This window comes from Nicotiana tomentosiformis, chromosome 11 (genome assembly GCF_000390325.3).
Source record: "Nicotiana tomentosiformis chromosome 11, ASM39032v3, whole genome shotgun sequence".
In the NCBI taxonomy this organism is placed as follows: Eukaryota; Viridiplantae; Streptophyta; class Magnoliopsida; order Solanales; family Solanaceae; genus Nicotiana; species Nicotiana tomentosiformis.
The window spans coordinates 6,578,522-6,650,610 of NC_090822.1; the positions used below are offsets into that span (position 1 = coordinate 6,578,522).

Here is a 72,089-nt window from a genome sequence, read left to right on the forward strand (position 1 = left end):
CTTCTGGTTCTCTTGTTGTGTTGGTTGTCTATGTTGATGACATATTGCTAGCTGGGGATGATGTTGCTGAGTTAGACTCCTTGAAGTTATTTCTGGACAACCAGTTTAAAATCAAGGATTTGGGAACAGTTCATTACTTCCATGGGTTGGAAATCTCCTCTCATCCTCAGGGCTATCTTATGACTCAGTCCAAATACACCACTTGTCTCCTAGCTGAGTTCAACTGCCAGCATTTTTCTCCTGTTTCCACACCTCTGGATCCTTCTGTCAAGCTTTATTTAGATACAAGGGCCCCTATTTCCGATCCTAGTCTGTATAAAAGGCTGATTGGGAAGCTGAACTTTCTATAACACACAAGGCCTGACACATCTTTCTCTGTTTAGCATCTCAACCTATTTCTTCAACATCCTCAAGTTCCCCACATGCTAGCTGCACTTCATGTTTTGCGTTATCTCATGAATGACCCCACACATGGTATTTTTCTTTCCAATTCTGCTGACATGTCCCTTATGGGTTTTTATGATTCTGATTAGGGTTCTTGCACTATTTCTCGAAAGTCTGTCAGTGGTTATTATATCACTTTTGGTGGGAGTCTTGTTTCTTGGAAGAGCAAGAAAGAGCCTACTATATCATTGTCTTCAGCAGAAGCTGAATATAGAGCTCTGGAGAAATTTGCTGCTGAAATAGCTTGGCTGATCAGATTGTTTGGTGACCTTGGCTTGACAATCTCCAATCATGTTCCTGTGTATTGTGATAGTTAGGTTGCTCTGCATATAGACAAGAATCTTGTCTTCCATGAGCGCACAAAGCATATTGAAATTGATTGTCATTATGTGCGTGAATGCCTACATGCTGGACTTCTTTCTTTACATTTTGTTTCCAGTGCAGATCAGTTGGCTGATATCATGACCAAGACTTTGTCTACTCAACTGATTTTGGTATACTTGGCAAGCTTGCCATTTCTTCACCCTCAAAGGGGGGGGGGGAGGGGGTTAGAGCCCAAACTGCTGGTCCTTCTACATAACAGGCCTAATAAGACATTGTATAGGACCCGAGCCCAATTACTTGTAAATAACCATTTATTGATGTAAATATAAATACTCCAATAATGAAATAAAGAAAGCATGATGGTCATTTTCTTTCTCTCTATCTCTCTCCTCTTCTCGACCCTTCTAGGGTTTTCTTATTCAATTTCTTCCATAGCTCGTCTGAGTTTCATTCCAACATAATTGTACTAATATTTAGAATTTAGCATATAGTGAACTTTGAATTTGATTAGAGTTGTGTCCTTTTAAATCTTTTGTAAATCCACGTGCAATTCAAATAGAAGAAGGATCAACATCACGGTTAAATGTATGAATTGTTTATCTTTATTCTTTTCACATTATCTTATTTTAGAATTTTGTCCTATTAGAGGGGCAGATATGTCACGACCCCAAATTTCCTCCGTAGGATGTAGTGATGGCACCTAGTTGTGATGTCCCAAAAGGTCATATTATGTTTTAGAACTCAAATTTGTGCTCTTAAGCCTTAAAAATCTCATTTTTACCCTCCTCAATTTGCGTGCGCAGTCCGGGCAGGTTTCCGAAAAGCTTTTATGTTGAAAACTGATGAAAATAAGAATTTTTGCCTTAAAAGTTGATTTTTTGGTAAACGGGCCCGGATCCATACTTTGACGGTCTCGGTAGGTCCGTATCGAATTATGGGACGTGGGCGTATGCCCAGAATCGAATTCGGAGGTCCCTAGCTCAAGTTATGAATTTTTGATGAAAATAAAAAGTCTGAAAATTATTTATTTTTAAGAATCAATTGATGTTTGGCATTGTTAGTACCGAATCCGTATTTTGGTTCCGGAGTCCGGTACAGGTTCATTATGATATTTAAGAGATGTCTATGAAATTTGCTGAGAAATGGAATTGATTTGATGTGATTCGGACGTCCAGTTGAGAAATTAGAAGTTTTAAAGTGTTCTTGAGAATTTCATTTGATATGGTTCTAAATTTAGAGTTCTAGGTGTTATTTTGGCGATTTGATCACGCGAGCAAGTTTGTATGATATTTTTGGACTTGTGTGCATGTTTGGTTTGGAGCCCCGAGGGCTCGGGCAAGTTTCAGATAGGCCACGAGATGTTTTAGACTTGGGAAAATTCTAGTTTCTGCAGATTCTGGTGTCTGTCATATCCTTCTTCGCGTTCGCGAAGGTCCTCTCGCGAACGCGAAGAGTAATCTGATGAGGCTGAGACTTCTTCTTTGCGAACGCGACCGGCTCAACGCGAACGCAAAGCATGTGGGGACCTGGGGGGAAGGGGGGTGGTCGTTTCTTCAGCGTGAACGCGAGACATTCCTCGCGAACGCGAAGGCCAGAGGGGAGTGATCATCGCGAACGCGAAGGCTTGGCAGCCAGTACCCTTTGCGAACGCGATAGTGCTCTCGAGAACGCGATGAACACTGTCACCCAGCATTTAACAGAATCCAAAACGGGATTTTTGCCAAAAAACTCATTTTTCTCAGAATCCAAATGGTGAGGGGCGATTTTTCAAGAGTCATTCCTTCACCAAATTGTTGGTAAGTGATTCTAAACCATTTCTTTCAATTACCCATTGCATTTCTTGAATTTTCCGCCTAAAATCTAGAGTTTATATGGTAGAATTATGGGTTAGGGTAGAAAATAGAGATTTCGGGAATTTGGGGATTTAGACCTCAATTTGAGGTCGGATTCCAAAACTAATTACATATTCGGGGCTCGGGGGTGAATGGGTAAAAGGATTTTGGTCCGAACCTCGGGTTTTGACCAAGCGGGCCCGGGGTTGATTTTTCGACTTTTTTGGAGGAAAATTTGGGAAACTTAATTTATGCAATATAATTGATTCCTTTAGCAATATTTGATATTATTGTGTCATTTTTGAATAGATACGAGTGGTTTGGAGGTGAATTCCAAAGGAAAAGCTATGATTGAGAATTAAGTGGCCTTCGAAGCGAGGTAAGTGTTGTGTCTAACCCTGACTTGAGGGAATTAGGAACCTTAGATTATTTGCTAAGTGAAATTCATGTGAGCGGCATATATGTGAGGTGACGAGTACCTATGCGCCACCAATTTACCTGTTTTCCATGTTTCTTTGTTTTTCTGATATTGTCTCATTCGTATGTAAATTTTCTACGTGTTATACTAGTGTTGTTCAAATTATCGTTCTTATCATATTTACGGAATTTTCTGGTAATAATTGAGTTTTTATTTCAAAGTTAAGATTGATATTATGGAACCAAATGTTGAAGTAAGGTTTGTACTTGTTATTCTATCTCTCTATTGTTATTTATGCATTGCATTATGGTAATGGAGAGTGTTAATGCACGAAGGGTGATGCCGTGCCGTATTGTGAGTATTAATGCATGAAGGGTGATGCCGTGCCATATTATGAGTGTAAATGCATGAAGGGTGATGCCGTGCCGTATTGTGAGTATTAATGCATGGAGGGTGATGTCGTGCCATATTGTGAGTGTTAATATACGAAGGGTGATGCCGTGCCATATTTTGAGTGTTAATGCATGAAGGGTGATGTCGTGCCATGATATGAGAGTAAAAGCACGAAGGGTGATGCCGTGATGTTTCTATTAATTTTATGGTGAGATTGAGAGTAAAAGCACGAAGGGTGATGTCGTGCATTCTTCTTTACTATATTCACTATTCCTGTTGATTCATGGTATATTGACTACTTCGGTGATCATTATGTTGTAGTTCTTTATCTTGTATTCCCCTCAGTATGTCTCCCCTCCCGACATTTCTGTTTAGTTCTCCATTCCTGTTATTTGCGTATACACTGTTAAATTGTACATGTTGATTGTAGGTGCCTTGCCTTAGCCTTGTTACTACTTCGTCGAGGATAGGCTCGACACTTACCAGTACATGGGGTCGGTTGTACTGATGCTGCACTCTGCTCTTTCTGTGCAGATTTTGATACTGGCTCAGGTTGATCGAGATTTGCTATTGGTCCGCTGTCCGGAGACTCAAGGTAGATCTGTCAGCGTTCACAGACCTTGAAGTCCCCATCTATCTTTTTATGCCCTACTGTTTTCTTTCATTCAGACAGTTGTATTTCTTTTAGAATATTACTTGTAGTAAGTTCTAAAATGCTCGTGAATTGTGACTCCAGATCCAGGTGGTAGTAGTTAATACAGATTTATGATATTCCGCACTTGTTATATTTCATCGTAGTTAATTATTGCTAATTACTGAACGGAAATAAGGAATTGGTAAATGATTCTCTAACATTGGCTTGACTAGTAAGTGAAATTTTAGATGCCATCACGGTTCCGTCCGTGGAAAATTTCGGGTCGTGACAGTTGGTATCAGAGCACTAGGTTGCCTAGGTCTCACGATTCGCGAGCAAGCTTAGTAGAGTCTGGAGGATCGGTACGGAGACGTCTGTGCTTATCTTCTAGAGGCTATGAAGTTAGGAACAAGTTTCATTTCTTTTCTTCTCTGTCATGCGATTTTGCTTCCTCAATGTTGATTGAACTCTTCTACTCTTATTCTCTCACAGATGGCGAGAACACGTACTGCTTCCTCAGCTGAGCAGCAGCCAGAGCCCCTAGTGACAGCTCCTACACGGGGCAGAGGTCGAGGATTTGCCAGAGGCCGAGGGAGGGGCAGGGCTCAGCCTAGAGCCCGAGCAGCAGCCCCAGCAGTGGAGACTCAGATAGAGCTTGACAAGGAGGTTCCATCCCAGACTGTTCCTGCCGGACCAGCTAAGGTTCCGGAGGGGTTCATTGCCACCCCAGTACTTCAGGACGCTTTGGTCCGTTTGGTGAGCCTTATGGAGAGTGTGGCCCAGACTGGCGCATTTCCCATGGCACCAGCAGTCTCTCAGGATGGAGGAGGAGCCCAGACTCCCACTACTCCCGCTCCGGAGCAGATAGCTCCCCAATATCAGGCTCCAGCAGCTCAGCCAATCGGATTAGTTCAGCCGGTTATTGCGGTGCAGGTCGAAGATGGGCCAGCTATGTCTTCTGAGGCTTTATGGAGATTGGACAGGTTTACCAAGCTCTTTCGTGTTCACTTCAGTGGTGCTCCTTCAGAGGACCCCCAAGAGTATCTTGACAGCTGTCACGAGGTTCTACAGAACATGGGTATAATGGAGACCAATGGGGTTGATTTTGCTGCATTTCAGATGACTGGTTCCGCCAAGAAATGGTGGAGAGATTACTTGTTGACCAGACCAGTTGGGTCGCCTGCTCTTACTTGGGACCAGTTCTCTCAGCTAGAAATAGAGAAGTTTCTGCCTATCACATTGAGAGAGGAGCGTCGCCATCAGTTTGAGCATCTCCAGCAGAGCGGTATGACTATTACTCAGTATGAGACCCATTTTGTGAATTTGGCCCGTCATGCCATTCTTCTGCTTCCCACCGAGAGAGAGAGAGAGAGAGAGAGAGAGAGAGAGAGAGAGAGAGAGAGAGAGGGTGAGGAGGTTTATTGATGGACTTGCTCAGCCTATCAGATTGCAGATGGCTAAAGAGACTAGGGTGAGATTTCTTTTTAGGCAGCTGCTAATGTTACCAGACGAGTCGAGATGGTTCTTACTCAGGGAGGTCAGGGATCTGACAAGAGGCCTCGTCATTTCGGTGAGTTCAGAGGTGCCTCATCTAGAGGAAGGAGTACTTTTGGTAAAGGCCATCCTCCCAGGCCATTTCATTTAGCACTCCAGGTATCCCATGGTTCCTCAGGTGGTCGTGGCCCTCAGATGCATTATTTCGACCAGCTAGCCTACAGTGCACCACTAGTTCCTATTAGTGCACCTCCACTCCAGAGTTATCAGGGTGGTCATTCAGGTCGATGGGGTCAGTTTCAGGGTCAGCAGTCACAGCAGCCAAGGTTATGTAATACTTGTGGTGATCTGAGGCACATTGCTAGATTTTGCCCCCGGGCAACGGGCAACTCAAAGCATCGGAGTTCTCGTGCCATGGTTCTGGCACTAGTTGATTCACCACCTACTCAACCAGCCATAGGCAGGGGTCAGGCAGCCAGAGGTAGAGGCCAGACAGTTAGAGGTAGAGGTCAGGCCGTTAGAGGTGGAGACCAGCCAGCTAGAGATTGTCCTAGGGACGTAGTTAGGAGTGGTGGGGCCCAGCCCCGGTGTTATGCTTTCCCAGCCAGGCCTGAGGCTGATTCATCTGATGATGTTATCACAGGTACTGTTTCAGTTTGCAGTAGAGATGCTTCAGTTCTATTTGATTCGGGATCTACTTACTCCTATGTGTTATCCTATTTTGCTTCCTATTTGGTTATGCCCCGTGATTCTTTGAGTGCTCCTATGTGTGTGTCCACACCAGTGGGAGATGCTATTGTTGTAGATCATGTTTATTGTTCATGCATGGTCACTATTGGGAGTCTTGAGACTCATGCAGATCTTTTACTTCTCGACATGGTTGATTTTGATGTCATACTGGTATGGATTGGCTGTCACCTTATCATGTTATATTAGATTGTCACACCAAGACGGTGACCTTAGCCTTGCAGGGGTTGCCTCTATTAGAGTGGAGAGGGAATCTTGGCCATTCTGCCAGCAGGGTTATCTCTTATGTGAAGGCTCGACATATGGTCAAGAAGGGGTGTCTAGCTTATTTGGCTTATGTCCGCGATTCTAGTGCCGAGGTTCCTTCCATGGATTCAGTGCCGGTTATTCGTGAGTTTCCAGAGGTGTTTCCTGCAGGCCTGCCGGGGATGCCACTTGACAGGGATATTGATTTCTATATTGATTTGGCTCTGGGAACTCAGCCCATTTCCAATCTGCTATACCGCATGGCCCCGCCAGAGTTGAAAGAATTGAACGAGAAGTTGCAAGATTTTCTTGATAAGGTCTTCATTAGACCTAGTGTCTCTCCCTAGGGTGCACCTGTGTTGTTTGTGAAGAAGACAGATGGATCGATAAGGATGTGTATAGACTATCGGCAATTGAACAAAGTCACCGTCAAGAACAAGTATCCATTGCCGAGGATTAATGATTTATTTGATCAGCTTCAGGGTGCCAAGGTATTTTCAAAGATTGATTTGAGATCTAGCTACCATCAGTTGAGGATTAGGGCATCCGATGTTCCTAAGACAGCTTTTCGGACTCGTTATGGGCATTATGAGTTTCTAGTAATGTCATTTGGGCTGACAAATGCCCCGGCAGCATTCATGGATTTGATGAACCGGGTGTTCAAACCCTACCTGGATTCCTTTGTGGTTGTGTTTATTGATGATATCTTGATCTACTCCCACAGTTGAGAGGAGCATGAGCAGCACCTTCGAATCGTTCTTCAAACTCTGAAAGACAGCCAGTTATATGCTAAGTTCTCAAAATGCGAGTTTTGGTTGAGTTCAGTTGCTTTCTTGGGTCACATTGTATCAGCGGAGGGTATTCAGGTAGATCCTAAGAAGATTGAGGCAGTCCAGAATTGGCCTAGACCCACATCAGCTACAGAGATCCGTAGTTTCTTGGGTTTGGCGGGCTATTACCGTTGATTTGTAGAGGGGTTTTCATCCATAGTAGCCTCGTTGACCAGACTGACCCAGAAGGGTGCCCCGTTTAGGTGGTCAGATGAGTGTAAAGCGAGCTTTCAGAAGCTCAAGACAGCTTTGACTACGGCACCAGTATTGGTGTTACCCATAGGTTCAGGATCTTATACAGTATATTGTGATGCATCTCATATTGGTCTGGGTGCGGTATTGATGTAGGGTGGCAAGGTTATTGCATATGCTTCATGGCAGCTGAAGGTTCACGAGAAGAATTACCTTGTTCATGATCTAGGGCTGGCAGTTATCGTTCACGCACTAAAGATTTGGAGGCACTATCTTTACGGCGTGCCATGTGAGGTATTCACTGATCATCGGAGCTTGCAGTATTTGTTCAAGCAGAAGGAACTCAATTTGAGGCAGAGGAGGTGGCTGGAGCTATTGAAAGACTATGATATCACCATATTGTATCATCCCGGGAAGGCAAATGTGGTGGCCGATGCTTTGAGTAGAAAGTTAGTCAGTATGGGTAGCCTTGCATATATTCTAGTTGGTGAGAGACCGCTTGCATTAGATGTTCAAGCCTTGGCCAACCAGTATGTGAGGTTAGATGTTTCTGAGCCCAGCCGTGTTCTAGATTGTACAGTTGCTCGGTCTTCTTTATTTGATCGCATCAGAGATCGGAAGGATGACGATCCTCATTTACTTGTCCTTAGAGACACAGTGCGGCACGGTGGTGCCAAGCAGGTTACTGTTGGATATGACAGAGTTTTGAGGATGCAGGGTCGTATTTGTGTGCCTAATATGGATGGACTTTGTGAGTTGATACTTGAGGAGTCCCATAGTTCCCGGTATTCTATTCATACGGGTGCCGCCAAGATGTATCAGGACTTGAGGCAGCATTATTGGTAGAGGCGAATGAAGAAGGACATAGTTGCCTATGTAGCTCGGTGCCTAAATTGCCAGCAGGTAAAGTGTGAACATCATAGACCTGGTGGTTTACTTCAGAGGTTAGATATTCCTGAGTGGAAGTGGGAGCGTATCACTATGGACTTTGTTGTTGGACTCCCATGGACTTAGAGGAAGTTCGATGCAGTTTAGGTCATTGTGGACAGGCTGACTAAGTCTGTGCATTTCATTCCTGTGGCTGTTACTTATTCCTCAGAGCGGTTGGCAGAGATTTATATTCGTGAGATCGTCCGTCTTCACGGCGTGCCCGTGTCTATCATTTTTGATCAAGGTACGTAGTTTACCTCGCACTTTTGGAGGGCAGCTCAGCGTGAGTTGGATATGCGGGTTGAGTTGAGCACAACATTTCATCCTCAGACGGACGGGCAGTCCCATCGTACTATTCAGATCTTAAAAGATATGCTCCACGCCTGTGTTATTGACTTTAGAGGTTCTTAGGATCAGTTTTTGCCGTTAGCGCAGTTTGCCTACAATAACATCTACCAGTCGAGCATTCAGATGGCTCCCTATAAGGCATTATATGGTAGACGGTGCAGGTCGCCAGTTGGGTGGTTCGAGCCGGGGGAGGCTCGGTTATTGGGTACAGATTTAGTTTAGGAGGCCTTGGACAAGGTCAAGATTATACAGGAACGACTTCGTGCAGCTCAGTCTAGGCAAAAGAGTTATGCTGACCGTAAAGTTTGTGATATTGCATTCATGGTTGGAGAAAGAATATTGCTTTGGGTATCGCCCATGAAGGGTGTTATGAGATTTGGGAAGAAGGGCAAGTTGAGCCCTAGGTATATCGGGCCATTTGAGATTCTCGAGAGAGTGGGGGAGGTAGCTTATAGACTTGCGTTGCCTCCAGGGTTATCCTCAGTTCATCCGGTATTCCATGTGTCTATGCTCCGAAAATATCATGGTGACCCGTCCCACGTGTTAGATTTTAGCTCTGTCCAGTTGGACAAGGATTTGACTTACGAGAAGGAGCCGGTGGCCATTCTAGACCGGCAGGTTCGTCAGTTGAGGTTAAAGAGTTACCCTTCAGTTCGAGTGCAGTGGAGAGGTCAGCCTATTGAGGCAACTACATGGGAGTCTGAGTCCGATATGCGGAGTAGATATCCCCATATTTTCACCAGCCCAGGTATTTTTCTATGTCAGTTCGAGGACGAATGATTATTTTAGAGGTGGAGAATGTGATGACCCAAAAGGTCATCTTATATTTTAGAACTCGAATTTGCGCTCTTAAGCCTTAAAAATCTTATTTTTACCCTTTTCGATTTGCGTGCGCAGTCCGGGCAGGTTTTCGGAAAGCTTTTATGTGAAAAACTGATGAAAATAAGAATTTTTTCCTTAAAAGTTGATTTTAGTTGACTTCGGTCAATATTTTTGGTAAACAGGCCCGGATCCGTGCTTTGATGGTCCCGGTAGGTCCGTTTTGAATTATGGGACGTGGGTGTATGCCCGAAATCGAATTCGGAGGTTCCTAGCTCAAGTTATGAATTTTTGATGAAAATTAAAAGTCTGAAAATTAATTATTTTTAAGAATCGATTGATGTTTGGCATTGTTAGTACCGAATTTGTATTTTGGTTCTGGAGCCCGATATAGGTTCATTATGATATTTAAGACATGTCTGTGAAATTTGGTGAGAAATAGAATTGATTTGACGTGATTCGGACGTCCAGTTGAGAAATTAGAAGTTTTAAAGTGTTCTTGAGAATTTCATTTGATATGGTTCTAAATTTAGAGTTCTAGGTGTTATTTTGGTGATTTGATCGCGCGAGCAAGTTTGTATGATATTTTTGGACTTGTGTGCATGTTTGGTTTGGCGCCCCGAGGGCTCGGGTGAATTTCGGATAGGCCACGGGATGTTTTGGACTTGGAAAAAATCTAGTTTCTGTAGATTCTGGTGTCTGTCATATCCTTCTTCGCGTTCGCAAAGGTCCTCTCGCGAACGCGAAGTGTAATCTGATGAGGCTGAGACTTCTTCTTCGCGAACGTGACCGACTCAACGCGAACGCGAAGCATGTGGGGACCTGGGGGGGAGGGGGGTTGGTCATTCCTTCAGCGCGAACGCGAGACATTCCCCGCGAACGCGAAGGCCAGAGGTGAGTGATCATCGCGAACGCGAGCTGGGCCTCGCGAACGCGAAGTCTTGGCAGCCAGTACCCTTTTGCGAATGCGATAGTGCTCTCGCGAACGCGATGAATACTATCGCCCAGCATTTAACAGAATCCAAAACGGGATTTTTTCCAAAAAACTCATTTTTCTCAAAAACCAAACGGTGAGGGGCGATTTTTCAAGAGTCATTCCTTCCCCAAATTGTTGGTAGGTGATTCTAAACCATTTTCCTTCAATTACCCATTGCATTTCTTGAATTTTCAGCCTAAAATCTAGAGTTTTCATGGTAGAATTAGGGGTTAGGGTAGAAAATAGAGATTTCGGGAATTTGGGGATTTAGACCTCAATTTGAGGTCAGATACCAAAACTAATTACATATTCGGGGCTCGGGGGTGAATGGGTAAAAGGATTTTGGTCCGAACCTCGGGTTTTGACCAAGCGGGTCCAGAGTTGATTTTTCGACTTTTTTGGAGGAAAATTTGGGAAATTTAATTTATGCAATATAATTGATTCCTTTAGCAGTATTATATATTATTGTGTCATTTTTCAATAGATACGAGTGGTTTGGAGGTGAATTCAAAAGAAAAAGCTGTGATTGAGAATTAAGTAGCCTTCAGAGCGAGGTAAGTGTTGTGTCTAACCCTGAATTGAGGTAATTAGGAACCTTAGATTATTTGCTAAGTGAAATTCATGTGAGCGGCGTATATGTGAGGTGACGAGTACCTATGCGCCACCAATTTACCTGTTTTTCCATGTTTCTCTATTTTTCTAATATTGTCTCATTCCTATGCAAACTTTCTACGTGCTATACTAGTATTGTTCAAATTATCATTCTTATCATGTTTACGGAATTTTCTAGTGATAATTGAGTTTTTATTTCAAAGTTACGATTGATATTATGGAACCAAATGTTGAAGTAAGGTTTGTACTTGTTATTCTATCTCCCTATTGTTATTTATGCATTGCATTATGGTAAGGGAGAGTGTTAATGCACGAAGGGTGATGTCTTGCTGTATTGTGAGTATTAATGCATGAAGGGTGATGCCGTGCCATCTTGTGAGTGTTAATGCACGAAGGGTGATGTCGTGCCGTATTGTGAGTATTAATGCACGAAGGGTGATGTCGTGCCATATTGTGAGTGGTAATGCACAAAGGGTGATGTCGTGCCATATTGTGAGTGTTAATGCATGAAGGGTGATGTCGTGCCATGATATGAGAGTAAAAGCACGAAGGGTGATGTCGTGTCGTTTCTATTAATTTTATGGTGAGATTGAGAGTAAAAGCACAAAGGGTGATGCCGTGCATTCTTCTTTACTGTATTCACTATTCATGTTGATTCATGGTATATTGACTGCTCCGGTGATCATTTTGTTGTAGTTCTTTATCTTGTTTTTCCCTCAGTACGTCTCCCCTCCCGACATTTCTGTTTAGTTCTCCATTCCTGTTATTTGCGTATACACCATTAAATTGTACAGGTAGATTGTAGGTGCCTTACCTTAGCCTCGTCACTACTTCGTCGAGGTTAGGCTCGACACTTACCAGTATATAGGGTCGGTTGTACTGATGCTGCACTCTGCACTTTCTGTGCAGATTTTGATATCGGCTCAAGTTGATCGAGATTTGCTATTGGTCCGTTGTCCGGAGACTCAAGGTAGATCTGTTGGCGTTCACAGACCTTGATGTCCCCGTCTATCTTTTTATGTCCTACTATTTTCTTTCATTCAGACAGTTGTATTTCTTTCAGACTATTACTTGTAGTAAGTTCTAGAATGCTCGTGAATTGTGACTCCAGATCCGGGTAGTAGTAGTTAATACATATTTATGATATTCCGCACTTGTTATATTTCATCGTAGTTAATTATTGCTAATTATTGAATGGAAATAAGGAATTGGTAAATGATTCTCTAACGTTGGCTTGCCTAGTAAGTGAAATGTTAGGTTCCATCACAGTCCTGTCCGTGGGAAATTTTGGGTCGTGACACTAGTCTCTAAGACTAGGTAAACCTATCAATGCGGAATAACTGAATATAAACTGAAATTCAATCCTTAACAGTCGAATAAATAAGAACTACAAATTTAATAATTTCAACTCCCAAAATCCGGTAGGAATAAGTCACAAGCTTCTAAGAATTTATCCTCAGTGTCTCTATACATCAGAGTCTAAAGAAAATAACGAAAACGACATAATAAGGATAGAAGGGGACTCTAAGGTCTGCGGACGCTGGCAGATATACCTTGAAGTCTCCGCGTACGGCTAGTTCACTGATGCCTGGTCTGATAGGAAGTACCTGGAACTGCACAAAAAGATATGCAGAAGTGTAGTATGAGTACACCACAGTGGTATCCAGTAAGTGCCAAGCCTCACCTCTGTAGAGTAGTGACGAGGTCAGGTCAGGCCCTACTGGAATAATAAAAGATATGGTGAAAAGTTTAAAAATATAATAATAAAAATGACAATGGGGGTGAATCAAGTAAGTAGTATGTGACAATTTAACTACATAGAATCAGGGCAAATAACACCTCGCAGAAGGAAAACAGAAATTTACAACCTTAAGAAAAACATCAAAATAACCAAAGGCAAATGCAGCCATAAAGAAATATCAACAAGGGCACTCCCTAGGTACCGCCTCGTAGTCCCAAATAATAAATAAATTCACAATATCTCATTTTCTTATATCACCGCGGGAGCTTTCACATTTAATTTTAAAGAAAAACTTTTTCCCAAAATAGCATCATGCGCTTTAGCCACCCTTATCACACCGCATGACTTCTAGTAGTTCCCCTACTAGCCACGCGTATCAAGCCACCCTTATCTCACCGCATGCGTTTCAACACCCAGACATTATACCATCGCATGCGTATCAATATCACAATATATCACAATTTATACCTCAAGTGTCCAAATATTTTGACTTGCCAAAATAAATCAACAACAATAATATTTTCTACAATAAGGAGCTCACATCTCAATCACAAATGAGTATAAAAATCTCACAAAATATTCGGGAATAAATAACTCAGCAAAAATAATATTTCACAATTTTTTTAGCACGTTGCCTCAATACCAAATTTAAAAATGTCAAATACTTTATATTAATACTAATTCAATTAAGAAATTCAATCTTCGATAATGCACAGAATCAAAGAAATAAAGTTTTAACTAAACAAGTAAGGCAATTAGCAAGAAAAGGTCAGGCAAATTTCAGAAATATAAAAATAGATCAATGATGATGAATATAACAGGATAAAATAATTTAATTAATATGCAACAGTGATATACACAATTTAAAGACATAACCTTCCAAATTTAGTCTGTATACACACTCGTCACCACGCGTACATGACTTTCAACACATCACAATTATCACATCAATACCAATCCTAAGGGAAATTTTTCCCACACAAGGTTAGACAAGTCACTTACCTCAAACCGGGTAATTCATTACTCTGCTATGACCTTGCCTCGTGAATTGGCCTCTGAAAGCCTCGTATTTAGTCACAATTAATTCGATTAAATCAATACAAATTATTGAAAATTAATTCTATATGAAAATACTACTTTTCCAACAAAATCCGAAATTTAACTAAAAATAATTGCCCGTGAGGCCCACATCTCAGAACACGGGTAAAGTTACAAAATATGAACGTCCATTCAACCACGATTCCAACCATATAAATTTTACTAATATCTGACATCAACTCGACCCTCAAATCTTTAAATTAAACCAAGAGGGTTTCCTAAATCTTCCAACTTAAATCCTCAATTAAATGTTAAAAACAACTATGGATTCTGGTAATTTGACAAATATTGAGTTAAGAACACTTACCCTGTTGGTTTCCTTGAAAATCTCCCGAAAATCGTCTCTCCCCGAGCTCCAAATCGGTAAAAATGGAAAATGGGACAAAGTCCCATTTTTAGAACTTGAAGTTTCTGCCCAGAGATTTCTTCTTCGCGAACGCGACCCTTGCCTCGCGTTCGCGAAGCACAAAATGTGCTGCCCAAAATTTCCTCTTCACGTACGTGAGGGTCCTCTCATGAATGACCAGGGGTCCCATACCATCGCGAACGTGTAGGCTAACGCGTGAACTCCACCCCAACCCTCACTCTTATTCGCTAACGCGGGGCCACTCTCTCGCGTTCGCGATGCACACTGGCTCTCACCCTTCGTGAACGCGTCCCTTGCTTCGCGAACGCGAAGAACAAACTATTGTTTGCCCCAGTTCCCCTTCTCGAACGCGAGACCTCTCTCGCGAATGCGAAGAAGGAAACTAGAGTTGGACATCAGAAATTCTTCAGATGTTCTCCAAGTCCAAAATTGATCTGTTAACCTTTCGAAACTCACCCGAGGCCCCCGGGACCTCAACCAAATATACCAACAATTCCTACAACAGCATACAAACTTAGTCGAAACCTCAAATCACATCAAACAATGCTAAAATCATGAATCATACCCCAATTCAAGCTTAAGGAACTTAAGAATTTCCAGCTTCCACATTCGATGCCGAAACGTATCAAATCAAGTCTGATTGACCTCAAACTTTGCACACAAGTCATAAATGATATAACGGAGCTATGAAAATTTTCAAAGCTAGATTTTGACTCCGATATCAAAAAGTCAACTTCCCGGACAAACTTCTAAACTTAAACCTCTATTTTAGCCATTTAAAGCCTAATTTAACTACGGACTTCCAAATAAAATTTCGGACACGCTCCTAAGTAAAAACTCACCATACGGAGCTATTGGAATCATCAAAACTCTATTCTGGGGTCGTTTACACATAAGTCGACGTCCGGTCGACCTTTTCAACTTAAATTTTTATTTTAGAGACTAAGTATCTCAATTCATTTAAAAACCTCATCGGACCTGAACCGACTACCCCGACAAGTCACATAACATCTATAAAGCACAAATTGAGAAGTAAATGAGGGAACGGGACTACAACTCTCAAAACGACTGGCAGGGTCGTTACATCCTCCCCCTCTTAAACAAATATTCGTCCTCGAACGGGTTTAGAATTATACCTGGAGTGGTGAAAAGATAAGGATAACATCTGCGAATATCATGCTCGGTCTCCCAAGTCGCCTCCTCGACCGGATGACCCCTCCACTATACTTTTACTGAAGCAATGCTCTTCGATCTTAGCTTTCTAACCTGTCTGTCCAAAATGGCCATTGGTTCCTCAATATAAGATAGATCCTTGTCCAACTAGACTTAGTTGAACTCTAACACATGAGATGGATCGCCGTGATACTTTCGGAGCATGGAAACATGGAACACTAGATGAACTGCAGAGAGACTAGGTGGTAGTGCAAGTCTGTAAGCCACCTCTCCAACTCTCTCAAGAATCTCAAAAGGTCTGATATATCTCGGGCTCAACTTTCCCTTCTTTCCGAACCTCATAACACCCTTCATAGGCAAAACCCATAGCAAGACCCGCTCACCAACCATGAATGCAACATCACGAACCTTCTGATCCGCATAAATCTTCTGTCTAGATTGGGCTGTACGGAGCCGATCCTGAATCAATTTATCCTTTTCCTAGGCATCCTGAACAAGGTTTGTACCCAATAGCCTAGCCTCACCCCGCTCGAACCAACCCACTAGAGACTGGCACCGCCTACCATACAAGGCCTCATACGGAGCCATTTGAATGCAAGATTGGTAGTTGTTGTTGTAAGCAAACTCCGCAAATGGAAATAACTGATCCCAAGCACCCCCAAAATCCATCAGACACGCACGGAGCATATCCTCTAATATCTGAATAGTGCGGTCGGACTGTCCGTCCGTCTGAGGATGAAATATTATACTCAACTCCACACGAGTACCCAACTCTCGTTGTACGATTCTCCAAAACCGTGATGTAAACTGCGTACCCCGGTCAGAGATGATAAATACTGGAACGCCATGAAGCCTAATAATCTAGCGAATGTAAACCTGAGCTAGCTGCTCCGAAGAGTAAGTAGTAACCACAAGAATTAAATGAGCTCACTTTGTCAATCTATCCACAATCACCCAAACTGCATCGAACTTCCTCTGAGTCTGTGGGAGCCCAACAACTAAATCCATAGTGATCCGCTCCCATTTCCATTCTGGAATCTCTAACTTCTGAAGCAATCCACCCGGTCGATGATGCTCATACTTCACCTGCTGAAAATTTAGGCACCGAGCTAGATACTCCACTATGTCTTTCTTCATCCGCCTCCACCGATAGTGCTGTCTCAAGTCCTGATACATCTTTGCAGTACCCGGATGAATGGAGTACCGCGAACTGTGAGCCTCCTGGAGAATCAACTCACACAAACCATATACATTGGGCACACATAGCATGTCCTACATCCGTAATACACTGTCATCTCCAATAGTAACTTCCTTTGCATCACTGTGCTAAACTGTGTCCTTAAGGACGAGCAGATGGGGGTCATCATACTGACGCTCTCTAATACGATCATAAAGAGAAGACTGAGAAAACACACAAGCCAAAACTTGGCTCGGCTCAGAAATATCCAGTCTAACAAACTGGTTGGCCAAGGCCTGAACATCCAAGGCTAATGGCCTCTCTGCTACCGGTAAATATACTAAATTGCCCAAACTCTCCGTCTTACGACTCAAGGTATTGGCCACTACATTGGCCTTCTCGGGATGATAAAGAATGGTGATGTCATAATCCTTAAGCAACTCCAACCACCTCCGCTGCCGCAAATTAACATCCTTCTGTTTAAACAAAAGTTGTACACTCCGGTGATTAGTGTAGACCTCGCAATGGACACCATATAAATAATGCTGCCAAATCTTCAAGGCCTGAACAATAGCTGCTAACTCGAGGTCGTGGATCGAATAATTCTTCTCATGTACCTTAAACTGTTTGGACGCATAGGCAATCACCTTACCGTCTTGCATCAACACTATCCCGAGACCAATGCGCGACGCATCACAATACAAAGTATAAGACCCTGAACCTGTAGGTAATACCAATACTAGGGCTGTAGTCAAAGCTGTCTTGAGCTTTTGAAAGCTCTCATCGCATTCCTCAGTCCACCTGAACGGAGCACCCTGCTGAGTCAATTTGGTCATAGGTGCAGTAATAGAAGAGAAACCCTCTACAAATTGGCGATAATACCCCACCAAGCCAAGAAACCTCTGGATCTCAGTAGCTGATGGCGGTCTGGGCCAACTCTGCACTGCTTCAATTTTCTTCGGATCTACCTGGATCCCTTCACACGAAACTATATGACCCAAAATTCCCACTAAATCAAGACAGAATTCACACTTTGAAAATTTTGCATACAACTTATTTTCTCTCAAAGTCTGAAGCACAGTCCTCAGGTGTTGTTCATGATCCTCCCGACTTTGGGAATACACCAGAATGTCGTCAATAAACATAATGATGAAAGAATCAAGATAGGGCTGAAATACAGTATTCATTAAGTGCATATATGATGCTGGGGCGTTGGTCAGCCCAAATGACATTACAAGGAACTCATAATGACCATACCGAGTCCTAAAAGTAGTCTTCGGGATATCTTGCTCCTGAATCTTCAACTGATGATAGCCTGAACGCAAGTCAATGTTAGAGAACACCCTGGCACCCTGAAGTTGATCAAATAGGTCATCAATACGAGGCAATGAGTACCTGTTCTTCACTGTAACCTTGTTCAACTGGTGGTAATCAATACACATCCATATAGAACCATCCTTCTTCTTCACAAATAAGACAGGAGCACCCCAAGGTAATACACTGGGCCGAATGAAGCCTTTATCAAGCAGCTCCTGTAACTGCTCTTTTAATTCCTTCAATTCTGCTGGGGCCATACGATATGGTAGAATAGAAATGTGCTGAGTGCCCAGTAATAAATCAATGCCAAAATTAATATCCCTGTCGGGTGGCATACCTGAAAGAATCGCTGGAAATACATCGGGAAAATCCCTTACTACCGGAACTAACTCGACGGTAGGAGTATCAACACTAGCATCTCTAACATAGGCCAGATACGCATCACACCCCTTCTCAACCATTCGTTGAGCCTTAAGAAATGAAACAACCCTGCTAGGAATATAATCCAAGGTACCTCTCCACTCTAGTCGTGGTAGACCTGGCATAGCCAACGTCACCGTCTTGGCGTAACAATCAAGGATAGCGTGATAGGGCGACAACCAGTCCATGCCCAAAATAATATTGAAATCCACCATACTAAGCAATAATAAATCAGCTCTAGTCTCAAAACCACTGATAATAATCAAACATGACCGATACACGGTCAATAATAATAGAATCACCCACGGGTATAGATACATAAACAGGAGAACTCAAAGAATCATGGGATACACCCAAATACAGGGCAAAATAAGATGATACATAAGAATAAGTGGATCCTGGATCAAATAAGACTGATGCATCCCTATGACTGACCGGAACAATACATGTGATAACAGAATCGGATGCAACTGCCTCCATCCTAGCAGGAAGGGCATAATATCTGGCCTGGCCTCCATCTCTAGCTGGCTGTGCAGGTGGAGTGGCAATTGGTGCAGTAATCATGGCTTGAGAAACCTGAGTGCCCTGTGGAATAGGTGGGGCCTGAGAAATCTATGAAGGTGCGCCCCTCCTAAGTCTGGGGCAATCCCTCATTATATGACGAGTGTCACAACACTCAAAACAAGCCCTTGGAGGACATGGCTGCTGGGACTGGCTCGGGCCTGATCGGCTGGACTGACCGCTGAAAGCACCCCATGCCGGAGGTATACTAGACAATGACAGTGCATAATAAGGAGCCTAAGGTCTGGGCGTAGCCGAAATACTGTTGGAAGCTGGAAGTGCTGAATGAATAAGACGGATCACATAGCCTTTACCATGACGGGCTGCAGTTGGGGCACGAGAATTGTTATATGTGCCAGAATCTCGAGGTCTCTTAGCTTCCCCCTCTTCTCTCTCCCCCACACTGAATCTGATACTAGGGTGGAGCCCCTCAATAAATCGACGAACCCGTTCTTGAACAGTAGCAACCAAGGCTGGTGCATGCCTAGCCAAATTACTAAATCGGACCGCATACTTTGACACGGTCATAGAACCCTAGCACAACTGCTTAAACTCCACGCGCCATACATCTCTGAGACTCTGAGGAACATACTCCCTCAAGAACATATATGAAAACTGAGTCCAAGTGAGTGAAGTTGCCTCAGCCAGACTATCTAACTCATATGCTCGCCACCACTAGTAGGCCGCTCCTCTAAGCTGGAATGCCGTGAAAGAAACCTCGCTAGAATCCACAATACCCATAGTATAGAGCATACGGTGACATTCCTCAAGAAAACCCTGAGCATCCTCTCAAGCTAAACCGCTGAAAGTGGGAGGGTGGTACTTCTTGTACCTCTCGAGCTTGAGTTGCTCCCCCTCCGAAACTGTTGCCCTAGCCTCGGGCCAAACTGGGACAACTGGCTGCACTAGTATAACCTCTGGAACATGGTCAACCTGGGCCAGTGGCTCTAGGGGTACGGGCAGCGGGAGTCTGTGCTCCTCTTCCAGCCTGAGATGTGGTAGGAGCAAATGGAATCAACCCTGCCTGAGCTAGAGTGCCAAACATGCTCAGAAACTGCGCAAGAGTCTCCTGAAGTGCAGGGCTAGTAACACGCGTCTCAGGTGCATGCTCTCTAACTGGAGCTACTGGTGGCTCAACTACAGAAGCTCGTGCAGGTGCTCTGGCTGCACCATGTGGTCTTCCTCGGCCTCTGGCTCGACCTCTGCCCCGGCCCTGGCATCTTGTGGCTCCAACAGGAGGTGCGAGTGTCTGATCATCGGATCTAGTTGTGCGTGTCCTCACCATCTGTGAGAGAATAGGAAGACAATGGTTTAGAATTTCGAAGTCAACAATGAGCACGATAAGGAAATCAAAGAAGTGAACATTTTCCTAACAGTTCCATAGCCTCCCGAAGAAAAGTACAGACGTCTCTGTACCGATCTGCGAGACTTTACTAAACCTGCTTGTGACTCATAACACCTATGAACCTAGAGCTCTGATACCAACTTGTCACTACCCTAAATTTCCTTTGCAGGAGGTCGTGATGGCACCTAGTCTCTAAGACTAGGTAATCCTATCAATGCGGAATAACTTAATATAAACTGAAATTTAATCCTTAACAGTCGAATAAATAAGAACTGCAAATTTAACAATTTCAACTCCCAAAACCCGGTAGGAATAAGTCACAAGCTTCTAAGAATTTATCCTTAGTGTCTCTATACATCAGAGTCTAAAGAAAATAAGGAAAACAACATAATAAGGATAGAAGGGGACTCCGAGGTCTGCGGACGCTGTCAGATATACCTTGAAGTCTCCGTGTACGGCTAGTTCACCGATGCCTGGTCTGATAGAAAGTACTTGGATCTGCACAAAAGGATGTGCAGAAGTGTAGTATGAGTATACCACAGTGGTACCCAGTAAGTGCCAAGCCTAACCTCGGTAGAGTAGTGACCAGGGATCCCATGCCTTCTGTTAGGACCCAAAATCCCACCACAGACGTCGTGATGGCACTTAGTCTCTAAGACTAGGTAAGCCAATTACAATTACATTTCAAGCCTTTTTTTAAAAATTCAATACAGGTGCCAAAAACCAACTGCGAAAACAATTATGAAAACCTCCCAAGACTGGTAATATTGAGTCACGAACTCTAACTGAATACATGGAATGATCTCAAGGATCGAATACTCAATAATATTTGATTAATAATTAACAGTACAATAAAATGGAAAGACTCCAAGGTACTGCGACGACCAAGCAACTCTATCTTGAGTCCTTGCGATCATGCTTTAACTCTGTCCGAGTCCGATATCTCCAATACCCGGCTCTGCACAAAAATATGCAGAAGTGTAGTATGAGTACACCACAGTCGGTACCCAGTAAGTATCAAGACTAACCTCAGTGGAGTAGTGACGAGGTACAGTCAAGACACTCACTAGTTTAATAACTTGTGCAATATAGTATACAAAAATAATAGGAAACAAAAAACAATAATGGAAACACTAATCAACCAGTGATATACACAGCAGGGCAACAAGAACACCATTAATATTGCTCAAAAAATAATAAATACAAGTACAACCAATTAATCTAGTCCTTCAAACATAAATCTTTCGCTTATATATTTCTCAAATAATAATCTTCAGAATATAATACTTTCCAATAAATACATTTCAAATATACTCCCTTCAAATAAATATTTTTCAAATATAATTCTTTCAAATATAATTCTTCAAATAAATATCTTTCGAATAAAAGTCACAATGTGACACCTCATTTCAAAATCATAGAATACGGGTCTCAACCCACTTTCATAGTTCCACGGCACCTCGTGCCAATATCTCTATCACAACTGCACGGACAACACACATGCCAATATCATCATTATTTAACCACGGCACCTCGTGCCCACATTTCATATCACAACTGCACGGACAATTCACGTGCCAATATCATTATTATTTACTCACGGCATCTCGTTCTCATATTTCAATTCATAATCCGCCTGGCAATAGCCAGAGGCTCCCAATTTAAACATAGATCAGACTACTATCAAGTTTACCGAAACAACAAGACAAATTACACAAGATATAAAAATAAACACAAGGAAAATCACAACATCACATAACAATTACCAACGCAGTAACTCCACATCATTATATATCATCCCTGACAATAGCCACCCTTATCTCTACTATAGCCACCCTTATCACTCCTATAATAGCTACCCTTATCGCTCCTATATTAGCCTCCCTTATCACTCCGTTTAATAGCCACCCTTATCGCTTCGCACAGACAATATCCCAACACACATAACCACAGTGAAATGCCACCCTTATACCCATATAATATCAACAGTGGAATGCCACCCTTATCCGCCGCATAACAGTAACCTAAATCACACAACAATTTACACGGATATTACCACGATAACACAAAACAACAATTCATATTATAAATTTCCCGTATGCCACAACCAATTCCAAAGATGCAACAAAATTAATTAATTTCATAGCAAATAGCCCAAGGCTCCACACAACATATATAAACCTCGAAAACAACAATAAGGAAGGAAAATTATCTCAGCATAACACAACACCTTCTTTAGTCCAAATTTTTGAAAAATATATTAGTACCTCAATTTAAACTTATTTAATAAATTATTTGCATACAGAAAAATTCATAATATAATTATTTTCAGAAAATATCAAATCAACAAACACACGAAATTCTCATAAAATTTCAAGTCGCAATCACACCAAATTATCATATAAATACAAACTCAACAAACAAAGAATGAGGCATGACAAATCAAGGATTTCCTAAATTTCCAAAATTTTTCAATTTAATACATAAGGGTGTCTACAAATTTTTAACCGATATAGTTTGCACATGTAAACCAAGTACGTACTTGTCACCTCACGTACATGGTTTTCCGATCACACAATTTCCACATAACACTCAATGCCTAGGGAAAATTCTCCCACACAAGGTTAGGCAAGATACTTACCTTTTTTAAGTTAGGCCGATATTCCAAAATTGTCTTCTTGCTTGAATTGACCTTTGGACAGCTCAAATCTATCCAAATTAATTCAATTCAGTCAATACTAATTATAGGAATTAATTCCATATGAAAATACTAATTTTCCAACAAAATCTGAAATTTAACTCAAAAAGCGCCTGTGGGGCCCATGTCTCAGAATCCGACGAAACTCACAAAATCCGATAACTCATTCAATTACGAGTCCATCCATACTAATTTTATCAAATTCCGATAACAATTCGACCTCCAAATCTAAAATTTTCATTCTTGAAAAGTTTTGCAAAAATCTTGATTTCTTCCATTTAAATCTGAAATAAATGATGAATATAACCATGGATTTATGAAATATAATCACTTTTGGATATAGGACACTTACTCAAGTCGAAGTCGTGAAGAAATCCTCAAAATCGCCCAAGAACCGAACTCCAAAAATCCAAAAATGAAATGAAGGAAATGACCATTTTTGGTCCTTAAGTTTCTGCCCATCTGTCACTAAAAGTCCATTTTCCGTCACTAAAATTCTACACCAGAACTTGCTTGCACCAGCAGTTAAGGTTTTCACTAAAAAGGCTCTAACTCCATCATTCGAACTCGGAATTCGATGATTCTTGTTCCTATGAGTAACAAATAATAATAATAATAATAATAATAATAATAATAATAATAATAATAATAATAATAATAATAATAATAATAATAATAATAATAATAATAATAATAATAATAATATGAACCTAGTCGTTCAATCGAAACTCAATTCGTAGCTCATTTGATCAATGCGATACCAATTTGGCTCGTTAAACAATTAACTCATGTTTCGCATTAAAAACCCAATGGCGACTTGATAAAATTAGACCAAACTTTCCAGATCACTCCTATAATTCATTATCAAAATCTCGGAAGTCTCGAAATCAAATTTCGATCTCTAGAACTAAAAATGGACCTTTGGATCATTACATGCTTATGCTGAAAACATCAAACTCTTCCAAAACTCTTCCCCGACAGCCTGTAGTGTATCAACCATAACTTCTTGAACTTAACTCCAACTACAAAACGGTTTATATTTCTGCAAACTAGATACAAAGGAATACAACTTTTATGTTTTTCTCATCACCCAACTCCCTATAGATTGCGAGATATAAGCTCCCAAAGTCAACCCTGTGCAGCAGAAATATCTGGCGATGCACACTGTTGTAGCCAAAATCTCCAGTACTAGCTTCAGCCAATTGATCATAACTTTTTGTATAAATGTCCGAATGATGAATGATTTATCATTCTAGAAACTAGAATCAAAGGGATACAACTTTCATGTTTTGATAATTTCCATATTCCTTATAGATTTCGAGATATAAGCTTCCAAAATCAGCTCTGCGCATCAGAAATTTCGCACATTGCTGTAAAAAACACAGCAATTAACAATGATCTGAAACCACTCTGAAACTCACCCGAGGCCCTCGGGACCTCAACCCAATACACCAACAAGTCCCAAAATATCATACGAACTTAATTGACACTTCAAATCACATAAAACAATGCTAAAACCACGAATCATACCCCAAATCAAGCTTAAGGAACTTAAGAAATTTCAACTTCTACATTCAATGCCGAAACCTATCAAATCAATTCCGATTGACCTAAAATTTTGCACACAAGTCATAAATGACATAATGGATCTATGAAAATTTTTAGAACTAGATTCCGACCCCAATATCAAAAAGTCAACTCCCCAGTCAAACTTCCCAAAAATTCAACTTTCGCCATTTCAAGCAAAATTTTACTACGGACTTCCAAAAATATTTTCGGATACGCTCCTAATTCCAAAATCACCATACAGAGCTATTGGAATCATCAAAACTTTATTTCGGGGTCGTTTACACATAATTCACCATCCGGTCAATTATTTCAACCTAAGCTTCCAAAACAAGAATTGTTCTTTCAATTAAATCCTGAATGATCCGAAAACCAAATTTGACCACCCTCGCAAGTCATAATACACATTTTAAAGTTGCTTGAGACCTTAACCCATCGAACGGAACGTAAATTCTTAAAATGACAAGTCGGGTCGTTACATCCTCCCCCTCTTAAAACATACTTTCGTCCTCGAACGTGCCAAAAATTATTCTGAGGATATTAAATTTCTTAGTGTATTATTACATACATACTCGCGGGTGATTCTACGTTACCACAATTTAGCATGGGTCCGACAATATCATCTCAGTTGAGATTATTTCTTTTATCCTCATTTATAAACTTTAAAACCAACTTCTTACACTCTAATTAATTTCAAAAGGTCATATTATCACATCAACGCACGGTATTAGTTTTAACCAGCTATAGAAACTCGTGCCTACGCACACATCAACGTATGCCCATAACCACATCTCTGGTCATAATAGTTGTTTATAATTAATTCCAGCATCCTCAATTAATCTCATTTTAACTAAAATCTCATTTTAAATTTTTGCAACATTGACAACAACACGCGGGACATGAAGACCTCATAATTATTTATTCGAATTAACGAGTCGCATTTAACACCACCTGTGCACTCACCTTATAGGCTAAAATACAATGTTTACAGCACGAATATGGCTAAATATTCACAGAAACATATAAAAAAATTATAAAATAAGCCTAACAGGCATGACTCCCCATTAATACTATAGTTCAAATTTAATTTCACAAAGGGAGAATTTAAACACATAAAGTTTTCACCACAAGGACCTCGTCCTTATATAACTTTCACTGCGGCTTGTAGTCCGGTTTAAATATTCCACATCATATAAAAATGTGAGGATCTCGTCCTCATCTCTTAATCACAAGTAATTTGCACATTGTGCCAATTGAAATTTTTCATTTCCTTTCTTTCTTCTTTTGAATAAGTTCCGTAAACAATTTTCACAACATATAATGAAACCCCATACCGGTAGGGCATATAATTCATAAAATTGAATTCAATTATTCCGAAATCACATCAAAACCCACTGTAGAGAGTAATAGAAAGTCACTTTTGGACTTATAACCCTCAATAGTGTACAAAATAAAAATGTTAGACATGGGCTAGCATCATCGAATCTCCCAACAGGGATAAACATATAAGTGAGTCACAAAATTACGAAGTTCACCCATAAGCGGAGCATAATAGAAAGACTCACCTCAATATTCAGAAACGAATCAAATTAAGGAAAAATATCCTTTTATAACAAATCAGGATCATACCTGTAACGACACCATCTGACGTAGTGGCCTTAGCCACACCATAGAAAATATATCAACGGACTGGGCCTTCCTCTCTAGGGCGCCCTCTACCCGCCTGTCCTCCACCTCTAACTGGTTGTGCGCGTGGGGTAGTAACTACATTGGGGCCCATCGCCTGAGTGTTCTGAAAAAATCCACCCCTCCAAAGTCTGAGACAATCTCTCATGATGTGCCTAGCATCACTACACTCATAACAACCTCTCTGCAGGTTCGGCTTCTCATATTGAGCCTGTGCCGGATAACTGAAATAACCATTATAGGAACCCTGTGTCGGTGGTGCATTAAAAAAACTTACTGGAGCACCACGAGTATCCTGAAATTGTTTCCATGACCCCGCTGATACTGAAATGTATAATTATTAAGGACGCGGGAATACCGCAAGTCCCAACATCATCCCATACAAATCTCAGCTCTTAATTATATACAAGTTTCGGAGAACCTTTCAATACCACATAAATACATCTCAGGCCAAAACTGATATAACACATGACCCCGAAATCTGATCATTGATAGTGGACTCCCCTCACTTGGCGTGAAGCCATAGGACACATTCCGATGATCCACAATACTAACCTTCATCGCTCGTACGACACCGGTCATAAGACACCTCAAGCCATTTATTTGGCGTATGTCATTCTCGTGACAGATAAACTCGCTTCCTCCAGCGTCTTGGATGCTAGTATGTACCCTTCGCTAAATAGAATTGGATACGCACCACATAGTCTCTAATACCACCAATTATCTTCAGGTCTACATCCACCTCGTGACCCTACCACGATTGTGACGATTAGGCAACTAATTAAACCTTCTTAAGATCGTACTTATCAACCAGATGTAAGAACCTGTTGCACCCCCATGTGCACAACTGAATGATCTCTCAATACTTCCGCATCCTCGATCTGGACGACACGTGGTAATAATGGTTAAGCAACCTGGCTCCCTTATAACCCCTCCGTAGTATCACGAACCATTGGCGCATAGTTGATACCGAGTGCGCAATTTCATACACGAGTGGATGCAAAAAAACATAAGATATATGCTTCAAGCTGAATAAATGTCGCACGATAAGGAATGAAAGAAGAGTAAATTTTTCTTACTAGTTCTACAGCCTCTCGAAGATAAGTACAGACGTCTCCGTACCGATCCGCAAGACTCTACTAAACTCGTTCATGACTCGTAGAACCTATGAACCTAGAGCTCTGATACCAACTTGTCACGGCCCAAAATCCAACCACAGGCGTTGTGATGGCACTTAGTCTCTAAGACTAGGTAAGCCAATTATAATTACATTTCAAGCCTTTTTTTTTAATTCAATACAGGTGCCAAAAACCAACTGCGAAAACAATTATGAAAACCTTCCAAGACTGGTAATATTGAGTCACGAACTCTAACTGAATACTTGGAATGATCTCAAGGATCGAATACTCAATAATATTTGATTAACAATTAACAGTACAATAAAATGGAAAGACTCTAAGGTACTGCGACGACCAAGCAACTCTACCTTGAGTCCTTGCGATCACGCTTTAACTCTGTCCGAGTCCGATATCTCCAATACCCGGCTCTGCACAAAAATATGCAGAAGTGTAGTATGAGTACACCACAGTCGGTACCCAATAAGTATCAAGACTAATCTCAGTGGAGTAGTGACGAGGTACAGTCAAGACACTCACTAGTCTAATAACCTGTGCAATATAGTATACAAAAATAATAGGAAACAAATAACAATAATGAAAACACTAATCGACCAGTGATATACACAGCAGGGCAACAAGAACACCATTAATATTGCTCAACAAATAATAAATACAAGTACAACGAATTAATCTAGTCCTTCAAACATAAATCTTTCGCCTATATACTTCTTAAATAATAATCTTCAAGATATAATACTTTCCAATAAATACATTTCAAATATACTCCCTTCAAATAAATATTTTTCAAATATAATTCTTTCAAATATAATTCTTCAAATAAATATTTTTCAAATAAAAGTCACCTTGTGACACCTCATTTCAAAATCATAGAATACGGGTCTCAACCGACTTTCATATTTTCATGGTATCTCGTGCCAATTTCTCTATCACAACCGCACGGACAACTCACATGTCAATATCATCATCATTTAACCACGGCACCTCGTGCCCACATTTCAAATCGCAACTGCACGGACAATTCACATGCCAATATCATCATTATTTACTCACGGCACCTCGTGCCCACATTTCAATTCATAATCCGCCTGGTAATAGCCACATGCTCCCAATTTCAACATAGATCAGACTATTATCAAGTTTACCGAAATAACAAGACAAATTGCACAAGATATAAAAATAAACACAAGGAAAATCACAACATCACATAAAAATTACCAACGCAATAACTCCACATCATCACATATCATCCCTGACAATAGCCACCCTTAGCTCTCCTATAGCCACCCTTATCACTCCTACAATAGCCTCCTTTATCGCTCATATATTAGCCTCCCTTACCGCTCCGATTAATAGCCACCCTTATCGCTCCGCCTAGACAATATCCCAATAAACATAACCACAATGAAATGCCACCCTTATACCCACATAATATCAACAGTGGAATGCCACCCTTATTCGCCGCATAACAGTAACCTAAATCACACAACAATTTATACGGATATTACCACGATAACAAAAAACAAAAATTCATATTATAAATTGCCCATAGGCCACAACTAATTCCAAAGATGCAACAAAATTAATTAATTTTACAGCAAATAGCCCAAGGCTCCACACAACGTATATAAACCTCGAAAACAACAACAAGGAAGGAAAATTAACTCAGCATGACACAACACCTTCTTTAGTCCAAATTTTTTAAAAATATATTAGTACCTCAATTTAAGCTTATTTAATAAATTATTTGCATACGGAAAAATCCATATTATAATTATTTTCAGGAAATATCAAATCAACAAACACACGAAATTCTCCTAAAATTCCAAGTCGCAATCACACCAAATTATCATATAAATACAAACTCAACAAACAAAGAATGAGGCATGACAAATCAAGGATTTACTAAATTTTCACAATTTTCCAATTTAATACATAAGGGTGTCTACAAATTTCTAACCGATATAGTTTGCACATATAAATCAAGTACGTACTCGTCACCTCGCGTACATGGTTTTTCAATCACAAAATTTCCACATAAGACTCAATGCCTAGAGGAAATTCCCCCACACAAGGCTAGGCAAGATACTTATCTTTTTTAAGTTAGGCCGATATTCTAAAATTGCCTTCTTACTTGAATTGACCTCCGGACAGCTGAAATCTATCCAAATTAATTCAATTCAGTCAATACTAATTATAGGAATTAATTCCATATGAAAATACTACTTTTCCAACAAAATCCGAAATTTAACTCAAAAATCACCCATGGGGCCTACATCTCAGAATCTAACAAAACTCACAAAATCCGACAACTCATTCAATTACGAGTCCACCCATACCAGTTTTATCAAATTTCGATAATAACTCGACCTCCAAATCTAAAATTTTCGTTCTTGAAACGTTTTGCAAAAATCTTGATTTCTTCCATTTAAATCTGAAATAAATGATGAATATAACCATGGATTTATGAAATATAATCACTTTTGGATATAGGACACTTACCCAAGTCGAAGTCGTGAAGAAATCCTCAAAATCGCCCAAGAATCGTGCTCCAAAAATTCAAAAACGAAATGAAGGAAATGACCATTTTTGGTCCTTAAGTTTCTGTCCATCTGTCACTAAAAGTCCATTTTCCGTCACTAAAAGTCCATACCAAAACTTGCTTGCACCAGCAGTTATGGTTTTCACTAAAAAGGCTCTAACTCCATCATACGAACTCGGAATTCGACGATTCTTATTCCTATGAGTAGCAAATAATAATAATAATATGAACCTAGTCGTTCAATCGAAACTCAATTCGGAGCTCATTTGCTCAATGCGATACCAATTTGGCTCGTTAAATAATTAACTCATGTTTCGCATTAAAAACCCAATTGCGACTTGATGAAATTAGACCAAACTTTCCAGATCACTCCTATAATTCATTATCAAAATTCCGGTAGCCTCGAAATCGAATTTAGATCTCTAGAACTAAAAATGGACCTTTAGATCATTACATGCTTATGCTGAAAACATCAAACTCTTCCAAAACTCTTCCCCGACAGCCTGTAGTGTATCAACCATAACTTCTTGTTCTCAACTCCAACTGCCAAACGGTTTACATTTCTGCAAACTAAACAGAAAGATATATAACTTTTATGGTCTGCTCATCGCCCAACTCCTTATAGATTGCGATATATAAGCTCCCAAACTCAGCCCTGTGCAGCAGAAATTTCTGGCGATGCACACTGCTGTAGCCAAAATCTGCAGTACTAACTTCAGTCAATCGATTATAACTTTTTGTACAAATATCCGAATGATGAACGGTTTTTCATTCTAGAAACTAAAATTAAAGGAATGTAACTTTCATGTTTTGATCATTTTCAGATTCCTTATAGATTTCGAGATATAAGATTCCAAAGTCAGCCAAGCGTATCAGAAATTTTGCACATTGCTGTCAAAAAAACCAGCAGTTAAAAATGATCTGAAATCACTCTGAAACTCACCTGAGGCCCTCGGGACCTCAACCCAATACACCAACAAGTCCTAAAACATCATACGAACTTAGTTGAAACCTCAAATCATATCAAACAATGCTAAAACCGCGAATCATACCCCAATTCATGCTTAAAGAACTTAAGAATTTCTAACTTCTACATTTGATACCGAAACCTACCAAATTAATTCCGATTGACCTCAAATTTTGCACACAAGTCATAAATGACATAACAGATCAATAAAATTTTTCAGAACTGGATTCCGACCCCAATATCAAAATGTCAACTCCCCAGTCAAACTTTTCAAAAATTCAACTTTCGCCATTTCAAGCAAAATTTCACTACGGACTTTCAAAATATTTTTCAGACACGCTCCTAAGTCCAAAACCACCATACAGAGCTATTGGAATCATCAAAACTCCATTCTGCAGTTGTTTATATATAATTCACCATCCGGTCAATTATTTCAACTTAAGCTTCCAAAACAAGAATTGTTCTTTCAATTAAATCCTGAATCATCCGAAAACCAAACTTGACCACCCTCGCTAGTCATAATACACATTTCAAAGCTGCTCGAGACCTTAAGCCACCGAAAAGAATGTAAATTCTTAAAGTGACAAGTCGGGTCATTACACATTCGCGAGCGCGACGCCTCACTCGCGAACGTGTAGGCTAACGCGTGAAGTCCACCCCAACTCTCACTCTTCTTCACGAACACGTGACCTCTCTCTCTCGTGCGCGCGTTCACGATGCACACTGGCGCTCACCCTTTGCGAACGCGTCCCTTGCTTCGTGAACGTGAAGAACAAACTCTCGCCTGCCCCAGTTCCCTTTCGCGAACGCGAAGAAGGAAACCAGAGCTGGACATCATAAATTCTTTAGTTGTTCTTCAAGTCCAAAATTGATCCGTTAATCTTCCGAAACTCACCCGAGACCCCGGGACCTCAACCAAATATACCAACAAGTCCTACAACAGCATACAAACTTAGTTGAAACCTCAAATCACATCAAACAACGCTAAAATCATGAATCATACCTCAATTCAAGCTTAAGGAACTTAAGAATTTCCAACTTCTACATTCGATGCCGAAACCTATCAAATCAAGTCTGATTGACCTCAAACTTTGCACACAAGTCATAAATGACATAACGGAGCTATGAAAAATTTTCAGAATTGGATTCCGACTCCGATATCAAAAAGTCAACTCTCGGGTCAAACTTCCAAACTTAAACCTCTATTTTAGCCATTTAAAACCTAATTTAACTACGGACTTCCAAATAAAATTTCGGACACGCTTCTAAGTCCAAAATCACCATACGAAACTATTGGAATCATCAAAATTCTATTTCGGGGTTGTTTACATATAAGTCGATATCCAGTCGATCTTTTCAACTTAAGTTTTTATTTTGGAGTCTAAATATCTCAATTCATTTCAAAATATCACCGGACCTGAACCGACTACCCCGATAAGTCACATGACAGCTATAAAGCAAATTGAGCAGTAAATGGGGGAACTGGACTACAAACTCTCAAAATGACTGGTCGGATCATTACAAGATATAACCCTAATTAAAGGGCAAGTCAACCCATGGTCTCACCATCAAACTAGGTATTTTATGTACATATTTTTTAGAATTAGTCTAATATTATCTGTTGGCACCCATGCTGCAAAAATATTGAATGGTGTACTTTATTGAATATTGGGTTATTTACCTTGAGAAATAAGGATCAATTCTTATTTAATACATTTTTTTCTACTTTTTTTAGTGATGCACCCATATTCAAGAAATCCTAAATCTGCCTCAGCCTATTAGTGTTGCACTGTTTGAGGATTTCTTCATGGAATGATTCTTCCACTGTTGATCTAGCTAAGTATGACCAACATTAATTATTTTGATCACGAACTTACACCTTTTTTTTAATTTTTAATTTTATAACTCAAACATATTATTTAATGATATTTATTAAATTTTATTAAATATATCAATTGAGATAGGTACACACTCAAAAGCGCGTACCATAAGATTGGTACTATATATTAAATAAAGCAAGAAACTCCCACACAAAATGTCCGTCAATTTTTCTATCTTTATAAATATATTACATGTTGGGCAAAATGATAATTATAATGTATGATTAAAAACTTTCATATTTAAATTTATTATATTTATTTTTTGATCTTTATTTAATATAAGATTACTTACCACAAGAAAACTATAATCTTTGTTAAAAAGTTACAACTAATCTTTAAATTTCATATTTCATTATCTCTATTTTTGAAATTTTCAAATAATTATAAAAAAAATTATTATTTCCTTGTATGGTCATGACATTAGGAATGTAATAAGCCCCATTTCCAAAAATTTTAAGTTATTATTTCAAGTTTTCAAAAATAAAACTTTGCTTAATGTTTTAAAACTTTGAATTAACTACTCAAATCTTCATATATGTTAATTATAAGTTTTTTGAAACAAGAACCAAGGTAGTATATTTACACAAATGATTAACTGATATGCTAAATATTAACTTGTCATATACTTTAATTTTTATCTTACAGTAAAAGTATTTACTAGTTATAAATAATAGTAGTAGTAGTAATTAGTAGAGGCTTTTTAACTCTTGGAGGCATAAATAACTACTAGACTAAATCTAGCACTATCTCTACTCCACACATCATGAGGTAACCTATGTGGCTCAGCAACACGAACATATATAGACAAGTGATCACAATAGTCTCCGTCCCCTTTGAGAAAAATTGAAATTTACCTAGAAATAGAAAAAGAAAATTCACAAATTTGGCATGTAGATGTATTGCTAGCACATAGAACTAAAGGACTAAACAACTACTATCTATAACCATTAACTACAAAAAGTACGAGAGAGTAACCGTTTTTCTTTCAAACAAGAATTGTTTTGTATTCTCCAAGTAAACTTCCATGTCTTAGTAACCATATTGGTTCTTGCTTTTGCTGATAACTCAGGCATCACCTTATCTTTTTGATCTTCTATTCCTAAGAAAATATGCACACCAAAAAGATATGGACTCTCAATGTCAATGACATACTTCTAAAACAATCATAAAGAAAATATGCACATAATCATAAAGAAAATATGCACATAAAAAATATGCAATAAGACTGTAAAACTAAAGAAGTTAGTTTGTGTGTTTATTATACCATCTTTTCTTGAATCGTTTGTGCAGCTGAAAAAGATTGAGCCCATGGTTGATGGTCGGCTAGGTGGCGGCCTGGGATATTTTTGTCAACTAAAGAATCATAGAAAACGCTAGGAATTGTAAAGTTTCATTGAATTATATGCAATAGGTGTTACGCTGTGTCTCTGGTTCAAGTCCATGATGACTCAACTAGTTCCAATATGCTCATGCTAAGCCCGGGCCCAAACTTAAAATTGGTTCTAAATTCAATTAATGTATAATTTGTATCACATTTTTCTATTGCATATTTATCATTTTTCATTTTTTATAATTAAAACTAGCTATTATTCTGAATTCTTAAATTCTAAAAGTAAAATTTCAGGATTATTTTGATGTTTTATTTGAGAATTTGAAACTTCATAATAGTGATAATTTCAAAGACATGATAAGGGAGCGCTATTCTTATAATATTATATGAATGTAGGGTTAATTTGGGTCTACTATATAGTTTATGGATTCATGTGAATTAAGTAATTTTTGTCGGATCTCGTATATATATATATATAGAGAGAGAAATCTACTAAATAATTGATCATAAATATAACTATTATTGTTATTAATTTGAAATCGTTGGAAGAATTCGTAAATTTCAAGTTTTAAATCCGGAAATAAAATAAAAATAAAAAGAAAAAGAAAAACCCCCCACAGCAACAAGACACAAATGAAAAGGGACTGCTGCAACTAGTCCCATTGTCTGTTTCTAACACCACCACTAGATAAAACTCTCAAATCAAAATCCCAAAATCCTCCACTCCACTGCTTCACTACTTCACTTTCCATTATCCTCTAAATAGCTTTCATTCCCCTTTTCATTTTCTGCTCCATATTCAAGGTAAGCCTTTTAAAAACTCAATCTTGATAACACCCACCAACCCCTTTTAGCTAACTTTTTACTTTGTTTTATAAATTTGGAATAGCCCTTTAAAAATCTAATCTTAATAATTCCCCACCAACCCCTTTTAGCTGAATTGTGACTATTTTCTAATAAAGTTTGAATCTTGATGAATTAATGCTGAAGTTATTAGCTTTTCTTGAGGCCACTTTGATTCATGGCCTCTTTGAAATTGTCTTTTTATGTAGACAAGTCATGGGAATCCAAGAAACTTAATTTTAAAGTGAAAGCTTCGAACTTTACTGATTCTAAGTGTTTGGTTCCTTCATTTTTGGGTTGTGGATATGTTGGTGGTGCATTTGTGGTTAACCCCTTTTGTAGTTTGAAGCACATTAGAGTTTCAAGATTAGAAACTGAGGATTTAGAGATTTCTCAGTTGAGTTTAGATGGTGAAAGGGTAGAGAATTTTGAAGGTGATTTAGGAAATGAGAGTTTGGTTTCTGAAAGATTAAATCTTGGTGGGGTTTCTCAGAAAGGGAAGTTTAATGTTTGGAAGAGATTTAGGAGGGTCAAGAGGGTAGCGAACGACTCGAAATATAGGTCTAGTTTCAGAGAGAAAGATAGGAATCATGGAATGCAAGAAAAACCCAAGGTTGTGTTTGATGAAATTAGTGAGGAGAATGTGATAGATAGTCAAAATGGGGTTGATTTTGATGCTGGGAATATCGGGTCTGACTCGAGTTTCGAACGCTGCAATGCGATATTGAAACAACTCGAAAGTGGTGACGATGGGAAAGCGTTGAGTTTTTTCCGATGGATGCAGAAAAATGGGAAATTAAAGCAAAATATTGCTGCCTATAATTTGATACTCCGTGTCTTAGGGAGAAGAGGGGACTGGGATGGTGCGGAGGCTATGGTTAAGGAAATGAGTCTGGAGTCGGGTTGTGAGCTTACGTATCAGGTTTTCAATACCCTTATTTATGCTTGCTATAAGAAAGGGCTCGTGGAGTTGGGTGCTAAATGGTTCCACATGATGTTGGAGAACGGAGTTCAGCCAAACATAGCAACTTTTGGTATGCTAATGGCTCTATATCAGAAAGGTTGGAATGTTGAGGAAGCAGAATTCACATTTTCAAAGATGAGGAGTCTCAAAATTATGTGCCAATCTGCATATTCAGCTATGTTGACTATATATACGCGAATGCGATTGTATGATAAAGCGGAAAAAATCATTGGCTTTTTGAGGGAAGATGAAATAGTTCTGAATTTCGAGAATTGGTTGGTTCTGCTCAATGCTTACTGTCAACAAGGCAAGTTAGTCGAGGCTGAGAAGGTCTTAGCTTCTATGAAGCAATCTGGTTTTTCGCCAAATATAGTTGCATACAACACGTTGATCACTGGATACGGGAAGATTTCCAACATGCGTGCTGCACAACGCTTGTTTGGTGGTCTTAAAAGAGTCGGCGTGGAGCCTGATGAAACAACCTACAGGTCTATGATTGAAGGGTGGGGCCGTGCAGACAATTATGAGGAGGCAAGGAGATACTATGTGGAACTGAAAAGAATCGGACACAAACCAAACTCGTCTAATTTGTACACGATGCTGAATTTACAAGTGAAGCATGGAGATGAAGAGAATGTTGTTAGAACTCTTGAGGAAATGATGCACTCTGGCAGCGAAAAGTCAACCGTCCTTGGCATTCTTTTGCAAGCATACGAGAAGCTTGAATGCGTTCACAAAGTTCCTTTGATTTTGAGAGGTTCTTTATATGATCATGTTTTGAAAAACCAGATATCTTGTTCGAGTCTGGTAATGGCTTATGTGGAAAACAGCATGATAGATGATGCATTAACAGTTTTAAGGGAAAAACGGTGGGAGGATGCTTTATTTGAGGACAACTTGTACCATTTGTTAATTTGCTCGTGTAAAGATTTCGAATATCCAGAGAATGCTGTGAAAGTGTTCACTTGTATGCCGAAATCTTATAAGCCGAACTTACACATAATATGCACTATGATAGACATTTACAGTACAATCAACGATTTTGCTGAAGCTGAAAAGCTTTATCTAATGTTGAAAAATTCAGATGTTAAACTGGACATGATAACTTTTAGTGTTGTGGTAAGGATGTATGTAAAATCTGGAGCTTTAGAAGAAGCTTGCTCTGTGTTGGATGCAATGGAGAAACAAAAGAACATTGTTCCAGACACATATTTGCTCCGTGATATGCTCCGGATCTACCAGCGATGTGACAAGCAGGTCAAATTGGCGGATCTTTACTACAAACTTGTGAAAAGAGGAGTCATTTGGGATCAGGAAATGTACAGCTGTGTCATAAACTGTTGCGCTCGTGCATTGCCAGTTGATGAGCTTTCAAGGCTTTTTGACGAGATGCTTAAACATGGATTTTTACCCAATACAGTCACCTTCAATGTTATGCTTGACGTTTATGGAAAGTCGAGGCTCTTCAAAAGGGCAAGAGAAGTTTTCTCGATGGCTAAAAAGCGTGGTTTGGCTGATGTTATCTCTTACAACACACTCATAGCTGCATATGGAAGAAGCAAAGACTTCAAGAATATGTCATCAACCGTCAAGAAAATGCATTTCAATGGCTTTTCGGTTTCTCTTGAAGCTTACAATTGTATGTTGGATGCCTATGGGAAAGAAGGACAAATGGAGAAATTCCGTAATATCTTGCAAAGACTGAAGGAATCCGGTCATTCTTCTGATCATTACACCTATAACATTATGATAAACATTTATGGTGAGTTTGGGTGGATTGAAGAAGTTGCAAATGTACTGACTGAATTGAAAGAATCAGGAATTGGACCTGATTTGTGCAGCTATAACACATTAATAAAGGCATACGGAATTGCTGGTATGGTTGAAAGTGCAGTAGATTTGGTCAAGGAAATGCGCAAAAATGGAATTGAACCTGATCGAATAACCTACGCTAACCTAATCAATGCATTACGGAAAAATGATATGTTTCTCGAGGCTGTTAAGTGGTCTTTATGGATGAAGCAGATTGGATTATAAGATCCAATCTGAGAATATTGCTGTTATTCATCGTGGCTCACCTCATCTCCAGTTAAAAGGTAATACTCAATATACACACAGATGTTCATATTGATCTTGAATTGTACTGTATAATTTCTTGTTGACTGCAAGTGTCCAACCTGCTATATTTTCTGCCACCGGAAATGCACCTTCCCATGAAGTAGTTTGCATCCACTACTCCCTCCGTCCCAATTTATGTGACAGTGTTTGGTTGTGCAAGGAGTTTAAGAAAGAAGGAAGACTTTTGAAACTTGTGGTCTAAAACAAGCCATAGAAATTTGTGTGGCTAGAAATCATCTCATTAAGGGTAAAACAGAAAATTTAAATTTGATTTGTTACTAAATATAGCAATGTGTCATTCTTTTGTTACTGACTAAAAACGTCACATGAAATTGGGACAGATGGAGTAATATATTTGGCATATTTTATTGCTGTATAACCTAGAGTAAGACTGCGGAACTTTTACGAGCTCATGCAAATGTTAGTATCTAAACTGATTCATAAAGGATTTTAAGTGTTTTCACCTGCTGACTTGCTTATAACTCGTGTAACTGCATGTCTTTCAATGCCAATTTCTCTACTTATTAACAGTGTGATTCATTTTGGCCTTTTCAGGTCTAAGGCTTGTATTTTCTTGTATAGTTGACACTATAGTTTCCGGCGAAGCTTTTACTGTGTAACCTGGAGTATCAGCGATGCTGGCTTCGCATGCTACAGCAGGTCGTAGAAGACCACAGATATGCAGTCGTCTGCTTGCGCACAATTTGTGCAACATATTTTAAAGCAACTGTGTATTATTGTCCCATAATACACCGGTTAAGTTAGTGTATAGTTGTAACTGTTTCAAGAGAGAAGATAGATCATCTTTATCTTCAGGAAGTCATCTCTCTGTTGTAATAAATCAAAATGGTAAAGGCTCTAAACCTTTTAGAGTGTATTAGCTGCTATATAACTGAGCCATTTTTGGTATAGTTTCAATAAAAATCTCTGCCATTTTGTTATCTCCATTTGAAGTTCATTTCTCTTAAGTATCAAAATGAGAGTTTTCATTATGAATTTTAGAGTTGAAGCCAAAATCTAAGGGGGAAGTACACAAATAGCCATTTTTAGGATTGCTATTTAGCCAATATTTATTTTGTCCTGAAAAATTCTTAACTTCGGGAATTTGTGTTCTGAAAAATTGAAATTCGGGACACACTAGTTAGTTTCTAAAGAGCAGTCCTCTAGAATGGCTACTTGGTGTCATTTCTACAAATTCTAAGGGTGTAGGTGGGGCAGCCCAAGACAATTATCCTTATGATACCTTTATATATCTTATGTGACCTATGATTGTGAGAATGAGTTTCCCAAATGTGAAATTCAACAAACATTTAAGACAGTGAGTTAAGTAACCTAAAAAACTATTATAAATCTTGATTGATGCTCGATATGGGACATTATGCAACTCAACAACCATAACAAGTGGCTTCCTTTTTTGCATTTAAAGGTGTGACCTAGCAATCAATGAAATAGGTAAAACGAGGAAAAATCAGGGTCAAATTTTAACAGGGATAAAATAACACTTGGTAATTTCTTCGGATATGCTTAATTCTTGGTGGGCTGGTTAAGACCTCATCTTTATACAATTAAATATGACTTTCCTTTTTTTCGTTTTCCCTTTTGTGAAAATATATGATGTTTGACTGGTGTTGGTGTTATCTTCAATTTCTTCTTGTTGTTGATTTGTGTCCTAAATTAGAGAGCCATCTTGAGAGATTTTTTTCGTTATAACTATCTGGTATTCGGAACTCACTGACCCGACTAATTCAGATTCACATCACGTACAGTCAATTCAAGGAGAAAACGATCTTTATCATGAATTTCTTCGTTCTCAAGGCTCGAATCCGAAACCTCTTGTCAGGGCGAAGGATCCGTCCATTCCACTACATCTTTTGGTGATGACTATTTGTTGTACGGAATTCGTAACCTCATGTTATAGTTTTCCTTATAGACATCTTGCTTTTTTGCCTAGTAAAAAGTAATTAGATTTTCTTTTTTGCTAATTTTCACATATTCTTGCTTTCTATATCATCCTTTGCTCACCAAGTCAATAGCCCGTGGCCTTATAAGAAGTCTACAGCGGCAGTTAGCTCAGGTCGAAGCAAGATGCCATCGGGCGTTCAACATGTAGTCTCACGATCTGGTATTTATGCCCAGATATTGTCATTGTATACTCCCGTGGGTCGCCGTCAGGTAAAGGAGGACACTGGGCGAGATCTATATATATAAATACATGTCACGCGTTTATTGAATTAATGTGAATACCGAATGCGAGTAGATTTTTACACTAACATAAACCTAGCACTTGTACATAATGCAAGTTTAGAGATCAAATTCACCTTAGCCAAAAGTCAATATCATAATGCCATTGGACGTTCAACATGTAATTTCACGATCTGGTACTCATGCCCCGACATTAGCATTGTATAATCGCGAGGGTCGCTGCTTGGGGAAGGAGGGGAATACTGTGTGATCTATATACAAACATATGTCATGCATTTATTGGATTGGTATAAATATAAACCTATTTTGCACTAGTACAAATTTATAGTTCAAATTCGCCTTCGCCAAAAGTCAATATCATGATTTTACGGTACCAAGTAATTAAAAAAAATTGACTCAAGTTTAGACCCATCATATTTGTTCCTAATTATTTCTTAAGTTTTAATTTTAAGCTACATATAGAGTTTTTTCTTTATACCTGCTACTTTTACACGATTGCCATAAAAACTTTTGAAATTTTGTTTTTTAGATACAATTAATACTGGTTATATGCAATTGTAATTTGACATGTTAAAAGCTCAACTTTTTAGAATAATAACGTACTCGTACGTAATATTGAAACTACTTTATGAATATTTTTACACTTTTGCTCTCCTTAACAGCTTTTGGAAATTGCACGTGTTAAAAGTTCAACTACTTTATGCATATTGTTACCTTTTGAAATTTGAACTATTAAACTCTTGGCCTCTGTAACAAGGCTAAATGTAGCTTCTGAAAATTGCGATTGAATTCATTTCCTTTAGTAAGTGTAAAGACAAGCCAAAAAGAAACAGTATCATATAAAATATTAGTATCACTTGGGGTAAATTTATAGTTTTATTACTAAAGGAAAAGAAAACAATATTTGTAGATTCATTATTTAAAGTAAGTTAATGTGAAGTACCACTGCAACTACTACTCGTTATAATACACATGAATTTTAATTTTTTTATTGGATTTTATTACTTAATATAACTCGAGGAGAAAATAACGAGTATATTTACATTCATTAAAAAAGAAGTACATTCACCAATATCTTTGAGACATGACTAGGAAAAGAACTAACATGTCAATCGATGTTTTTTCTCGAGGAAATGATGAAGGCTTGAAAAAATCGATAAAATAATAATATCCAAAATTAATTGAAAACTTGAACTCAGTTTAATTGAGTTGAAGTTTTTATTTTTTAATCGATCGATTAATCTCACGTAACAACAAGCAACCTAGTTAATGTTGTTTAATTAGGTTGTCACATGAGATAACAATGTCACAAATGTTCTCATATTCATGTCACAATCATTGGTATCAAAATTGATATTTCCATCTTATAACAGGGGCTAAAAACTTAATATAACTTCAAATCCAATAATGGATCAAAAGGATTTCGAAAAATAGGGGCAAAGTATTTGAAATTGCCAAAAGGGGAATAAGAAAAATGGTCCTTTATGTTTGCAGTAGGCTTAAAATAATTCTTAAATATAACTGTGAGCAGTTTTGATCCTTTAAATTTGCTAAATATAAAGCACTTTTGATTTTCGTTAAATATTTTATATTAAATTTAATGAGAACGGTAAAAATAAAAATGATTTAACGGAAACACCGAGTAGGATTCAATGTCAAATTCCCACCACGCACGATAAGTGAAAGTTTGTGCGAATGGATTTAAATAAAATAATAATAATTTAATGAAAACTCACATTTGAAGGTGTAGTTTTTATTGTTTCTGCTATTTTTAGTCTATTTTTTGAAGTATGGTGTAATTTTTTGAAGTGTAATTTCTACTCTGGTCTATTTTTAGAATTTGACAAGATCTTTCTAGAATTTGACAAGATCTTTCTGATATTTCTAGTTAAATCACTTTTTTACTTCCTATAAATCTAAATGGTAGCCCGATGTATGAAGGCATCAATGACTAATTTTACGACTTAAACCCATAACCTATAAGTCATACAGAAACGACTTTACTATTCGTCAAAGGTTTCCCATTCAACTAGAATAGCAAAACTTATTCAAAGGAGACAAATGTTCACTTTTAAAATTTAAGGTCTATTTTATACCTACTTAAAAATAAGGCATAATACATAAACAAGCCCTCAAATTTGGCCTCAACTGGCAAATATGCGCTCTAATTTTGGGTGTGCACAAGTAGGCACTTCAATTTGTCTCCACTTTATCAGTTGCACACTTCAACTTATAAAATGATCATGTAGGCACATCCAAAATTTACGTGTTTAACTTTATACAAGTTGAGGTACCTATTTGTGTATATCCAAAGTTAGGGGCATAATTGCTAGCTGATGCTAAGTTTGAGTGCCAGTTTATGTATTATGCCTAAAAGTAATGGACCATGTTTGTCAATGTTCTTTTCTTTTCCTCTCTTTGTCACTACATTACACGTGAAAATTGGACTAGAAATTGCTTGATTGCCTCTTTACTCCCCTTTTATAATTCGCTTTTTCTATGGTCCTCCTCTTTCCTCTATTTTGATCTCACCTTCTCTCTCCCCCCCCCCCCCAGCCCACAAGATTTGAAGCCTACGTGCACACCCTTATACTGAGATCACCTTTTTCTGTTCAAATCACATTCGTCTCCTACTCTGTCCACTTCCACGTGATACGGTAATTATATCTCCAATCTCTTTTCTCTGTTAATTTCAGTGTAAATCTCTTCCAAATGGACAAATTTTTTCTGGGTTTATCTTTTAATTTACAATTTTACTTTTGGATCTTGGATTTTATTAGGAATTGCTGATTCTGGGTTTTAATCAATTTATGGGAATAAAGTTTAAATCTAGCCGTGGTTTGATAATGGTGTTTGTTAATGTATGTATTGCTTACCCCAATTGGCAGAATTTTCTGGGGTTTTTGTTTGATTGGCTATTGTAGTCTTGGATCTTAGATTTTGGCCGGGGGAATTGGGTATTTGCTTATTCCTTATTTGGTGATTGTTTTATGTGAATAAAGTTTGAATTTTGAAGTAGTGAACTTAATTAGGTTGAAAGTTAGTTAGTGGAGAATGTCGTGATTTGAAGTGATTGAATCAGTGATTTATTATGCTATTTTCTGGGTTTGTTCGGATCAGTGATGTTGACTTTTACTTATTTACTAAGTAGTGAGATGAATGTTGAAACCTGTAGCAGTGAGATTTTGGGGTCAACTGTCTTGGTCCCTGTGTAATCTTGTGGTTTCTGTCTAAGCTTTGACCTTACTTCTTTAGTCGTTCCTCGAACTTCTGTGACGATCTCCATGATTGAATCAGAAATTTTCTGCTTCAACTTTTCGATTTGTGCACTGTCAATCTGGAGGGTCTATCGGAAACATCCTCTTTGCCTTTCCAGGGTAGGGGTAGGGGTAAGGCTTCTTACATCCCAACCTCCCCAAACTCCACTTGTGGGAATACACTGGGTTTGTTGTTGTTGTTGTTGTTGTTGTTGTTGTTGTTGTTGTTGCACTGTCAATCTAAAATACAGTGCCTTATCACTTTTAGGTTCTTTTGTTGATAGAAAAGTTAAGGTATTTTATAATAAAAGCACCAACGTAGTGCTTTGTACACGGAGATATATGCAGAATTTTAGAGAAGGCAGGGAACTCAATTAGTCTAACTTTTCTTATACATTGCTTACAACGTCAGATTTACTCCAAAAGAACAGAAGATGAAGACATAAGCCTTTCAGTTGCTGAATTGTCTATCTTAATCCTCCATTTCAATTTAAGTGTCTTAGTTTGACTAGGCATAGAGTTTAAGAAAATAAGGGAGAATTTTGAATCTTGTGGCCTAAAACTAAAGATGTGTGTAATGTACCAAAATTCCCTTTGAATCTTGAGGTTTTAAATAGGCCATTTAGAATATTGGAATTGGAGACTTACTAAATATAGAAAGAGGCATTCTTTTTGAAATAGACTAAAAAGGAAATTAAGAAACTTAAATTGAAACGGAGGGAGTAGTTGGTATCTTGTTGATGGATTTTTTCTTCCATTGTGTTCTATTTTTAACTAAGTTTGTAGATGAGATAACCATGCTATTATTAAATCTTTTACCACATTAGGGAGACATTTTCTGCTCGAATTGATCCTCAATTATTTGGTTGATTTACTTTGGCAGTTGCTAACCTAAAGAACTGCCTAAAAACTGTAATGAAGTACAAGTCAATTTCAAGTCTAATGAGGTGGATTTGGTCATTCCTTTGGTAATATATAGACTTTATGGACTCAATAGAGAGCGATAGGTCTAAACTCTCAAAATAAAGTCAGTGATTGATTCCTTGAAAGGTTAAGGATTAGTAATCATTTTCAGAGATCGAATGGACTCGGTCTTGTACATACACGAGGAAGGTGATCAAAACAGCAAGATAATGGGTTCTTCTTTCTTTTATCACTTAGAAGCCATGTGAGATGAAGTCTCATGTGCGGTTTTGAATGAGAGTAAGAAGTGAGAATCCTCTTTTCGAATCTGAATCTCCCAAAGTAGCTGCTTCAGCTTTAGCCACTCGAAATTTCGGTCTCAGCCCTAGGTGGAACAGTGGAAGTCAGTTATATTATAGTTAAAATTTTGAGTTATGTATTGTTTCAGGTACAGTTAACTGCCTTTTGATAGGTTAAAAGTGCACTTGGATCAAATATCCAAATTAATAGTACCTCCGTTCTCACAATTGAATTAAAACAAGATAGATTGATGCGATTGAATTGTTGACAGTAAAGCTCAATTAGTATTTTTGGGGTTCTCTTTTCAGCTTTGTTTTCTGTATTTGTTGCAATATTCGTTTTTCTTCCTAGGAAAACATTTATATATCCTGTGTCTAATTGGCATCTTTTAAATGTGTGGAACCTATAACCTGTCAGGTTTTGAGGCATTTCTTTGGAATCTATACAGAATAGAGGAAACCCAATCCAGATTCTGGTTATTCGGTTAGAGGCTAAAGGATTTTAGATTTGAAAAGCTTAGTCACAATGCCAATGGAGAACGCTGAGCTTACTACAGAGCAGGTAATATCACATGCATAAGCACGATAACGAAGCTACATTATGCATAAGCACATTGAATAACATACAATTTTGGAGTGATAACTAGCTTGGATAATTATCACGGCCATCATAGTAAAAATGCATCACGGGATCTACATCTCTTAGTCTTAGCAGTTAGTTAGAATAGTATGTCAACATGAAAAAACACTACCGGAAAGAATTCTGTGCATTTAATGATAGATGAAGATACTTTTGGTTGCCAAATTTTTTAATGGATTGGCTATGGTGTCTATTTTGATTTTCATGTGGTCTAAAGGGGATAGAATTTGTACTTTCGGGATTTTCTTTTGTGGACTGTTCGTCATGGTTATCTTTGGATTTGGTGGAAGAACAATGGAATATCCTTTTTCTTCATCTTTTATCATTTTTACTGACTATGTCAGCTATTGATAAACAAAAGCTTTATTTCTTTTCGGTTGTGGGGAAAACGGGGTGGGGGGAAAAACTGTAAAGAAATAGTCATCAACTGGGTCTTTTAGCACAGCTGATTGTTTAATAACATTTTTATGTCCTATTTTCTAAGGTTTTGAGGAGGGATATCCCATGGGAGACATACATGACCACAAAGCTGGTCACAGGAACAGGTTTTCAACTGTTGCGGCGCTATGACAAGAAGGCAGAAAGTTACAAAGCCCAATTGCTGGATGATGTAACATTTCTCACTCGAGTTCTCGTTGGCTATGAATTACATTTTGGTTGAAAACAAAGTCTAATTCATGCATCTTGTACTTACGCTACCACTTTCTGCTGAATTACTCTTGTTTTTAGGTATAGTTCTTCTAAATTTCATATGGAGCAGGTCTAGATGTGGTAGTGTAAATTTTTCTTTTCGCATACCAATGACTATATGGAGTAGCTGTTAGTTGGGAAGTAAAGATAACATTGTCATCACCAATCTCTCCTTTATTAATCAATTCTGGCATACACCTGGCTCCCACATATATTTATTGTCTGAATTTTTTGGCCTTGTAGTATATTGGTTGGTCTCTTCATTTTCCAGAGTTCATTGTTACTTTGAAATAGTCATTTATAATCAGCATCATCTTGTTTTAGGATAAATGTATTTTTAGACATTATCAAGCTTTTTCCGAGTTACAGGCTTTTTCATGGGGTGTATGTGGGGAATGGAGTTCTTGCTACTGCTGATGTCTAAGGATTCCTATTTGTAGATTTTGTTTTTGGGTGCTTGGCCAACCTCTCAAGCTTTTGATTGTCTTATAACGGTCTCAGTTTTAGATACTCTTATAAAATGGATGCAATTATTACAGGATGGTCCAGGTTATGTCCGCGTCTTTGTTACCATATTACGTGACATCTTCAAGGAAGAAACCGTGGAATATGTTTTGGCTTTGATTGATGAAATGCTTACAGGTAATTGGAGAAAATGTAACTTTTAAAGTTCCTTTGACAAGTTGACTAATGTATTGCTTATTTCTTGGCAGCTAACCCGAAAAGAGCAAGACTATTCCACGATAACAGTCTTGCAGATGAAGATACCTATGAGCCTTTCCTCAGGCAATACTCTTCAACCTTTTTTAACTTTTTGGTCTTTACTCCTTTCAATGCAAGGTGCCTGCTGTCCTTTGCATGCACCCCTTCACTTGCCTTCATCCTATGTCTACAAATATCGGCAGATGTTAACAAATCTACCTCCCTTTTTCTGTACATTTATATCACATTATATGTATCAACTCATGCTATTATTATAGATCACATCTGCTGTGCCCTTATCAAAAAAAGGAAAAAAGATCACATCTGTTGTGTTTCTCATCTATATAGTATGCAGGTAGCAGTTGTTTAATTTTATGGTTCTGTAGTATGTTGCAAGTGTGCAAATTTGCAATATTTTTTTTTGGATAACCATGGTGTCCGAATCTTCTTGCACACACCTCGACTTATTCTACGGGATACCTGCTACTTTCCACCAGCAACAGGTACCAGGTACCTGTGTCCACCAAGGCTTGGACAGATTTAGAGTCAAAAGGAAAAAATGTTAAACTTGTGTTCTCCCATATCCTAATTCACTCGACCCACTTTCTCTTTTATTTGTCCCGTTCTGCTTCATCTTTTATGCCTTTTAAGTTCCCTACTTTCCATTTTATAAGATAACTTAAATACGACAGCACACAAGCTTTTCTTAAGCGAAAGAATTTGTTATTAAGATTTCATGCCTTAATCGGAAAATGTTGGTGTACAAAACAAAGTCAGGATAACTTTACCTCGACTCTATTGATAGTACAGGTGACACACAGCTATTATTTTCCCTTCCACGCTGAAGAAAGCATTTAGTTTATTAGTCATGATAAACAGAGATTATAATGTTGAAATGATAAATAGAAACACGAAAACACATATATATATAGGTTGTTGAAAAAAGGTGATACCTTGTTGTATCTCGGAGTTCTCTGTTTTCTCCTTTTTCTTTCCCCAACTGTTAATCCTTATAAATAACCCAAGATTGTGTACTCATTCTTTCCGTAATATTCCTTTTCTCTTTCTAAAGATGAGTTAATTTTCCAGATTGCTCTGGAAAGGTAATTGGTTCATACAAGAAAAGAGCTGTAAGATTCTGTCTTTGATTGTGAGGTAATAAGGTTATAATCCCTCTCATGTCAATGATTTCAAAAGACTGAGAAGATATATGGACTTATAACTTTGTGGTTCTTTAATTACAACTCCAGTGCGAGGCCAAAAGTTCAGAATGGTGTTGACGCTAATGGAGATGCCTCGAGTTCAAAGAAGAAACTCACTACCATTGAAGATGTTCTGACTGGTCTGGTGGAGTGGCTTTGCGCACAGGTTTGTGTATATTCTTAGATTTCCACGTTTCCTTATTGCTCCACCCCGCCAAACATGCAATTACTTGGATTTGCAAACATTTCAAGAAGGATTCAGTATAAATGTCTTTAATTGTTATGGAAGTACACGTAGAGGGATAGTATTCCCAATAAAGGTCGTAGAGACAATAAGTGGTGAAATTAGATAGAAGGGGCTAGAAGCCTAGGACCATGAGGTGCGGATAAGTAGTTTAATGTGTATGAAGCATTGAAATAAATCCATTGAGTAGGAAACGGAAGCTTTTGCTTCTCATCAAGCTCTTTTCCAAACCTTACAACAGAGTTTATGGCCTATTTTTTCACTTTCAATGTAAATAATTGAGGAAAGGGGAAAGAAGCTTTGTGGAATTTAGTTTTAGCACTATGTCGATCATGATTTTCCTGTATCTATGCAGCTGAAAAAGCCTACTCATCCTACCCGTGGCATTCCTGCGACAATCAACTGCCTAGCAACTCTGTTGAAAGAGCCAGTGGTTCGATCTTCATTTGTTCGAGCCGATGGAGTGAAGTTGCTTGTTCCTTTGATTTCACCAGCATCCACCCAGCAATCTATCCAGGTTTTCTTCAGTCCTTAATGCCACATATTGCTTAACTTTATAAATTCTATTCTTGTCATGCTAGTAAGTAGCGGTGGTTGAGAGGGTTCTGTATTTCATTCAATGTATCATGCAACTCCGAATGCAACTCCGGAAGCTAGACGATAAAAGAATAATTGTTTTCTTTTTTTCTTCCTGATTTTATTTTCTTGCTTAAAACAGCTTCTCTACGAGACATGTCTATGTGTCTGGCTATTGTCTTACTATGAACCTGCAATAGAGTACTTAGCTACTTCAAGGGCCCTCCCTCGATTGATAGAAGTTGTTAAAGGTTCAACAAAGGAGAAGGTGAGCTACTTTTGTTGCTTTATCCATAATAACAATTTCTACTCCCTATTTTTATTTCTTAAATTTGATGTTTTACTTTCTACATTGGTTTTCCTTGGCTCATCACTGTTCATGGTCTGTGGTGTTTCTATAACCATAGGTCGTACGGGTTGTCATCTTGACTCTTCGGAATTTGCTTTCAAAAGGATCATTTAGTATACTGATGGTAGACTTGGGAGTGCTGCAGATTGTTCAGAGCTTGAAAGCGCAGGCTTGGAGTGATGAGGTGATGAACCGTGTTCTATGGTTTATAATCTGATAGTATATCTTAATTTATCTCTACATCATTTGCAAACAGAAAGCAGTTCCATCAAAAAATGAATTAGGACAAATGAATGCCTCACACTAGTTACATAGAGAAACAGTCGCTAAATATCATATTTCTGTTTCATTTATCTGCAAGTTTATTGCTGTCTTCAATCATCATTACACGAAGAGAGTCGCTATATTATAGCTACTTGCTCCATTCATCTCAGTGATTCGCTATATTTTGACAGTTTAACATGTTACTATGTCGTTGAACAATGAAATATTCTTTAACTTCAGACTCATAAAGTTAATTACCATATCTGTAGGATCTTTTGGACGCTCTGAATCAACTAGAAGAAGGATTGAAGGATAACATCAAGAAGCTGAGTTCATTTGATAAGTACAAGCAGGAAGTCCTTCTAGGCCATCTTGATTGGTCTCCGATGCACAAAGATCCTATATTCTGGCGCGAAAACATAAATAGTTTCGAGGAGAATGATTTCCAGGTAATACTTTGTGAATTGCAGAAATCCCCAAGCTTACATGTCGTTAAAAGGCTGTAAAGAACATTCTGCATATCAGTGTAAAATACAACACTATCTTGGTGCAACATTAACAAATGCTTTTCATCTGAACAACCAGACATTTCTGCTGGGTTCTGTTGGTGTTCAATCTTTTACTTGCTTTTACCAAGTTTATGTGCTATTCAAATCAAAAAGCTATTTTTAAATATTCATGTCTAAGTAGTAACTTCCATCAGTAGAGGTAAGCAGGTGGCCATAGAAGCGTTCATTATCGTAACATAATACTGTTTTTAACTTTAGAGAGCGAATCTTCGAATCTGTAGAACAAAGTTGTTTCTAATACTATATAAGGGGTCGTTGGTTCAGTTCTGGGATATCCCATGGGATTATCTATCCCACATCCTATATGGGATAGCTAATACCTGAAATCTCAAATTTTATACAGAGATTAGTATCCTTGTCCTGGTAACCAAACAACCCCTAAAATCTATATCGTCCCGAGGGCTTTGAGCTAGTGATAAGAGTGCAGCGTGTGATGTGTGGGTTAGATGCACGTCACAAGTTCAAATTTCGTCATAGATAAAAGCCTGGTATTTAAGTGAAGGTTAGAGGGGTGAGTCGATTATCCACCTAGTTCGAATCGCACACCCAACTGAGTCTCGGGATTTCTCGGTTATCATAAAAAATAAATTGAGACTGATATCTTTTGTGTTGTGTTGCAGATCCTGAGGGTGCTCATTACAATTTTGGACACATCAAGTGATCCAAGGACACTTGCTGTTGCTTGCTATGATCTATCACAGTTCATTCAATGCCATTCTGCTGGGCGAATTATAGTGAATGACCTCAAAGCTAAGGAGCGCGTAATGAAACTGTTGAACCACGAGAATGCAGAGGTCACGAAAAATGCCTTACTCTGTATCCAAAGGCTTTTCCTAGGTGCAAAGTATGCTAGCTTTTTGCAGGTTTAGTTCTCATCGAAGGGTTTGATTGTTCAGACGATGAAAACTAGACATATCTTGTTTATTTCATTGAAACAAAAGGAGTTTGATCGTGTTCGTGTTAATTTATTTGTTGTATCAGTATTCGAGTATTGTATCTAAGGCGTCCTCCGGATGAGATTCTCATTCCAAATAATGTTTACAGAGTTAATTTTATTTGTCCCTCCAATAAAAGAAAGTTTGTATCGACTTGTTTATCGAACAAGGGAATTGTTTTGTGATATATACTCTGGAAATTGTCCATCAAACAACTTACTAATATGTTTTTTTTTGCAGAATGAGTCTGTATTACTTATCAGGGTTTATGATGTATTGATATTATTAGGAGTCTTCTGCATAATATGTGGGTTCAAAATCTCACTGTTTTTCTTCTCTTTCCCTTTCTTGATCCTCTATGTAATAGAAGAAAAAAGGGTTGCTTTACTTCCATGGGTTTGTTTCATCTCCTGGTGGAGGGAAATGGAAAATAGAGAAGGAAAAAATATATAGAAAGAAACTATTTGGTTTATTCTATTGTTTTATACTATCGGTGTATAAAAGTTATACTATAAAAAAAATGACTAGTAAACTACAGAAAAGTATGAAAATCCATCTCATAGTAATTATTCTTTCTAATTCACTTCAAGGCTAATTTCAACGACCTAAAGAAATTATCATTTCGGGTTTAAAACGCAAAGACGAAAAAGATTGGTTTTAAAATTCATCCCACGAAAAGTTTATTTTCTAAATTCTGGGTCTTAAATCAAGTACACAAACATTTTTTGCTACTTATTTGGATTTAAAATTAAAAGAATTTATTTTCCTTGATATATTTAGATATGATATGAGTGTTAAGGTTGGAATTTCATTGCCAGACAAAAATATTAATTATGAAATTTGAATGACAAAGTTTCCTTGTACAGAAAGGCATGCAAATAATAAAAATAGAGAACAATCAACAGAAAAGTTACTATAAAAGAAAAAAAAAGGATTAAAATGTTAAAACAAAGATTCTATTTCATGATAAGCCGAAGCAAACATTCCTACAAACGAGAACTACTTGGAAATTCTAAGAAACTAAACTAACTACCCTAGAACAATTATTTTTATCAACTAACCTTAAGACAAAACCTAAAGAAAAATATGTGATCAATAAGATATTGATCCAATACTATTTCTCTTTATATCTTCAACTAATTCTTCTCTCCTTTATCTCCCTTAGGTGGAGATGGAACAGGTGGATGCATGAATGGCCATGGATGACGATGAAACCATGGATGAGGAAACTTATAACCACCAGCAGGCATAGGTGGATGCGGGAATGGCCATGCATGATGAAAACCGCCGGCTGGCATTGGCGGATGAACGAACGGCCATGGATGTGGATGATGAAACCATGGAAAATGTGGATGGAACCACGGATGGAACCAATCTAAGTCTGTATCTTGTGACGACGATGAAACAGATTTTTGCGTAGTTTCTATTTTCTCGATTGCAATACATAGGTTGAGAAGTAGAAAAATGCAAATGAGAAAAGTAAGAAAACTTTTCTTAGCCATGTTTAATAATAACAAAGAAATTTAGGGTTTGTACGAATTGTGAAAGTAGCTATGGTGGGGTTTATATAGGGTTGTATAGGAAGAGATTCATAAGCATTAGGAGAATTATTAACTTAATCGGATAATTGATTCTTTGATTTATGTTAATCATAACTTCTTAAGTGAAGTTAGTGTATTAACAGAGTTCTAGAAATACATTTAACTTGAAGATTTCTTAATATATTCAAACTCTTTATAATGTGAAAATAAAATAAATAAATTTAATAAAATGAGGATTTGTTTGGAACCAACTTCTACTATCTACTAGTTTCTACTAGTAATTGACTATCCATTTATATGAATATATAGTTTATTTTGATGCGATAGCTTATTTGGTTCGGATTTTTTGCTTAATTTAAGCCTTTGCTAAGTTAAATAAATTATATACTTCAAGTCTTCAACTAATACACACGTGCTTTTAACTAAAGATTTTAAACAGAAAATCGATATTGTAATTATCACTTTGTTTAAAAAATTAGGAACAAATATATTATTTGATGTCAATATCCTAAAGTTTAGATTCCATAATGTTTAAATCATGGACATCCATAAGGATATGGAACCTTTTAATTTTATCACAAATCTAAATTTTCTGATTTATGTAAATCGTAAGTGAAGTATAGTAATAACAGAATTCTTAAACCAAATAAAATTTTGTCAATCATAAGTTACGTTTATGATTTCCGCATCATTGTATCAAGCATTTTTGTAACATTCCGAAATTAAAGAGTTTTATTTAAACTGAAACAGAGAGAAGTACCCAATTTTGCTCTTTAACAAGCCAAAAACCATTAAAAGAAAATGGATAATTCATGTTAAAAGGAAAATTAAAATAATTAAGTTGAGTCAGAAATAAATCTCTTAGAACTTTTGCAGAAACAACATTTGAATTCCATAATACGGAGACATTCACTTCTTGTGGATCCTTTAAATGTGTTGTTTCTCCTTTCATTTTTTGTTTCTCTTCTCAAAGTTGAAGTACCTCACCATTCAAATTGGACTCTCTTCTCAATAAGGAAGACAACATATATATATATATATATATATATATATATATATATATATATATATATATATATATATTGTCACGACCTCAAATTCCCTCCGTAGGACGTCGTGATGGCACTTGGTCTGTAAGACTAGGTAAGCCTATTAATGCGGAATAAAAATAGAAATCTGAAACTTTAAATAATTGCAACTCCCAAAACCTGATAGAAATAAGTCACAAGTTTCTAAGAATTTTATCCTCAATGTCTCTATATGTCACGACCCAGAAATCTATTTAAGGTCGTGATGGCGCCGAACACCGCTGTCAAGTAAGCCAACACTATATAGTTAATTAAATCCTCTTTTAGTATTTTGAAATCAAAAATTTCTTCAATGAAATAAAATGATAAATATTTTTAGCAACTAAATTTCTAAACAATTCATAACCATTTTCAAAACCCGGTGTCACAAGTGCATGAACATTTACTAGGAAATTAAAAATAAAATGCAGCATCTGTCCAGAATACAAATTAGACAGGAAAATATAATAACTCTGAAGGAGATTCTGTTGGCTGCAGATCGTAATATAGAATGCAACTCACATATGTCCCCATAATTATTAACCAACCTTTGCGCCCACAAGGCCGTTAGACATATATGTACCTGCACAATAAAATTTGCAGCAAGTGCAGCATGAGTACGAAAATAACATGTACCCAGTAAGTATTAAGCCTAATCTCGAAGAGGTAGAGACGAGATGGCCGACTTTGACACTCACTAAGAGTCAATAATAATAAATGAAATAAAGATAGCAATGTTTAGATCAACATGATTTATAGAATTTACAATGATTTTTTTTAACCAGCATAAATAATTAAATTCCTTCAATTTCATAAATTTTTAATTTATCAATTAGCCTCATTTACAGGAATAACCATAATTTTCTTAACAAGCAGAGATAATTAATTCTTTCAATTCTAATAATTTCAAATTTATCAATTAAATTCCTTCAGATGCAACAATTCTCAATCTATTAATTAAATTCACAAGCTGCAATTAAGCAAAGTATCGTGTAATTTTTATTATTAGGCACAATTTCTTCCGAGGTCGTACGACCCGATCCAGAGTGTTATATACACTGCCGAGGGACGTGCGGCACGATCCATAGATGCATCTATCATGCCGAGGCGTTCGGCCCGCTCCACAAGAAAGGAGGACATTTTCTTATGTACCTCCGGAATGAGAGTATATTTATTATAAGACAAATTCAGGAGGAAGAACAATTTCTCTTAACAATTAATTAATTTAAACAGAAAATTAAGCATATGAGATTTCCATCCTTTAATATTTTTATCTAACAATTCACATATATATATATATATATATATATATATATATATATATATATATATATATATATATATATATATATATATATATATATATATATATATATATATATATATATCAAATAATATTAATTAAACAAAGAATATAATTTACACAAGTAATTCATACTTTGAGTCCTAAACTACCTGGACTTTAGCATTAATAGTAGCTACGCACGGACTCTCGTCACCTCGTGCGTACGTAGCCCCCAGAATTAGCAACAATTATTACTTTAATTACCTATGGGGTAATTTCCCCCTCACAAGATTAGACAAGAGACTTACTTTAATTTGATCCAATTTAATCCACTAGAAGGCCTTTTTCCACGATTATCCAACTATGTCTGGCTCGAATCTAACCAAAATAATTTGATACAATCACTAAAAATTATAGGAATCAATTTCATAAGAAAATACTACATTTTCAATAAAAATTCGAAATTAATTAAAAATTCGTCCGTGGGGCCCACATCTCGGAATCTAGCGAAAGTTACGAAATCCGACAACCCATTCAATTACGAGTCTAACCATACCAGTTTCACTCAAATCCGACTCCGAATCGATACCGAAATCTCAAAAATTCGTTTCTATGAGATTTCTAAATTTTTCCAAATTTCAATCTCAAAACACTAATTAAATGGTGAAAATAATGATATATTCGTGTATATTGACCAAATCCGAGTTGGAATCACTTACCCCAATGTCTTTCCTTGAAAATCTATCAAAAATCGCCTCTGCTCAAGCTCTAATTTGTCAAAAATGACGAATGGGACGAATGCCCTCCTTTATAAATCTACCTAGGCAGCCCTCGATCATGACCTCGATCCTCGGCCTCTATCGTGGTTCGATCATGGCCTCCATCCGCGGCCTCGATCCTCGATCTCGATCGTGGCTACGATCATAGCTCTCGAGCCTTTGTCTTCGATCATGGCTCTCGAGCCCTGCCTTCGATCATGACCCACGATTATGGCCTCGATCTTGGGTCTCGATCCTGGGCCTCGATATTGGGCCCGATCTCGGGCCAGAATTTCAAACAGAAGAGAAAAATTGCACCAATTGTCTTAAGTCCAACTTTTGATCCGTTAACCATCAGAAACTCAACCGAGGCCCTCGGGACCTCAACCAAATATACCAACAAATCCTAAAACATCATACGAACTTATTTGAAACCTCAAATCACATAAAACGACGCTAAAATCACGAATTATGCTCCAATTCAGCTTAATGAAACTTAATGCTTCAAACTTCTACATTCGATGTCGAAACCTATCAAATCAAGTCTGATTAACCTCAAATTTTGCACACAAGTCATAAATGATATAACGAAGCTATGAAAATTTTGAAACTAGATTCCAACCCCGATATCAAAAAGTCAACTCCCCGTTTAAACTTCCAAACTTAAATTCTTGTTCTAGCCATTTCAAGCCTATTTTAACTACGGACTTCCAAATAAAATTGTGAACATGCTCCTAAGTCAAAAATTACCATGCAGCGCTATTGGAACCGTTAAATCCCGATTCCGGGGTCATTTTCTCAAAATATTGACCGAAGTCAAACTTAGCATTCTAAGGCCAACTTAAGGAACCAAATGTTCCTATTTCAACCCGAACACTCCCAAATCCCGAACCAACCATCCTCGCAAGTCATAATTTATTATAAGCACATATAGAGAGTTTTATTTAGGGGAACAAAATTTTAAAAATCAAAACGACCGGTTGGGTCGTTACACTATATATATCAAAGTCTAAAGCAAATAAGAAAGCAACATAATACTGATAGAAGAGGACTCCGGAGTCTACGGACGCTGGCAGATATACCTCGAAGTCTCTGTGTACAGGTAACTCACTGATGTCGGGGATGGTAAGGAGTACCTGGATCTACACAAAAAGATGTGCAGAAGCATAGTATGAGTACACCACAGCGCTACCCAGTAAGTGCCAAGCCTAACCTCGGTAGAGTAGTGAAGAGGTCAGGTCATGCCCTACTGTAAATAATAATTGCATGGTAAAATGTTTAACAATATAATAAAATAAAATGACAATAAAAATTAATCAAGTAGCATGTCATCATTTAATTACACAAAATAATGGCAAATAATATCTCGTGGAATCAAAACAGAATTCTTTTCAACTTTAAGAAAATCACAACAAATATACAAAGGCAACTGCGTCCATAAATCAATATCAACAAGGGCACTCCCGAGGTACCGCCTCGTAGTCCCAAATCATAAATAAATTCACAATACCTCATTTTCTTATCTTACCAAGGGAGCCTTCACAATTTATTTTAAAGAAAATATTTTTTTTCCGAAATAGCATCCCGCATTTTAGCCATCCTTATCACACTGCATGACTTCTAATAGTTTTCCCCTACTAGCCACGCGTATCAAGCCACCCTTATCTCACCGCACGCATTTCAATACACAGACCTTATACCACCACATGCGTATCAACATCACAATATATCACAATTTACACCTCAAGTGCTCAAATAATTTAACTTGCCAAAATACTTCAACAATAATATTTTTCCATAATAAAGAGCTCACGGCTCATGCCAACATAAACCATCAATAATATTTTTTCACAATAAAGAGCTCACGGCTCCATCACAATGAGTACGAAAATCTTATAAGAATATTCAGGAATAAATAATTCAGCAAAATAATATTTTAAAATTTTTAATACGTTGCTTCAATACCAAATTTAAAAATGTCAAATACTTCATATTAATAATATTCAATTTAAAGAAAATCAACTTCAAATAATGCACAAAATAAAAGAAACCAAGTTTCAACTAAACAAGTAAAACAATTAGCAGGAAAAGGTCAAGCAACTTTAAAATATAAACATTAAATCAATGATGAAGAATATATCAGAATAAAATAGTTTAATTAATGCGCAACAGTGATCTATACAATTTAAAAATATAATCTTTCACATTTAGCCCGTGTACACACTCGTCACCTCGTGTATACGACTTTCAATACATTATAATTTGTCACTTCAATACCAATCCTAGGGGAGATTTTTCCCACACAAGGTTAGACAAGTCACTTACCTCGACTTGCTCCAATTTAACCAAGTAGTATATTTTTTCCTCGATTTTCTGACTCCGATCGACTCGAATCTAGTCATAATTAATTCGATACAGTCAACAAAAATTATAGGAATCAACTTCATAAGAAAATGCTACATATTTCAATAAAATCCGAAATTAGCTCAAAAATCGCATGTGGGGCCCATGTCTCGGAATCTGGCGAAACTCACAAAATCCGACAACCCATTCAATTACGAGTCTAACCATACTAGTTTCACTCAAATTCGACTCCGAATCGATACCGAAATCTCGAACATTCGTTTCTATGAGATTTCACAAATTTCCCAAATTTCAATCTCAAAATACTAAGTAAATGGTGAAAACAATGATATATTTGTGTATATAGGCCAAATCCGAGTTAGAATCACTTACCCCCAATGTCTTTCCTTGAAAATCTATTAAAAATCGCCTGTGCTCAAGCTCCAGTTTGTTAAAAATGGCGAATGGGACGAATGCCCTCTTTTATAAATCTGCCCAGGCAACCTTCGGAACTGGGCCTCGATTGTGGCTTTGATCATGGCCCTCGAGCCTAGGCCTCGATCGTGGATTCGATCACAGGCTCGAGCCTGGACCTCGGTCATGGCCTCGATTATGGCATCGAGCCTGGTCCTTCGATCATGGCCTCGATCCTGGCATCAAGCCTAGGCCTTCGATCATGGCATCGAGCTTGGGCCTTCGATCATGGCATAGAGCCTGGGGCTTCAATCATGGCCTCGATCATGGCATCGATCCTGAGCCTCGTCTCTGGCTTCGACCCTGGCCGTCGACCCTGGGCTCGATATCTGGGCTAGGTCTTGGGCTCGATCATAGCCTAGAATATCCAGCAGAAGAGAAAAATTGCAGCAGCATTTTAAGTCCAATTTGTTATCAGTTAACCATCTGAAACTCACCCGAGGCCCTCGGGACCTCAATCAAATATACCAACAAGTCCTAAAACATCATACAAACTTATTTGAAACCTCAAATCACATAAAGCGACGCTAAAATCACGAATCATGCTCCAATTCAAGCCTAATGAAACTTAGAATTTCCAACTTCTACATTCGATGTCGAAACCTATCAAATCAAATCCGATTGACCTCAAATTTTGCACACAAGTCATAAATAACATAACAGAGCTATGAAAAGTTTTGGAAATGGTTTCTGACTCCGATATCAAAAAGTCAACTCTCCGTCAAACTTCCAAACTTAAATTCCTGTTTTAGCCATTTCAAGCCTAATTTTACTACGGACTTCCAAATATATTTCCGATCACGCTCCTAAGTCCAAAATCACCATACGGAGCTGTTAGAATCATCAAAATTCTATTCCGGGGTCGTTTGCATATAATTCGACATTCGATCACTATTTGACTTAAGCTTTTAAAACATTTAATTTTTCATCAAAATTCCATATCTCGGGCTAGGGACCTCGGAATTTGATTTCGGGCATACGTCCAAGTCCCAAATCACGATATAGACCTATCGAAACTGTCAAAACACTGATTCAAGTCCGTTTGCTCAAAATGTTGACCAAAATCAACTCAGTTGAGTTTTAAAGCTCTAATTCATATTTTAATCCATTTTTCACATAAAAACTTTTCGAAAAATTTTACGGGCTGCGCACGCAAGTTGAGTAATGATAAATAGTGCTTTTCGAGGTCTTAGAACACAAATGTGATGATCCAAAATATCATCTTTAAATTTAATAAGTAATTTTGTGTTCTAAGACCTCTAAAAGCACCATTTATCATTCATCGACTTGCGTGCACAGTCAGTACAATTTTCCGGAAAGTTTTTATGTGAAAAATAGATTAAAATAGAGCTTTAAAATTCAAGTGAGTTGACCTTAGTCAACATTTTTAGCAAACGGACCCGGATCGATGTTTTGTCTTTTCCTGTAACTCCATATCGTGATTTGGGACTTGGGAGTATGCCCGAAATTTAATTTGGAGGTCCCTAACTCAAGTTATGACCATTTAACGGAACTAGCAATTTAAAGGCTAAATATTCCAAGTTTGACCACGGGGTTGACTTTTTGATATCGGAGCCGGAATCCGATTCTGGAAATTTGAACAACTCCGTTATGTCATTTGTGACTTGTGTGCCAAATTTGAAGTCATTCTGGATTCATTTAATATGTTTTGGCACGAGCTTTGCAAATTGAAAGTTTAAAACTCAAAGTTCGAATCGGGGGTGAATTGTAAGTTCAGTGTTGTTTGACGTGATTTTAGACCCCGAGTCAGTTCGTATTATGTTACGGGACTTGTTAGTATATTAGAGCGGGGTCCCGAGTACCCCGAGAGTGAAACGGATCGAAATCGGAACAAGAATTGGACTTAAGCAAAATCTAAAATTTTGAGTTCTAGTGTAATCGCACCTGCGGAATTTTGACTGCAGGTGTGAGCTCGGAGAAGCAAGACTTCCATCGCAGATTCGGTCTTCGCAAGTGCGGCCCTTTTGCGCAGAAGCGAACGTCGCAGGTGCAACATTTTGTCTGCAGGTGCGGAACCTTGCCGGGCAGCCCTACTTCGCAAATGCGAGCTTTGTCTCACAAATGCGAGACCGCATGTGCGAAAATATAGCCTGCAAATGCGAAAATGCTGGGCAGAATGCATAAAATCGGGTCTTAGTCATTTTTACTCATTTTTGAGTTTTAAGTCTCGGATTTGGGCGATTTCAAGGGAGATTTTCACGACTTTGAACTGGGTAAGTATTTTTTATCATATAGTGATTGTATTTCACAAATCCATGTCTATATTCATCATTTATCTCGGATTTAGATGGAATAAATTAGAATTTTTGTTAAACTTTCTAAAAATAAAAAATTAAGATTTGAAGGTCCATTTGATATCGGAATTGGACAAATTTGGTATGGTTGAACTCATATCGGAACGGGTGTTCGGATTTTGCGAGTTTTTTCGGGATTTAAGGCGTGGGTTCCATTGCCGAATATTTTAATACATTTCGGATTTTTATCCGGAAAATTTATAAATTCATATGGAATTAATTCCTATGATTAGTATTGAATATATTGAATTGTTTGTGAGTAGATTTGAAGCTTTCGGAGGCAAATTTAAAAGGAAAAATTGTGGTTGAATAATTAATTGGAATTTGCAAAGCGAGGTAAGTGTCGTGGTTAACCTTGACTTGAGGGAATAGAACCCTTAAATTATTTGTTATGTGAATTGCATGTGAATGATGTATAGGCGAGGTGACGAGTGTCTATACGTCGTCAAATTAAGTGTTTGCCTGCTTACTTGAAAAATCATAAATTATTTGTAATCATAAATTAATTATTATAATAATTATTTCTCTCTTATTCTTTATCAAATATTAATACTTGAATTCCTACATTAATTGTTACATGGTATTTGAATTATGTGCCTTAATTGTTATTTGACATTTAGCATATTAAATATTAAACTGCCTATTTGCTCCCTAATTTCTATAATGATTTGCTATTTGTCATTGTTTGCTTCATAATTAAACCATAATTATTGTATGCTTGTTGTCTTATAATTTTATATTAATTGTTACATTTATTGGGAAAATTTCTTCTATAAGAATTGGTAAATGAATATGTTGGAGGAGCGGGTTGCACGCCGCAATAGGATTGATTATAATAAATATATTGGAGGATCGGGTTGCACGCCCCAACAAACTTATTAAAAGTCTATATTAGAAGATCGGGTTGCACGCCGCAACAGACTTATTAAAAGTCCATATTGGAGAATCGGGTTGCACGCCGCAACAGACTTATTTAAAAGTCGACATACATATATATATATTGGGGGATCGGGTTGCACGCCGCAACAGACTTATTTAAAAGTCGACATACATATATATATATATATATTGGGGGATCGGGTTGCATGCCGCAACAGACTTGATTATAAATGAATATATTGTGAGAGCGGGTTGCACGCTGCAACAGAATTGAATGTGAATATATTATGAGAGTGGGTTGCATGCTGCAACAGAATTGATGGAAGTGATAATTGGTTATGATTGCTGTGTTGACTTTAATTATTATAAATGAGTTACCTGATTTATTTCTTTTATTGTTGCTATTACTAATATTGCGTACAGGTAATGTAAGTGACCCGCCTTAGCCTCGTCACTATTTCGTCGAGGTTAGGCTCAGCACTTACCAGTACATGGGGTCGGTTGTACTGATACTACACTCTGCACTTCTTGTGCAGATTTTGAAATTGGTCCCAGCGGCGTACCGTAGACTTGCTCGGATTTCAGCTACCAGAGGAGACTTGAGGTATAGTTGCATGACGTCCGTAGTTCTGGAGTCCCCGTCTATTTTACTTTAGCTGTGTGATTATTTCCAGACAACTTTATTTTATTCAGACCTTATTTGTATTTATTCTAGAAGCCCGTGCACTTGTGACACCAATTCTGGGATGGTATTTAGACACCGTTATTTTTATGAATTATTCACTATATTTCAAACTTGCTTCCGCATTTGTTCTTGGATTATTAATAATTTAAAAATTATTTAAAAATTAGTTAATATTATTCTAACGTTGGCTTGTCTAGCAAGTAAAATGTTAGACGCCATCACGGTCCGAGATGAAAATTTCGGATCGTGACAACAAAGAATGAAATCAAGATTATGTAGCTTTATAATTATTAATCAATTATGTGTGCCTCAATCTCGAACAAGATAAATCATATTTCATTTTAATACTAATAATGTCTTTAATAGCAAATTAAGGGTTATCGAATTGACAAACAATAGAAAAGAAATATTATCATAAAATTGCATATAGCAGTTTATCTCCTTATAAGTTCCAGAAAATCTGGAGAGGAAACAAGTTAATACATGTATCACTCTTATTAAATACCTCTGAAATTTAATTTGAAAAGCACGAAAGTATCCTTTTTCATGTATTAGATACAACAACAGTTCCCTAGTTTCTATAGGTCTAACTAAACTAGAAAAGTTACAATTCCCTCCAAAATTTGTACAACAACAACTGCGCCTCAATTTTAAGAAAATTGAGATCGGCTATATGAATTTTTACCGATCTTTTCCCCAAGATATGATATGATTTTCAGCTCCAAAGCAGAGATGCATGCCACACCTTTCAGTACTTGTCCTTCTACTTTCTAGTATTCAATGCACGTAGCGTAGTCAGGATTTTCATTGATGGTTGTTATGTATCGTTTCATAATTGTATTGTATAGTAGTGTATTTTATCGTATCATTTTGATGTATATAATATTCAGATAAATTGTATTGTTTGTTGTCGTTTCATGAGGTCATGCACCAATAATATGAATAATAAACTTGCAATATTATAAAGAAAAAGTAAGGTACGAAATAATATTATTATATAAAAAGATAGGGTAAAGGATAAAGTAGGATTATTTAATAATAAAAAAGGGCAAGATAAGAATTTCTTCAAATTGCTCTCCATTTCTAAGTTCATAGCCTTCGCGGTAGCTTCATCGATATTACCTACCAAATAAAAGGCCTGTTTAGGAAGACCATCTAATTCTCCGGAAAAGATCAATTAAAATCCTCGAATTGTTTCTGCTAGACCAACATATTTCCCCGAAGAACCGGTAAATACTTCTGCTATGAAAAAGGGTTGTGATAAGAAACGCTCAATTTTTCGCGCTCTTGCTACGAGTAAACGATCCTCTTCGGATAATTCGTCCAATCCAAGAATAGCTATAATGTGCTGAAGTTCTTTGTAGGGGAAGTTTCGCAGGTTTGTGAAGACAGATTCTCGTCACTCGATTTTTAGAGCTGAGCCAACTGATTCAGTGGTCTCCCTCTCTCCCTATACTTCGAACCAAGACTCTTCTTCAGACTTAGGTTCTCTAGCTTCTATTCTCGGGGTACGTAGATCCACCCGTCTTCGTTTTCCTATTCATAGGTTTGTATCAACTAAGTCTCTATCTACTTTCCACGAGTCTTTTTTGCAATTTCATCCATCCTTTTTAACATGATACCTTTGCAAAGGCCATATCTCAACCCTGCTGGCAGCTCTATGTTTTTCTGTTAGGTTAGCGCTTGCAAGTTTAATTTCTCTTACTAGTATAGAGAAAAGAAGTCTACCTTTCTCTATACTAGAGCATACAGAGAATCATATCTAAAAAGGAAAAAATAAGGTAACGATGCGACCATACCAAATCGGTCATTCCATAAAGTGACACTTTTTATCGTTACTCAACGACGAACTTAACGATATGATACAATATAATTTAAGTAACAATCAAAACAAACATTGTATTTAAAGTAACAATACAGTACAATACAACATGTAACAACCATCCAAACAAGCTGTAAGTGGGAAAAAGGGTGATTTCATTCTTGAAGTTTTGAGGCTTTTTTGTTTTGAATTTGTTTGAGATTTTATCACATGTAGGCTATACAGAGGTTTGATTTATAGGAAATTTAGTGGAAATGATGATAGAATATGAAAAAAGAAAAGGGAGTATTCGTGAGATGCGATAAATTGAAATCTAAGATTGCTGCATATAAATAGTAGGAAAAATTGTGATTTATAAATCGCATCGATTGAATGCAACTTATAAAAATGTTCGATTTTTTTTTATTTGAATCATAATTGACAAACAGAATTCTTATTACACATATAATTGATTTGGAGTAGATAACTGTCATGTATAGTTTTGTTTGGACCCATGAAGTAGAGTTATTATAAAAATGATAGGATAAAACGTAAAATATAATTATTAGATAATAAATAAGGACAAAATAGAAGAAAAATAAGGTAATTATGGGACCACACCAAAAGGGTCATTTAACGATTCGGTCGGTCGTTTTGAGTATTACAACCCCGTTCCCTCATTTACTGCTCAATTTATGCTTTACAGTTGTTATGTGACTTGTCGGGGATGATTAGTTCGGGTCCGCCGAAGTATTTTGGAATGACTTGGAACAGTTAGTTTAAGGTTTAGAACTTAAGTTGAAAATGTTGACCGGATGTTGACTTATGTGTAACGACCCCGGAGAATTTTTGCTAAGAAAATTAAGGTTTTGAGATGTCGAGGTAGATCAATTAGTACAAAGGTTGTAGAAATTTCTCGCGGCAAGATTGCGAGCCGCGGCTCGGACCTTTTGGATTGAACAATGTGCCGGGGAGTAAAGAAAAAGTTTTGTCGGAAAATGTCATTTCTGCGGACCGCATAATGGCCGCAGAGTGAGGCAGGTGAGGCGAGTTTGGAAATCAGGTTTGCGGCGCATTATGCAATCACAAACCAGTTCTACGGTACATTATGCGACCGCAGAATAGGTCTGCGGACCGCATAATGACCGCAGACTGAAATAGTGTTGCCTAGTTCGGAGGGCCTTTTTGCGACCCATATGCGCAGATCTGCGTCGAGCTTCAATTTTTCTAATTTTTGACCCGACTCTATTTCGATATATTGAGGCAAATGGGCTCTTTTGGAGCAAAAATCTGATATTTTTTAGAAAGAGGTGAGAGTATCTTAGAGAGAGAAAGAGAAGACCTAGTCAATTATCCATCAATTCTTGTTCAAGATTGGAACATTTCACAAGGATCTTGCTAGGGCTTCAAAGAGGTAAGAATTTCTTCCCCAAATTCTTCAATTTCGAGCTTGGGTAAAGATGGGTGATTAAGAGTATGATTCTTGGGTGTAAGAGTATTATTTATACATACACGTACCAATATGGTTTGTAGAAAGATTGTTGAGTTCAAATGGGTAAAGATTGGGTTGAAAATGGTAGAAATCTTCAAAGATTTTAATTGAAGATTTGAGGGTTGAGTTGATGTCGGAATCTGGTGAAATTTATATGGTTGGACTCGTGGTTGAATAAGCGTTCATATTTTGTAATTTTTGTCGGGTTTCGAGACGCGGGCCCCACATGCGATTTTTTAGTGCAATTTCGAATTTTGTTGAAAAAATAGTATTTTCATATGGAATTAATTCCTATAATTTGAATTGATTGAATCGAATTAATTGTGACTAGATTCGAGGCGTTCAGAGTCCGATTCGCGAGGCAAAAGCTTATTGGAATAAAAGAATTGCTCGAGTTGAGGTAAGTAATATTTCTAAACTTGGTTCTCAGGGTATAAATTCCTGAATTTCGTGTTGTATGAATTGTTTGGAGATGACGCACATATTGGGTGACAGGCGTGTGGGCGTGCGTCATGAAAATTGTGACTTAAATTGATTCCGTGGAGTTGCATAATTAAATAAATATCATTATCCGCATATCCTCCACGTGTTAGAGAAATTGAACTGAGACTCATGTTAAAGATCATGATTTGGCTACGCGCCGATATATTTTGGAACCCACATAGGTAGTATTGCTATTGAATTATTTATTTAAATTTATTATTTTGTACTCGGTCACATCTATCACTTGCATATCATATCTCAGTCTTTGTTATCATTCATTGATACTTCCTATCATCATGTCAGGTTGATTTTTCATGTCATTGAGATCCCGAGAGACTGGAGATTCTGAGTGATAGTTATGTTTATTTATTTATACTTGGATCTGGCTATCATAGCGCTTGGGCTGAAGGAGCCCCTCCGGAGTCTGCACCCCCACAGTGAGCATAGTTTATATATATATATATATATATATATATGGGATAGATCTTTCTTGGGCATGGATCTTGCCACATATATATATATATTGAGGGATGGATCTTCCCTGGGCATGGATCTTGTCCGAATCATTGATATTCGGGGATGGATCTTCTCCTGGGCTGAATTGGCCTTATATAGTATTGAATGACTGATTGTCAGTTGATAGATATACATATATATATTTGGGATGGATCTTCCCTGTGCTGGATTGGCCATATACAGTACTGAGTGATTGAGTATTTTAGATTGTGAGTACAAAGAGTTTTCACTAAGGTGCATCACATACAGTATATACATTGGCATGTATATATAGAGATGTCATATTCCTCGTATTGTTCATAATTGATTTGTTTTGTTGTACTGAAAGTAACTGTTGAACTTGAAAGCATGCCTATATTTCTGTATTGTTATTATTTATACTGGACTGTATCTGCGGAGTTCGTCACTACTTTCAGCCCAGAGGTTAGTTTTGTTACTTATTGAGTTGGTTATACTCATACTACACTCTGCACCTAGTGTGCAGATCCAGGCACTTCACGGCGACTGTTAGACCTCAATGTGTTACTAGTTGGAGACTATCAAGGTAGTTGATTGGCGTCCGATGACCTTGTCTCTCTTTCCTTCAGTTATTGTATTGTTCTATACTTTCAGACAGTGTTTAATTAGTCAGACTTTATATTCATATTAGATGCTCATGTACTCAGTGACACCGGGTTTTGGGAATGCTTATATTTGTACTTGTGAGATTTCTTCCGCTGAATTTAATTATTGTATTTTTCAAATTTAAAAGATATGTGGGTTATTGAGATTGTCGGCTTGCCTAGTATTGAGATAGGCGCCATCATGACTGGTGAGATTTTGGGTCGTGACAGGTCGTTACATAAAATGGAACATTTCATCTTACGTAACGATAAATTCAACAATATGATATAATAAATTTAAGTAACAATTAAAATAAATATTTTATTTAAAATAACGATATGATACAATACAATATGTTGTAACCATCCAAACAAGCAATTAGAAGGAAAACAATTCTTAGTCACATTTTTTTTTAATTTGCTCTTGATAACATTTAATTTTTATAAAATGAGAATTTGTTTTGTAATTAACAAATATGTAAACAGAAGCTTATTTGACGGGTGTTCTTTCAAATTCTTTTGCCAGATTTATCCCCTATTTATAATTAAATCAATATTATTAATCATAACAAGTATTTTGATTACGATATGAAAAGATTTCGTATTATCTTACTCCATAGTATGTTCGTGTGCTTTTTATTCCTTCCCCTAGTTCCTAACTATTTATTTCATCTATTTGTTGATTTCCTGTTAATTCAAATAAAGAAGAATTTAATAAATGAAAATTTAATTCTAAAGTTATAACAATAAAAGGATTGACGTGGAAGGGTTCAAATAAGGAAAGGACACAAGTTGAAATCTCAACAAATTTTAAGGTCCTAAATTTTAGAAGTTTCTACATACTTCAAATAAAGAAAGATTTAATACTTAAATTTTTTAATTATTTTTAACTCCTAAATTTTAGGAAAAATTATCAAATTATAATTTTTCCTAATATGAAATCTATTTTTAAAGGTAAAAAAGACGGACGGTGTTTTGGTAAGGGATTTCGTGCTTTTAATATACTAGTATTAGAGTACGCGCGTTGCGCGTGTATCCCATGTTTTGAAATTCATTCTAAAAAGACAAAAATATGGTCGACTAATTTTCAAAAGATATCTTTTTTTCTCATGATAAAAATGCAGATTGTTTGGTTGTTTAAAAAATACTACATAAGAATTGTTTCCAACATATTTGAAAAGAATAAATTATTGTTGCAAAAGTAAATTATTATGGCAAAAGTAGATTAATTCAATCGCTATAGTATGATTAATCTACAATTCTTTCTTTGTCAAAACACATAATCATACATCTCATATTTTTCATTCGGATGTATCCGGATGTTGTTTTCCATGGAAAGCAAGAGTATATGATTGTAGTAGTATTACTTGCAATTGTTTGATTATGAAAGGACTGCGTTCATACTATCGTGGAAGGACTTAGAATATGAAATTCATGTTAAAATCAAAATTAGAATTTATTTATTTCATCAATTCCCACATATGTAGCGTTTTGTTTTTCTTTGTGTACTTATAATCAGTTCTCATTTAAATAAAGACTTTTTAAAAGTAAATCCAATTTGATTAAAAAAATATTTTAATTGTTTATATTTTCTAAAAAAGATTTTATGATAAAATCTACAAAAACATTTTTGCTTTTTACTTTTTTAATTTGTTATGATTTCTTATTTTGTTGTATTTATTTTTTACTTTCATAAACAAATGTAAATGATTTTCGGCGAATTGTAACCTCAATTTTTCTTTTTACTATTTTGTTTTCACGTATAAAATGGTAAATGCTTTAATGTTACTTAGTGAGATAATTTGTACTCTTAAATTGTATATTTGAAAAAGATTGTGAACTAACCTAAAAATTATTCTAATAAAATAAAAGGCAAGCGGTCTACAAAAGTTAGAAGAAAAAGAAAGAAAAAATACTCTTAAATCGAAAGTTGTCGAAACTATCCTAGTTTGTAATTGAACGTGCTTATCTAATATTCCTAGATTTAAATGGAGTTGAAGGTGTATGAATTCTAGAGTTGAAAATTAAAGTCCTAAATATTAGGACAATAATTAAATAATTATTTTAAATATTAGGGAAAAAAATTAAATGACTATTCCTAAATATTAGAAAAATTTTATTAAATGACTATTTTATCCGGTGTAAACTCTATGTTCAAAGGTTAAAAAAGGTGAATAACATTTAGCTAAGGGTCTTCGTGCTTTTAATATAGTATAGATTATATAGATTACTAGTCTTTGGGTTCGCGTGATGTGCGTGTACCTGTCACGACCCGAAATTTCCACCTTCGGACCGTGATGGCGCATAACATTTCACTTGCTAGGCAAGCCAACGTTAGAATAATATTAATTAATTTTTAAATAATTTTTTAAAATTATTAATAATCCAAGAACAAATGCGAAAGTAAGTTTGAAATATAGTGAATAATCCATAAAAATAACGGTGTCTAAATACCATCCTAGAATTGGTGTTACAAGTGCACGAGTTTCTAGAATAAATACATATAAGGTCTGAATAAAATAAAGTTATCTGGAAATAAACACACAGCTAAAGTAAAATAGACGGGGACTCCAAAACTGCGGACGCCATACAGTTATACCTCAAGTCTCCTCTGGTAGCTGAAATCCGAGCAAGTCTACGGTACGCCGCTGGGACCAACTTCAAAATCTGCACAAAAAGTGCAGAGTGTAGTATCAGTACAACCGACCCCATGTACTGGTAACTGTTGAGCCCAACCTCAACGAAGTAGTGACGAGGCTAAGACGGGTCACTTACATTACCTGTACGCAATATTAGTAATAATAACAATAATAGAAATAAATCAGGTAACTCATTTATAATAATTGAAACCAACACAACCGTCATAATCAATTATCACTTCCATCAATTCTGTTGCAGCGTGCAACCCGCTCTCACAATATATTCGCATTCAATTCTGTTGCAGCATGCAAACCGCTCTCACAATATATTTATTTTTAATCAAGTCTGTTGCGGCGTACAACCCGATCCCCTAATATATATATATATATATATATATATATGTATATCGACTTTTAAATAAGTCTGTTGCGGCATGCAACTCAATCCTCCAATATAGACTTTTAATAAGTTTATTGCGGCGTGCAACTCGATCCTCCAATATAGACTTTTAATAAGCCTGTTGCGGCGTGCAACCCGATCCTCCAATATATTCATTATAATCAATCATGTTGCGGCGTACAACCCGCTCCTCCAATATATTTATTTACTAATTCTTATAGAAGAAATTTTTCCAATAAATATAACAATTAATATAAAATTATAAGACAACAACAAACATACAATAATTATGGTTTAATTATGAAGCAAACAATGACAAATAGCAAATTATTATAGAAATCAAGGAGCAAATAGACAATTAAATATTTAGTATGCTAAATGTCAAATAACAATTAAGGCACATAATTCAAATAGCATGTAACAATTAATGCAGGAAATCAAGAATTAATATTTGACAAAGAATAAGAGAGAAATAATATTATAATAATTAATTTATGATTAAAAAAATAATTTATGATTTTTCAAGTAAGTAGGCAAAAATTAAATTTGACGACGTATAAACACTTGTCACATCGCCTATACCTCGTTCACATGCAATTGACATAATAAATAATTTAAGGGTTCTATTCCCTCAAGTCAAGGTTAACCACGACACTTACCTCGATTTGCAAATTTCAATCAATTATTCAACCACAGCTTTTTCTTTTAAATTTGCCTCCGAAAGTTTCAAATCTATTCACAAACAATTCAATATATTCAATACTAATCATAGGAATTAATTCCATATGAATTTACACGTTTTCCGGATAAAAATTCGAAATTCATTAAAATATTCGACAGTGGGACCCACATCTCAAATCCCGAAAAAACTCACGAAATCCGAACACCCATTCCGATACAAGTTCAACCATACAAAATTTTTCCAATTCCGATATCAAATGGACCTTCAAATCTTAAATTTTTTTTTTTAAAAGATTTTATAAAAATCTGATTTTTCTTCCATAAATTCACGGATTCATGATACAAATGAGTATGAAATCATGAAATATAATCAATATAGGATAAGAAACACTTACCCCAATGTTTTTCCGTAAAAACCGCCCAAAAATCGCCTTACCCGAGCTCAAAAATGGAAAAGAATTGAAAATGGGTCGAAACCCCATTTCCAGAACTTAAGTTTTGTTTCTAGGATTTTTACCTTTTGCGAATGCGGTCAGTGCCTCGCGTTCGCGAAGCACATTTTTGTGCTGCCAAAACTTTGCTCTTCGCGAACGCGAAGGCAATGTCGCGAACGCGGAGGCAATGTCGCGAACGCGAAGCCTTGCCAAATTTAGCCTTCGCGAACGCGATACACCCTACGCGAACGCGAAGCTTTAACGCTTGGTGCCCGGCCAGGCCTCGCCTTCTACGCGAACGCGAACGCTTCCACGTTTTCGTGATGAATACTGCCCTCTTCCCTTCACGAACGCGTCCCCCTCTTTGCGAACGCGAAAAGTAAATTCCACCTGCCTCCAGTTTCTTCTTCGCGAACGCGAGCCACCTCTCGCGAACGTGAAGAAGGATACCAGAAGCAGATTTCTGCAGTTTTTTCCAAGTCCAAAAATGGTCCGTTAACCACCCGAAATCAACCCGAGCCCCCGGGGCTCCAAACAAAACATGCACCCAAGTCCTAAAATATCATATGAACTTGCTCGCGCGATTAAATCGCCAAAATTATACCTAGAACTACGAATCGGACACCAAATCAAAGGAAGTTTTCAAGAAAACTTTAAAACATATATTTTTACAATCGGACGTCCGATTCACGTC

The 72,089-nt window shown here is 37.4% G+C and overlaps 2 protein-coding genes across 3 annotated transcripts; both read left to right on the forward strand.

Annotated features, from left to right (window-relative positions):
• The first annotated feature begins 35,127 nt into the window (after nt 1–35,127).
• LOC104102633 (pentatricopeptide repeat-containing protein At4g30825, chloroplastic) lies at nt 35,128–39,109 on the forward strand. The gene is made up of 2 exons (XM_009610395.4): nt 35,128–38,146; nt 38,724–39,109. The coding sequence occupies exon 1, from the start codon at nt 35,265–35,267 to the stop codon at nt 38,085–38,087; it is 2,823 nt and encodes a 940-aa protein (XP_009608690.1). The 5' UTR covers nt 35,128–35,264; the 3' UTR covers nt 38,088–38,146; nt 38,724–39,109.
• A 3,710-nt stretch (nt 39,110–42,819) lies between these two features.
• LOC104102634 (V-type proton ATPase subunit H) lies at nt 42,820–51,187 on the forward strand. Of its 2 annotated transcripts, none has more exons than XM_009610397.4 (12): nt 42,820–43,027; nt 45,248–45,391; nt 45,954–46,079; nt 46,699–46,801; nt 46,873–46,945; nt 47,951–48,016; nt 48,112–48,229; nt 48,663–48,824; nt 49,026–49,151; nt 49,291–49,416; nt 49,766–49,945; nt 50,686–51,187. In XM_009610397.4, the coding sequence occupies exons 2-12, from the start codon at nt 45,356–45,358 to the stop codon at nt 50,932–50,934; spliced, it is 1,365 nt and encodes a 454-aa protein (XP_009608692.1). In that variant the 5' UTR covers nt 42,820–43,027; nt 45,248–45,355; the 3' UTR covers nt 50,935–51,187. The 2 variants fall into 2 exon arrangements, with proteins under 2 accessions (XP_009608692.1, XP_009608693.1); XM_009610398.4 differs by having other exon boundaries at nt 42,908–43,027; nt 45,279–45,391.
• Nucleotides 51,188–72,089: the final 20,902 nt, after the last annotated feature.

Coding starts and splice junctions, on each gene's coding strand:
- LOC104102633 (XM_009610395.4), top strand. CDS start 35,265: ATGGCCTCTTTGAAATTGTCTTTTTATGTAGACAAGTCATGGGAATCC.
- LOC104102634 (XM_009610397.4), top strand. CDS start 45,356: ATGCCAATGGAGAACGCTGAGCTTACTACAGAGCAG. Junction 46,802..46,872: donor GATTGATGAAATGCTTACAG/GTAATTGGAGAA, acceptor ATTTCTTGGCAG/CTAACCCGAAAAGAGCAAGA. Junction 49,417..49,765: donor CGCAGGCTTGGAGTGATGAG/GTGATGAACCGT, acceptor CCATATCTGTAG/GATCTTTTGGACGCTCTGAA.